Here is a 68,899-nt window from a genome sequence, read left to right as displayed (position 1 = left end):
AGTATACAAATATTTATATAGTGTTAATCAATTAAAAATTACCTTAGATAATCCCAAACATTTATTCAAGTAGAACAAGATAAATTCTAGCCCCTAACAAGTCATAAGTTCAAATTCTTGATCGTCAGCTCTCTAAGCACTTTTGAGTCTAAGGACTCTTACACAATAATTTATAACTTAATGACGTATGTTGTGAATATATTTTAATTAAATTCTTATTATATTTATGAAATGTTATTGATTAAATTAGAAATATTATTACCAATGATTTAATTAAAATAAACTAACATATTCTTTAGAACATGGCAAGTTTAATTTCTAAAGTTGAAATCCATTAAAATCAACTTCATATATTGGGTGTGTTAACCATACAAAACGGATCTTAAATATTCTTGATGTACAAAATTGAATACCAAAGGTGAATAAATGTCTTTCGCACTAATTACTTGAATCTTAATTCCCTGCTTTATGACACTAATCTCCTCCACCTAACTTCTTTCGTTTACTTTTAGTCTTTTTTGTAAAATCAATATCTTAGCAAGGCTGAATATTTCGTAAAAAGAGTAAAAATCTTTTCTTTTGATAAAAAAAAATTAGACAAATAAATTTTAAACAATCAAAACTTTAAAATTGAAATTAATTAATAGCAAAGATCAAAATTAAATAAATAATATATTATAAGAAACAACATCTTAATTATAGGAACTTAATCTGACTTAGTTTAATTATTAATAATACTCTGCTATGCGATAGACAAATTAATAGCAATATAGTATTTGTATATTAATTGTATGTTTGCTGTATTGTCCTTAATGGAATTCACCACTCTCAGTATTATTTTGCTCCTTAAAGTGTTTAATGTTTTTTAATCTCATTGTGCATCTTAATTAAATATACTTTTAAATTTTTCATTCACATTAGAAATATATAAAATTGATTTATATATAAGGTGAAGAAGATTGATGAAATGATAATTAACTCTCACTTTCTAATCAAGTAGTTATTGAATCTCTATCTCTCTTTTTTTCAAATTTTACAATGTTATGAATTCCAAACCATTACTCCCAATTTCAATTAGTTTAAATACCAAAATCTATATGTACCACACACATTAATTTATGATATCCATTTTAGAATGCTATCATAATTTGCTTTTAACTCTTTCATATATTGCGAATGATCTGGTTACAGAACTATATTACCAATTAAAAAAATTGTAATAATTTAATTAATTAATTGAACATTTTGCATCTAAAAATTATAGAAGAACATTTTTTTAATTTTAGAAAAAAATCCTTATTTTTATATTTAAATGGGGTCTATTAAAGTATTGAGTCGGATTTCTTAGAACACAAATAATTGAATAACAAAAATTCGTATATCATATATGGGTATTATTGGATTCCTAAAAAAATATAAAGATAAAAGCTTCTGGCAGTAATTTATTTAAATCTATAAACACTGTATATTTGATTTAGGTAAAAGTTGAAATATATAAATTAGAAAATAGAATTACAGAGAGAATGTACGGATTTAACTCAAGATATTTAATGTGTATTTTTTTCATTTATAGGGTTTTTTTTTTAAATTCTGTGAATACTGACATAAGGGCACACATTGATAAAACCTCAAAGAACAAGTTAAATCAATAAACTAGTTTCTACATTTATCATTATTTTTAATTTTTTTGGCATGAAAAATCTTTAAGTTTTGATTCATACTTTAAAAAAACGAATTCATCTTTGTTATTTATTAAAATTATAAAAATGTTAATTTTTGCTGAGTTAGCTATATTTTATCTTAGACAACGAGACATTATTTTAAAGATTGTAAACAAATTAATAAAATCTAACGCCATTATAATCTTAGTAAAGAATCAAAATTAATTGGTAAATATTTTTTAAGTAAAGATTACATGTGGAGTCTGTGTTCATGTAAAAAACAATTAATATAGAGACAAAGTTTGACATATAAAAAATGTTGAGTTTTAATTAACTTATTTGACTAACATTTAAATTTATTTGACCAAATTAAGGTAAATATTAACTGATTTATAACTTATAAGTTATTAGCTCATGGTTTATAGATTTGTAACTTTTTTCTTTCATTTTCATCTTTACTATTAAAATATTGTTCCTTTTGTATCCCTTTTTTATAATTATTTCTATGTTTCCTTTTATACCCAACTTTTTTTAATTATATAAAGATAAGCAATGACAACCAATCAACTGTCACCAAAAGGGTGACTCATGACATAGCTTCCCACCTAAAAAGGATTTAGGTAGAAGTGAAAAAGAAATGAAAATTCTTGCAGTGAAACTTAATAATCAAGAAGGGTTTAATATGCAATGTAGGTGAAGGTGGTGAACCTTGCGTTATGTGTGTATTCATATGCAGGGGTTGTGTGGTGGGGTACTGGGGTTGGTAGAAGACTAGAAGGGTTTATAGGCCAATGTTGGGCCATTAGCAGTGAAGGAGATTTTATTTTTTTTCTTCTGTTTTTATTTGTTCAGCTTTCTGTACTTTGTTATCCAATATGATACAACTTGTGCTATATTGGATGATATTAATACATATTTCTTTGCCATTAAAAAAAAAAGGTCTGACTATTGAAAACGTTGAAGCTCTTGATTGAAATGTTCAGCTAGTCCCTCAAAGTTCAAAAACTCTTGATTGAAATATATGAATAGTTTTTTTTTTTTTTTTTTTTGACAAAAAGAAACATGGTGACTAACAAACAATCTTGATGTCCTAGCAAGTGTATGAAAGATAAAATTGACTAGTCTCCTAATGAAACCAAGTAAATGGTTTTTGCACATGACTTAAGCTCTCCTTGCACTTTCTGAGAATTGAACCAAATTCAGTAAGAAGATAATGAAATGACTTGATACTATCAACCACATACTTGCAATTCAACTCCAAGAGATACCATTTTGAAGATTCAACTCTTTAAGCCAATTAGCTGCCTGTAATGAACCAATTACCTCCGCTTCATGTACTGGTGGTGGTGGGATCCCATGATAATACAGTTTAATTTGGCCACAACAAAATTCCCTGCTGCATTTCTAATACACAATGCTGGGACGTCAATATAACATTTGAGGTAACCATGTTGAGGTTTTTCCAAATGTGCTGATTTGTCAGACAATACTACAAAAAAGTGTTTTAACGACTTCATTCCCTCGTCAGTTATACCAAAATCGTCATGGAAAAAAAGTGGCGACATTTTTGAAAATAAAGCAACCTTTTTTAATTACAAAAAAGAAAAAAAGAGCCTAGTGTTAGAGGACAGAAAAAAGAAAAAAAGAAAACAGGAAGGCATTGTAATTACAAAGGAGGGAATGGAGGGGGAGGTGGTTGTGGAGGAGTGAAAGAGAGACGGTTGAAAAAATAAATCCCTAGTTCTCAGAATCTAAGCATCATTCTGATATGAAAAATAATACTATTAAAAGAGATTATGGGCAATGACTAGTGTTTTAAAACAAGCAAAAGAGTCTATTCAGTTATTGGAAGTCTATACGTGGTAATCCGATTGTAGGTTAATTTCGCTCCTAAATAGCCAAGTAAATCTATGCCTTGTACCTCATATCAAGAAAAGTCATGTACTGCATACTTGTATGCATACAACATACCAAAGTGTACCATTGTTCATGTTGTTGGAAATATTTTGTAAAATAAAATATAGAAATAGGGAGAACTTGCAGAAAAAATAGAGAAATTAACAATATAGGTAAATAACCAATATTATTCATAAAGTGAGGGGGCCTATATATATAGGCTTACAACCAATCTGAAAATCCTAAACAACCTAATCTATCTTCTATCATTTTTATTTAAATTAATTAACTGACACAAAATATAAAAGATAAAATCTGCAACAATAACCAAAACATTATCTAAAACTTATTCTAAATTCAAAATTCAGGTGAGGCAATATCTCATATCTCTAACACATGTAACACTTCTCCAGGGCTAGTTTCATATATCTATCTCATAGTTTGCCTGTCATCAATTTTCCTGATAATGAATCCATGATAGAGGCCTATTTCTTTTCCCTATGTTTTTGGATGTGTTTCAATCAGTTTCACATTGTTGTCGATAATTTAGATGTCAACAGCACCAATTCTGTTAACTCGAGAGCTGCAGTGTCAGCTGCTCTTCTCCTGCTTCCATCAGAATTCACAGAGGTATACTTCTTTCTTACTAAATTGTTTACTTTGAGAGGTGGAACAATTGAAATGATTCAACCACATCCTAGCAGGTAGATCTATATGCCAAAGTATGTAGTCTTTCATACACAGGTGACATACGCACGTTATTTGCTGAGGATAAAAACAAGGTATTCCTTGGCTGCTACTTAAGTAGGATGTGGTATGAAAATGTTAATGTCTTTTAAATTCTGATATAATATAAAGTTTTCTTTTCTGGTTTGTATGAAGCAGGGGTGCCTGATTTATCCGAGTATGGGGATGTGTACGAGCTAGGATTTGGATTGGGACATGATAAGCCTCCAACCAGTGCTTTGGTGAAGAAAGAATTTCAACGCAAAATCATCTATCCTTTGAGCCCTCATGAGGTACACAAATACAATAATAATATCTAACTACAAAAGAAATAAAAGGACATGCTATTGCTATGTTGCATTAATTAATTTTCAAGGCATATGATTCTAATGCACGTGCAGCATTCCTATTGCCATGCTAAGGAGTAGATCAAGATTAAAATCATAAATACCCACTACTACTATTATTGTTATTATTATAGTTTATATTAGTTGATCAGAGACACCTTTTAGATTTCAACCAGTATATGATTTTTTATACGTTTGTATTGCTTACCTTAGAAGCATAGGATTTTTCTGATGGCTCAGCTGAATACATTGAGTTATATGCAACGCTATTAGAATATTTCAATGTGACTTGCTATGGAGCAGTTGCTGATGGGAGGACAGAGTCTAGCTCTGTAAGCTGTAAGCTCTTGACTTGCATCTAAGAACTCTGTGATGGAGGATAACTTAGCAGGATTTGTAGCTTCTTTTGACTATTTATGCATTTTGCCAATGTAAAATAAAACTAGTGTAGCTAGAAGCAAGTAAACATCATGTTCTATGTTATGGTATTAGTATCACTAGGGATTTAAGGACAGAGCTTATCTAAATAGTTCCTAGTAGGGACAAATTATTATAAAGGACTTAGCCGTCTATTTTGTATTTCCGGGTGATTTCTTTAAATTGGTTTTCATTTTTCACTTATCCTAAGTTTTATCTATTTAAGAATCATGCCCTTTCACACTTTCATTTAGAAATCCAAATACTTACTCTGGTTAGGAAGTTGGAGAAGTCATGTCAGAAATGCGATTATAATATTTAAAACTGAGGATCTTTTGAAATTTGTCAGAGATGCAGGCTAGGAAGCCTCTTTTAGTTTTATATTTAAACATTAGTCACTGTTGTCAGTAGATAAACAAAAATATTGATTCTCATTTTATTATAATCAATGTTTTAAATTGCGGTCACATTTGCAGTTTGATCGTGGTTCTTGATATTGCAGAAAATTATGCGGCCCTCATTGTGGTCATGGAGACCCCATTGCAATCAAAATCGCAGTCGCAGACATTTTTTTAAACTTTGATTATAACAAATTATTTAGTAGTTAGTACTATATGCTTATATGGTAATGGTAAAATTTGAGGCAAAATTGCCAACAAGTTACAGTATAATGTTGCTAGGCATTCTTGGCAGCATGGGAAGATGCATGCTCTCTGTCGCGGTGATTTTCGGATATCAAGCTATTGATTAGCGTTGACTCGCAATTTTTAAGATCACCACCGATCTTTTATTTTTCCGAAGAAAAGGGAGAAAGCTCGAAAAAACCCTAGTTTTTAAGAGATCAAAAGGTCCGGGGGTTGGTTACGCAAAGGGAAGGTACTAGCACCCTAAACGTCTATAGTACTCTATAGGAACCTCTTGCTTATTTTATCTTTATGCTAAATTAATTATTTGTTCGGAAATAAATGCTTAAGTGTGGAAAGATTAAAGAGATAGGTTTAAAAGAAAGGAGAAAAAAGTTTTTTTGTTTATTTTTATTGATTTGGAAAGACAAAGTCTTTTGCCTACATACCCGAATGGGATCAAAATCATGTAGTTCGGGGTAGAAAGTCGAGTGGTTGGTTTTGATTGATTTCAAAGTTCGAAAAAAGGAGAGTTTAAGCAAGGTAAGAGGCCGAAAAGACATAGAAGAAATAAAAGAAGTGAGTTCGATTGATTTTAAATTAAAAAAAGTTTTGATTGATTAAAGATTGATTAAAGATTTGATTAAGAAAGAAAGAATAAAGATTGACCCTTTTTTTTTGAAATTTTGATTATGGAAAGTTTTTGGGTTTTGACTTTTTTTCTTTTTCTTTTTTTTTTTTTTTTTTTTAGTTTCTAGTTATGTAAAGATAAGTCTAAACGCGCCGGATCCCTTAAAATGACGTTGGATCAAGTGAGGGTCCTTTTCCTCGGATACTGTTCAAATCACATGATCGTCCTCGGCGGAAAACATAAAAATAAATGTGAGTGTCGGTGCAGATTCTCATTTTTTTTATTTTTATTTACATTGGACCTAGATACATTCTAATTGACAATAATAAATAAAAATTGCAAATGCATTAAAATAAATATGCTAGAAGAAATAATAAAATGCATGAAATACAAAACAATAAATACATATGGTGCATAAAATAAATAAAGAAAATAAAATGCAAGACATAAAAATAAATATAATGCTGGAAATAAATAAAAGAAAATAAAAATGCAAGACATAAAATAAACATGATGCTAAAAAATAAATAAAAAATGCAAGACATGAAGTAAATATGATGCATAAAATAAAAATAAACAAAATAAAAATGCAAGACAAAAAATAAATATGATACTGGAAAATAAAATGCAAGACGTAAAATAGATATGGTGCTGGAAAATAAATAAAGAAAATAAAAAAATGCAAGGGCATAAAGTAAATATGATGCATAAAAAAAAAAGTAATAAAAAAGAATAGAGAAGAAAAGGGGGTGCAGAAAGTAAAATACTAGAAGGAACAGAAAAAAGGAAATGGGCTCAAAATGAAAAAGTGGGCTTAACGGATCAAATCTGAATCGTCAGATTGATCGAAGCGTCCAGATTTGATCATGGGGAGACACAGTCTTAGCCATTAGATCTTAATCAAACGTCACAAGAGAAGAAGAACAAAGTAAAAACCAAGAGGTGAGACGCATCTGATCAAAACAGGGGATAACATTGGCCGTTAGATCTAGGATCTAACGGTTCAACCCTGATGGTCCATGGGGACACAGAGATCCGCGCGCACCATAGTCTTGGTCATGGCAGCAGTATAAATTAGAAAGTAAACACAAAAAACATAAATCCAACCTCTTTCTCTCTCTAAAAAAACGCTCAAAAGCTCTCTTCTCTCTCTAACACCCACCGCCGGAAGTTGTTTACCGGCGCAGTGGCTGGCTGGCCATGGGTGGCGGCGCCGCCGCGTCGGAAACAGAGTCTCCTCCTTTTTTTTAAAAAAACTACATGTTTTGAATTCCTTTTTTTCCCTAGTTCTCAAATCCACCGTTATTTTTTGAAAACCAATACTGATAAAGCCTAGATCTAGCCTTGAATCTTAGAAAAAAAAGTGAACTACCTTTGTCCTTATGTTATCGTTTAAGCTTCAGAGTAAAAACGGTTACAGCTTGGGTTGTGTGGGTGTGGGTGTTTGACGCAGTGCTTGTGGTTGGTGGTGTTTGGTGTGGGCTTGGCCGATAGTGGTGGTTGGTATAGGCTTGGCCGATGGTGGTGGTTTTGATGTAGGTTTTAGGCCGCGTGAGTGAGTGGGTTACTGTGTTTGCTGTGTTTCTGTTCTAACGTTTCGATTTCTAGGGAAGGAAATGAATAGTATGAGCAAGATGATTTTGGTTTTTTTTTTTTGTGTTGGTGGTTCACGGAGGGGAAGGGTGGCGCTGAGTGGTGGCTCTGATGTAGGCTTTAGGCCGCGTGAGTGAGTGGGTTACTGTGTTTGCTGTGTTGGTGGTTTGCGGTGGCTGTGTTGGTTGTATTGGTGGTTTTCGGTGGCTGTGTTGGCTCGGCCGATGGCTGGGCTCGGCCGATGGTGGTGGTTCACGGAGGGGAAGGGTGCTGAGTGGTGGCTAGGGGTGTAGGCTTTAGGCCGCGTGACTGTCCGTATTCACTCCTCTCTGACATGCACAGTAATTAATGCAGCATTTAAAGGACATAATTAGGGTAAAAGAAACGAAGAGCCCCTCTGGGCCTGGACCGAGAAAACCGAAAAGAAAAAAGAAAAAAAGGAAAGGAAAAGGAAAAAGAAAGAAAAAACAAAAAAACAAAATATAAAACAGCAAAATAAAAAATAAAAATAAAATAAAAAAAAAATAAAATAATAATAATAATAAAATAAAAAAAAATAAATAAATAAAAAAAACGAAAAGAAGATACTAATAAAGATATTAATAAAAAAACGGAAATAATAAAAAACACTTAATAAAAGGAAAAGAAAAGAAGAAAATAATAACTAAAAAATAAAAATAATAATAATAAAAAAAAGGTAAATAAATAAATAATAATAATAAAAAAAGGGCGTCTTCAAAACAAAAATGAGGTATTTTAAAATACCTCCCTACCGAAATTTCATCTGAAATGATGGAAATTTCCGGCTTAAAATACGAGAAAAAGAAATAAAATCGGGTCAAAAATGGGGTATGACACTCTCATACAGGATCCTCAACTTTCTTTGGCCCAAAAGGAACATTCTTTCTTGGTCCAGTCTCATTTTCGGGGCCCTGCCACAATAATGGGTCCCCAAAGATAGAGATAATGGGAACTTTGAAGGCTCCAATCAGCCTCAATGACTTCCCCACCCCCTGAATGGGTTGTGTTTAAGAACTTATTCGGCTTCAATCTCACTGGACTCAATAGTAAGGCAACTTTGGATGCTCAAGGTCAAGAATCCTGGTCAAAAGCTGCTTGCTGCAGGGTCATGAAATGCCACAAGGAGTGAAGTTTGATGATATAACAACATTTTTAATATATAAGAAATTCTGGCAGACAGAGATTCTCAATGATGCTTCTGACTTTGGTGACTATGAAGTGCTCTATGTTCATTATCCAGGTTATACATTAACATAAATTTCTTAAGACCATTTTGTGTTTGTATTTATATGAAGTCAATAAATGTAGTATATTTGGTTTTATTTATCCTTTTGGATAACACACGCAGGCCTTCCACCATCTCCACCTTCAAATGTTCATGGTATAGATGTTGCATCATACCCTGGTCACGGCAACAACGGAACAATAGTGAAACCTTTGGGAGTAGATATCTCAGGGAAGAAAAAAGAAGGGGGTGGTGGAAGAATGGTTATTATGATCGAGCTGTCATCTTTTACTGCCTTTGTTCTATTCATTGGAGTTGCCTGGCTTTGTCTCTTGAAATGTGGTTCTTGCACTCTCGAACCTGAACAAATTCCAGATGACAAAATTTCATCCTCTTCAAAGCAATCAGGTAACTTACAAGTACTGATTCTGTCAAAATCTTGATGGCACTTTAGAAACACTAGTATGAAAATTTATGTTTTCTATAATGTCTTTAAACAATTAAGCATCATAGTGATTTATTTCTTGCAATCACAAATACTTCTATCCTTTGTTTGAAATCTTGTAATTCTAAGTAAACTGCTTACACCATAAAATGAAAGGGCTGTCATGATGTTTCTTATGGAGTAGTATGAATGACACAAAGTGAATTATTCTTTCACCTTTTACGAAAGAAAACCTTGTGCTTGTTACTTTTAAACAGCACATATAACCTTATTTTTGAAAGAGACTTCCGATTAGAAGGGTTCTGCAATGTCAGTTTCAATTATAAATGTTTTTTTCAATCTAATTTGTATTATTAGGCTACAGGTGGCTAGTAGTATGTACATAGATTTTTTGTACATCTAAATCTAATGTTAAGGAGCACTAAATCTAACGTTCGAAATACCTAATAATAATTGGTAATGTTAAGGAGTATCTTTACTTTTTTTGTAATTTTAAAAGACCTAATTTCAAGGACAGAATCGATGTTTTGCTCACTTTAAAATACTTCATCAATGCAGTTTTAAGTGTTTCAGACTTTTAGCCTTTCATGTTGCTATGCTAATCTAGTCTTTTACTTTGTGTGACTTCTGTGGACATTTTGCTTGGAAAATCTACATATTAACTATTTATTTGAGAGTCTACATCTTCAAGTAGCTACTAGTGGAATTCACTCTAGATATAAAACTGAATGGATAAACTAAAATATTTACTTAGAATGAAATAGAGAAAGCAACAAATAACTTCAATTCTTGAAGAATATTAGGAGAAGGCGGCTTCGGTCTTGTTTATAAAGGTGACCTTGATGATGGTAGGGATGTGGCAGTGAAGATTCTCAAAAGAGAGGACTAGCATGGTCACCATCAATTCTTTGTAGAAGCTAAGGAATTGTTTGATTCGGTTGTTTTCTGTTTTCATTTTTACTGGAAATAAAAAATGGTGATGGAAATGCATTTGGTTGGATTTTTGAAAACATTTTCAATGAAAATATTTTCTCAAACAAACTAAAAATTAGAAACAATAAAATATCGTTTTCAATTGAAACCAGAACCTCATTTTGGGTAAAATAAAAACGTGATGACAAAGAATGTAATTTTAAGAAAATCTAAAAATACATTTCCTTTTGAAAACGCATTTTCAATGTTTTTATTTCTTGAAAACAGAAAACAAGAAGTCAAATCAAACATGTTTTCAGAATTTTAATCTTTTGAAAATGAAAATAGTTTTCAAAAAATGAAAATAGAAAATAAAAACAGAAAATAAAAATGCAAACCAAATACACCCTAAGATACTTAGTCGCTTGCACCATAAAAACTTTGTTTAGGAGCTCGTTCCTCGTTATAATCACTTAATAATTTATTGATAATTATTTGAGCATATATATATATATTTATTTATTTTGCTTGTTATATTTTGTAAGATGATTTTTTAATAATCATCTTTAAATTCTTACATTTTTTTAAAACAACATATTCTAAGGTTTAACAAATGTAAAAATTAATATTTTAAGACGGTTTATAAATCATCTTAAAAAATATAAAAAATGATCTTTAAAAGACTTTTATGTAATGGTGCGAATCTAATCGAGAGGCAGAATTCATGTTAATCAAATTGCGAGCAACTGATACATTGCACCATTCACAAGTATATGAATACCATGCCTTTATACTGGGGTCACGGTTGTGGGTGTGTCTGTTTTGCATCGAGTCAAAAAATATTTATATTGTGAGTAATTATGATGGAAAGATGTGACTAATGCAGATACAATTATAATTTGATTGTGATAATTCAAAATATCTTCACATTGCAATCGTTATTTAAAATTATGATGAATATATTTTTAACAAGAATAATGAATATACGTGTATTAATAGTATAAAATTTTATCCTATCATCTAATTAAAAATCGATATTAGTGATAAGTTGATTAATTTATATATTTATTACTTTAAACATTATTCTAAGAATAACTTCTGATAAATCAAAAATATAAAATTAAACTTTTATATTGACTTGACGTCAATCATTCAACTCTTAACAATACTTTCTAAAACAAATAGTAATAATATATAGTTTTTGCTTGACATACTCTCAATTATTGTCTAAAATTTATTGATAATCATAAAATTATACATATAAGTCTCATTGTTAGTTTAATAAACCTTACTTTTAATTTTGAGATTTTTGACAAATTTTAACTAACAGTCAAAAGCGTGGTAGAATAATATTTTTTTTAGCGATCCTCTTAACAAGAGGTCTACTGTTAATTTAACTAAGTACCATGATAAACATTACTTTTCAAGAAATGTTTAGCATTCAATGTATACGTGTTGTGTAGGTGCAATATGTCTTCATCAGTAGAAAGTGATGGGCTAAGGAAAGCAGAGAGATTAAGAGCAAAGTCTTCATCAACTAGTAAATGTGGATTATAAAAGTACAAACTACGAAACATATTTTTTTCTTCCTTATATACCCAAGTGGGTGTAGCTAGAATTCAACCATCTACAATAATGAATCATCACGGTGTTAGGTCCTGCTGCAAATATTTTGCTTATATTGCCAGGGTGGAGTTTCCGAAAGTTATTTTCAAAATTGCAGTATTTAGGTAATTTTTCAAATTCATTTTAGGAATTTAGGAGTATTTTGTATAGTATAGTTATAATTATAAGTGAGTACATGTTTGAATTTGGAGTTTGTAAACTTAAGTTTGGATTAAATTTAAGTTTTTAAATTGAGTTTGCAAAAGTGTTTTAATAGTTGCTTCTTCCAAATTGAATTTCAAGCTAAATTTTAGTCTCAATATACTTTTGGGAAGAATCAAACATGATGTCAAACTATGTTTTTTTTCAAACTGAGTTTGGAGTTTTCCACCAACAAACCAATAGCTAAATTATGTTGCTCAACAAGAGATTAAAATTGTTTAACAATTTTCAAATGTTATATGTTTTAATTTTATTATTGCCAAAATTCCCCTTCCAAACATAAGGTTATAATTTGGTTTAGGTTTACACAACTTGAATTTTGAGGGAATCAAGTTTAAGTTTTACTAGCAATGAAATAGTAAGAATTTGAGAATCACAAATTCATTTAGTTTAAGTTTTTATTAAGGGGTGAGGAAGGTCCGATTCATTTTTTAATTTGACCTGACTAAAGATTGATTTGGATAAGTTTGAATTTTAAAAATTAGACTCGATGTATTTTGAGAACAAATTTGAGTTATATTTTGAGTCATCTCAATCTAATCTAATGTCTTTTATTTTTTAAAGAAAAGTCTAAGTTTTTTTTTTTACCTAATATATATTACTAATACTTTTTTAATGTATAAATATGTTATATAACAATATAATATATTTGTAATATTATTATTTATTTTGAAATATTTATTTTGAAATATTTATTTTAAATATACCTTAATTTTAGTTTTATTATTCTTTCACTCTAAGATTTAACTTTCTACAATTGTAAGATTAAGATATTGTGATAATAGGTTGGATTGGCCTAATCTTGTCTTTAATTAATTGAGTTTTAATTGTGTTTGGGATAACCCTATAACCGTCTCAGGCTTACCTTTAGTTTTCATGGGTTTAAAAATCTAAATCTGAACTCATTTGATGTCATTCATGGCTTTTTCTTCCTACACCCATCATTTTTTCTTGTACACCCAACACTTTTTGTAATATTCCAAAATTATTCTTTTTTGAAAACATACGGATTGTCAATTCATATGAATGATCTATATGAATTGACAATTCGTATGAACGGTTTATACGGATTCACAATCTGCAACGACGAATCTGTAAGGCCATTACCTTCCCCACCTCCTCCTCACCAAATATGCTATGCCACCTCTGTTGCGTCGCAGCACCGCCACCGTCCTTCACTCCAACCTCCGATGCGACGTAGCACCGCCACCTCCCTCTAGTCTCGCCCAATGGCATCGTCGCGCGAGGCTACTGAGATCCTCGTGATGACGCTGACCAAGGAGGGGGAAGGAATGGGTGTTGCATGCGTGAGGTCATCGCCAACTCCTTGCCACCGGCCTTCACTCCAACCTCGCACGCAGAGTGCCTCCCTTTGCTCCATCCTTGCCGTAAAGCGCCTCCCCCTCACGTCGCCTGCGTACTTTGTCGTCGCCAACCTTGCCATGAAGGTCCATGACCTTACAGATTGTGAATCGGTATAGGTTATACGTAAGGTTATTTATGGTTTTTCACCCTAAATGCTTGGTGTAGGAAGAAAAAAGCCGTCATTCATTTGAAACCACCCGAAAACCCACCTGAACCCAAAACCATAATCAAACTTTTTTGGTCATGTTTTTTGTATTTGGATTGGGTCACAATACCTTACCCAATCCTAAATTAATTAATGTTTCGAACAACCTTATGATTAAGAGTCTAAGACTAGGTTTTCCATAACAAAATTAGAAGTGAAGTCCCTCCGATGGTAAGAAATATTGCGACAAAAAGATCTCCTCATTAACCGTGCCCATTCAGGTTCGATCAATTTGTAGGAAAGAAAAATCAAACTTGACACCTCGACTTATTAGAAATAAAAAGGGAATAGGCATAAAACGATGAAAAACAAGCAGAGAATGCAAGGGTTTGTAATTGTATTATCACCACCAAGATTTGCGGGTAGTATCATGGAAAAAACGAAAGAACAAAGAAAGGTTAGGCATAGTTTATAGGATAGAGGAAATGAACCGAAGGGTTGTCCTTTGGAACAAGCAACGTCTTGGAAGGATAAAAGCACACAAAGACACACATAAATTTCCAGCATTTCCTATGCTCAAAAGCTTGACCTTCATGCTTATGCTTCTCGATATCTTAACCCTCTCGTTTGTCACTTTGTGTCTCATTTCCAATGCTGCATGTTCATATGTTCTTGTTCCCTAATCCTATTATGGCCTCCACATGACCACCACCACCCATATCCAACACCCAAGGAATAATTGAGTTTGGCCACTTGCATGGTTAATTTCATTTCGGATCTCATTTACATGTGTCTGTAAATTAATCTGGCATGTTTACCTTGAAAAAAGTAATAATATAATAAGCTATATTAGTCAGATAATTTCTATTTATCTGCTCATTTAATTGTTTTTTTAAATGCTTATTATTTTTGTTGTCTTAATTTGCAAGCAATGTTTATAATCATAGTTAATGTGCTACATAATAATGCTAGTAGGTGCAACAAAAATATTTTTGGTCACTTGCAGGGCATATATTTGGTTGAAGGGAAAGACACTTTTAATATTTTTGAATGAGGAGGGAGTCTCGATCTCTTCAAAGATTGAATTATTCTCATGAACAGCCAAGTTTGATAGAGTTCCTCTTTTATCTTTCTTCTCATTTGCTTTTATTTCTTTCATTATAATATTGATGTAGTCTCTTTTGAATCATATATAATATTGTTACTTAATTGGATTTGGTTTGTCAATCTAAGTGATCATTTTCGTTTGGTTTGAGGAAAGTTTCTTTATACGTTTATTGTTTTCTTTGGATTAGTTATTATTGGGTTGATTTTGGGCTCTTGACTGGGTTGGACGATCAATGAAGGTGTATAAAATGTCCATGATTGACAAATTTAGTGGATTGTTATTAAATCTATGGGAATGAATTGGGATTGGGTAAATACATGATTTTTTTTAAGGCAAAGACATGATTGTATGTGAAGGAATAGATAAAATTAATATCCTAGTACATCCGTGGTTGAATTTGTTATTTACTGTCACTTGTCTTATCTACTACTTTTTTGTTTGCACCTTTTCAATTCAGATTCTTAACTCTTTTTGGTACAATCTATTTGAGTTTATCCAAGTACTAGTATTAATTTAAAATAGTACCTGATTACAATCAATTCTTATGGGATGATACTTATTTTAATTCTATATTACTTGAACAATTAAGTTAATGTTTTTTTTAAATTATTTTGAAATTAAATTTAAAATGGTTTTTAAATTTAAAAATAAAGTTCTCGAGTAGTTTTATAATATTCTAAGTTAAAAAATCACTTGTTAGTCAATATTTCTTAAGTAGTGTACTCTTAAATCTTAAATTGTGAAATAAAGAAAGAAAGTGAGAAATAAAAGTCAAAACGTTTTTAAAATTATTTTTTGAAATTATCTTTATTAATGAAATTTATTTCATGAAATGTTTTATCTTAAATTTTATTTAATAAGTTTTAAAAATAATCTAAAAACCAATTATAAACTTTTAAAACACACGACATGACGTTAACATATAAGATATAATGTCGTGGATGCCTTCTAACACTGAGATGAACCTTTACATGTCGAACCTTAATAAAATTATTATGAAAACCAAAACACAGGTTCCTTCTGTCTTCTTCTTTGGTTGTTTAACGATTGGCTTTAAATAAATAATGATTTCTTTAACATTAGTGAAGCTTTAACTGGTGAGTATTTTGATTTTTGAAGATTAAAATAAACAATGTAGGTTTTGAACAGTGAATACTGAATAACGCAACAATAGTTGGATCGTACGTGCGAATAACGCAAGTAATTTGTAGTGAGGAATGATGAGAAACGGAATTTGACGCGCTCTTAATGCATATTTAATTTGCAGTTAAAATTATCAAAATGAATACAAACAAACAAAACATAAGTAGAATATTTTTCCTCAAAAATCATTTTATATCCGATTCCCAAACATACACTTCAAAGTTACATTTCCACGTTTGCCGAAAGCAAGAACAAAGGGCGGCACAGTTGGGTCCCATTCTTCCACCGCCCCCAGGCCATTTCCCTCAGTTTAGAGCATTTTCAATTATTTAACAGTTTTGTACTTTATTATTTAATTTTTATACTCAAATATGACTTGTTTTTAATTTCATTTTCAGCACTATTTTGTTTTTTTTATACAAAATTTCATAATTTATTAATCGTAAATAACTATATGAGTTTAATTTTTATACACCATTATTATAATAATTTTTATATTGTTAATTAATAAAAGATTTTGCTGACAATAACTTTTAAAATAATTATTATAAATATAAATAAAATTATCAATTATAATAATTTTTATTGATCAGTAATATAAAAATTTTATATTGTTGGTAAATAATTTACTTTAATCATATTTTAAGCAAAATTTTAAATTGGTGTCATTTTAAATAAAATATTTTATTCAATTCAATTTATGCATTATAATTTAGATGAAAAATAAAAAATATGTATGCTAATTTTTTAAAATAATTATAACCATCAGTATTCATCTTATTTTGAAAAGAATATAACTATCCTTGTACGAATATGATAGAAAAAAGTATAAAATCTCCTACTAGTTTTATTATTAAAAAATGACCTAAATTATTCAAGAAAATTAACATGATTTTTGACTTAATGATAAAATATTAACATAACTATCAAAAAAACATTTTATCATCATGTGTTACTTGTGTTACTAATTCATCCAATGGATCATTCCACAAACAAAACACACCGATTGGTCACATACAATCATGTACACGACATCTTTCGAAAATTTCTCCTTTTGCCTTAATTTTCATTTACTCATATTTTTTTCTTTCTGAATTTCATTAACTCTAATATCTTTTCTAGGTAAGAAGATATATTTTTTTAATAAAAGATACGAATACGAGTATGCAAAGAAATTTTCAAAAGGAAAAATTTCAACCTAAGTTTAAGAAAAACAAAACAAAAATTCAATTTGAAATCTTTTTTTTTTTCTAATTGAATGCATTAAAAATAAAAAAAATAGAAAAGAAAAAAATGATTATGTATCGAGAACATAATTTTTTTTACATAATCATTTAATTATATAAGATAAATTTGTTAATTTATAAAATAATTCAATTTGAGATTTGTAATTATATGATTTTGTAAACCTATTTTATGTTGTTACGACGTATAATAAAAAAAGAAAAAAATAGAGAAAAGAAAAAGAAAGAAAAGAAAAAGAGAAGCATAATTTGGAATCAAGTAGTATATGTGAGTAGTTATGGTGATGGCATGGCAATGGTAATGCCCCTGTGTCCTGTGAGAGTCTGAGATCGCTTTTCTCTCTTTCGATCTTCCTTTTCCGCATTTCTCAACAATCGAATCGTTTCCTATCCCACGCTAATGGGTACGCTATTTCCATTCTCTTCATCGTCGATCTGATTCCTGCATTTTTTTTATGATGATGATGATCAAAGCTTTATTCTTCACTTTTTTATTTCTCTCTGCTTTCCCAATTCTAACTCCCATCAAAGTTTCAATCTTTTATAGATGACAATTGTTGGGTATTAACGGAAAATTGGTAGTTACACTTGCATGCGTTTTTTTTTTCTAACTGTTGCTTAACTTTATTGTTGTTTTATTTCATTTTTTTTTTCAGTTTTAAGTGAAGGTTTGTGTGGGATTTATGGGAATTTGGTGATGTGATTGATTTTGACAATTTGATCCATAATTTGTGTTTTGTATGGCTGATTGGTTGGATCCGGGGCAAGGTTTAGATTGCTGCTATATGTTAAAGGGGAGATGAAAAGTTGAGAAGGGAGTGCCTGTTAGAAGTTCATTTAATTTAATTGTATGGAAAGGAGATTAGTATCCAGACATATAAGGTTGACCCAGTGGTTGGGGAAGGGTCGAATCTCCCCAACTGACATTTTTAACAAAACTAATATTTGCCGATAAAAAAAAAGATTAGTATCCCTGCTCAGGTTTTTCAATGCTAGTGAAAGTATTGGGGTTTGAATTGATGAATGGAGTGTGGAACCAACAAACAAGTGTAAATATTTGTTTGTTTATTTTTGGGTACTGAGAATGAAAACTAATGTTCTTACCAGGGCAGGGATGGTCAAGTTGAATTTCATGATTACATGTGTTTCTAGCTGTTTATGTCACAGTGCCATGCTGCAATCATTCCTAAAATTCCGGTTTTGCTTGTGGATCTCAATTAGTGCTGTACTTGAAATTTGTGCAAGTCTTTTGCAGCAATTTATTTTCCCTCTACTAACATGGAGTATTTCCTTATCCAGCAAATAGTGAGACTTGTTGTTCAACTCAGCTTATTGATGGAGATGGTACATTCAATGTTTCTGGGCTTGAAAGTTTCATGAAGGAGGTGAAGTTGGCTGAATGTGGGCTTTCGTATGCCGTAGTTTCTATAATGGGTCCACAAAGTAGTGGTATGCTCTCTGTTCTCCTTAACCTTATTGTTTTCCTTCCCTTCTCAAGCTAATTGGATTTTATAATTTCTTTAACCTGTCTGTGCACCTGAGGATCTTTAGGTAATTCAGATACTTTACTTGACACTGAATGGAGGTGGATTGCTATTTAAGATTCATGGAAAGATTAAATCAAAGTTTAATGAATAATAGCCTCCTAGTTGAATTTGATATAAATTTACAATTTGTTGTTGCATGAGTAGCAATGGGATTTGAACCCATGACCTTTTGCAAATTATCCAAACCGCTCAGGCGCTCACCACTAGCCCAATTGTAGTCTTAGATTTAAAACTTAATTATCGATACAAAATAGTGATTTATGATTATTAGATTTAGTCTCTTGGCCCTTTCAGTTTTTATGAAAATTTCATTTTACCTTTTTAAATTTATTTCTCCTGTTTGCATTTGTTTAAATTTATTTGCATAACGAGATGATTACTATTCCCAATAAAAGGATCTTTATATTATCTAGTTCTTTGTTTTCTTTGCTCTGGGCAGGCAAGAGCACGCTATTAAATAATTTGTTTGGTACCAACTTCAGAGAGATGGATGCTTTTAAGGGAAGGTATGTTGTTGCAATTCTGACATGTCACACAAACCTTTCTCAACTAACTGGGTGGTGATCTGATGTATATGCTTGTTTTCAGGTCTCAAACAACCAAAGGAATCTGGATGGCTAGATGTGCTGACATAGAGCCTTGTACACTTGTGATGGATTTGGAGGGTACAGATGGAAGAGAACGTGGAGAGGTGTTTTTTTTTTTTGGTTATACGTTAACTTACTTTGATAATAGCCAAGGTCACAATTCAATCTATTGCCAGTATCCAATTTCCGTTTGCATATATATTTCTCAATTAGGAATGCAAATATGCCAGTGTGTTTCTAGCCCTTGTGGAACGTATGATGCTTATTATAAAAATTTGTGGAGTTCATACATTCCTGTTGTTCTCTCGATTTACTTGTAACATATCCTCTTGATCTCTTTAAATTTTATTTGTTATTAAATTGTGACCAGAAGAAAGAGTTCCATAACAATTCTAATCTGTGTTAGCATTGTGATGGATTAGGAATAGTTCATAATAATTGGAACTCTTGATTATTTAAACATGTCATTCTCTGTCATTGGCAAAAATTAGAACAGTATGAGAAATGGATAGTTTTGCGTTTTGTTCTCCTTGTATACTGAAATTGTCTTTTTCTCAGGATGACACTGCTTTTGAAAAGCAGAGTGCTCTATTTGCTCTTGCTGTCTCAGATATAGTGCTAATAAACATGTGAGTTTTTTTTCCTCTTTTTTAGTTTTCACCCTTGTTCCATCTTAAATACTGACTAATTTCAGAATTTTTAAGTCTGTGGCTGCTTGTATTTCTTATTTTAATGCTTTTCCATTTTAATCTTCTTTCTTTATGCAACTAATTTCCCTCCCCCTCTGCGATGCTTGTAAAGGTGGTGCCATGACATTGGCCGTGAGCAAGCTGCAAATAAGCCACTTTTGAAAACTGTTTTTCAGGTATGTGTTGTTGGCCTATTGACTACAAGAACTTGAATCTTGAATCTTGAAACTTGTCAATTGTCATTTATTTAACTGCACACTAAATTTTACTTTCAGGTCATGATGAGATTGTTTAGTCCACGAAAAACAACATTGCTGTTTGTCATACGTGATAAAACAAGGGTGTGTAATAGCTGTTTATTATTATTATTTTTGTAATTATTTGTATGTTATATGTTTTTAATTCTAAATACTTTTATTTGTTGTTGATGTGGTTAACCTTTCCCTTTTATAGACACCACTTGAAAATTTAGAACCTGTTTTGCGAGAAGATATTCAGAAGGTAATGCAGTGCTTTCATCTCTGTATATTGTTATTGAATTGTTATAGACTTTTTACTTACCTTTCTTGCTTTACTCTTTTCCTCTGCAGATATGGGATTCTGTTCCTAAACCACAGGCCCACAAGGAAACCCCATTAAGTGAATTTTTCAATGTAAGTTCTTCATTCCTTTGATATTGCTAATCTTACTGATGTTCTTGTATAGCAAGATTTTATATGAAGTTTATAGTAAATGTTTATTCTTGGTAACAAATGACCAGGTTGAAGTTGTTGCTCTTTCTAGTTATGAAGAAAAGGAAGAGCAGTTTAAAGAGCAGGTATTAAGTTTCCTTCTGATTTACTTGTTGATTGTATGACCCATTATAAGGATTTTGTGGTTGTTTGTCTTCATATCTGCATCAGTGACTATATGTCATCGTTTCTTGATCCATGTGCATAAATTATTGTATTAATTTTCCTTTCATAGTGGGAAACAGTCCTTTTTTCTTGGGTTGTTTGTCTAATTTGCTGATATATTCTGTTCTGGTTTATTTTGAATGTAGGTTGCCAGCTTGCAGAAACGATTCCATCATTCTATCGCTCCTGGTGGGCTTGCAGGGGATCGGCGTGGAGTTGTTCCTGCTTCTGGCTTTTCTTTTAGTTCTGAGCATATATGGAAAGTCATTAAGGAGAACAAAGATCTTGACCTTCCTGCACATAAGGTAATATACATGCTATGACGATGCAACTTTTGCTTTCACGTGTATTGATTTTAGGTAAAATTAAAAATTTGCTCCCTACACTTGACACTTGTTTTCAGTTTAGTTCCTACATGAAAAACTCTAAATTTTGATCCCTACATGATTTTATTTACTAGTCCCCATTGTTTGATGACATTATAATGGTGTTATAGTATTTTTCCTGTAGGGGCTAAATTGAAAAAATGTGTGTTAGGTATAGGGACCAAAATGTAGAGATTTTTTCATGTAGGGACCAACCAAAATGTAAATTTATTTCATATAGGGACTAAAATGAAAAATATTGGCATTGAATTAAACCTAATACTGTTGTAATGTTGGCAAGTGGTGGCAAGGACCATTTCATAAACATTTTTCATGTAGGGACTGAAATGTAGAATTTTTTTTATGTAGGAACTAAAATGAAAAACAATATCAGGTGTAGGCACTAAATTTTTAATTTAACCTTCATTTTATTAATAATTTAAGGGTCAACCTAATTGTAGGTTATGGTTGCAACTGTACGATGTGAAGAAATCGCAAATGAGAAATATGCCTCTTTTGTTGCAAATGAGGTATTGACTTTTATTTTGGTGTGACCTCCAACATATTTTGGCATTCCTAGTTTTACTAATTTTGTTTAAATATCTTTTATTTTCCACTCAGGATTGGTGTCAATTGGAAGAGGCTGTGCAATCTGGTCCTATTCCTGGATTTGGGAAAAAGCTCAGTTCACTCCTTGATACTTGTTTTTCAGAGTGAGTACAGTTCAATTTATATGACATCTGTATTTGTACTTTGTAGTGGCTCAGTTATAGAATACCACATTACCTTATACTATATTATAAACTTTTTGTCCAACTCTTATTTTTTTACAATATTTAGTTTCAGTACTGTTGAGTAGAGCAACAGGACTCCCTCACCCCCGAGCTGTTTTTAATATTTTTTCCTTTTTTGATTTGAAAGTCTTGCTTATCTAGGTCCTATGACTCCATGAGTGAAATTGTAGGTTTAGAGAAAATTACTTAACTTGGTAGTTATGTGTGTTGCACTGTAATACCATCTAATGATTTCTGGTTTGTCTTTCATTACCATTTCATCTCTTTATTTTGCATATTAAGGACTGCTTCTATAGCTGTGATGTTATGTGTAATCATCAAGTAAACTGTAGCTTGAAATTGAATCTTAGAAGTTTGTTGTCTCTATGTTTCATGCTGTTGGCTGTTGCATCATGAAAGAATGAGTTGATGTGGAGTGAAGTTATATTGAGCTATTGCATTTTCTTTTAAAGGTATGATGCTGAAGCCACCTATTTTGATGAAGGTGTGAGATCTTCCAAACAAAAGCAACTACAAGAAAAATTGTTCCAAGTAATCCTTCTCAATTGGGCTCAACCGTTTTCCCTCTTAAAAAATGAATTAATAACTGTTGAAAAAGAAATGATTAATTGATGGTTTTTGAATCAATATGGCTATTTTAGATACTGGATATTGGCCTTACTTCTTCCTCATTAGTAGCCAGTATAGAATTGTGAGGTTTGTAGTGGTTCTTAACACCTTTTCAATTGGTTAGCTTGTCCAACCAGCATTCCAATCTGCGCTGGGACATATAAGATCTGGAACTTTGGATAAATTCAAGGAGGCATTTGACAAGGCTTTGAAGGGAGGGGAAGGGTTTTCTGTGGCTGCTAATAATTGCATCGGGTCTGGTCTGGTTCAGTTTGATGAAGCATGTACAGGTAATAAAAAAAACTCTTTATTTTGTTTATTAGTGAACAATAAATTGAAGTTGAAGGCCAAAGCATATAATGAACATTTGGAAAGGGAAAACTGAGAATATGGATAACCAAGAAGTGAATTGTGTACAATGATTGATTTGATGTGGGGTGCAGAATTGCTAGGTTTTTGGTTTATTACAATGTCTGCTGTCCAAGAAGTCAAACTTACTCTGACTGAATTACAAAATGAAACTGATATATTATTGTTGCAGATGTTGTTATTGAACAAACAAACTGGGATACATCTAAAGTACGAGAGAAACTGCTGCGTGATATTGATGCATATGTTGCAACTGTACGTGCAACCAAGATTTCTGAACTTACTTCATCATATGAGGTATGTTTTGGCATTGGTCATTAATGTCTTATGAATCTGTAAGTGATTTCTGTCAAGCACGGTAATGACGCTATGGTTTCAGGTTGCATATACTATATAGTAAACAGTTCTACCAAAAAATCAGTTTTGAAATTTTAGAATGGTAATATAAGATTATAACTAAGCAAGACTGCCCAATAGCAATACAATCATTCTAGTTAGGGATCAATTGATACAATGTATGTTGTCAATACTCTTTCTATTAATAATGATGAGTCAAAAGTATAAGATACTTCTCGTGCTTAGTTACTGTAGTGATTTAGGCAAGTAGTTTATGAAATTTTGTTAGGCTGTTCCAGTTGGTTTGCTTCTTAATTTGAAGGACTAACTTGTTGGGAAGTTGTCTGATAGTAGTACTATTGCAGGAAAAACTTAAACAAGCTTTGTCTGGACCTGTTGAAGCTCTTTTGGATGGAGCTAATAGAGATACTTGGCCATCAATAAGGAATCTTCTTAGGCGTGAGACTGAATCAGCTGTTTCAGGGTTCTCTGCTGCACTTACTGGGTTTGATATGGATGAAGAAACAAGGCAGAAAATGATTTTGAGTTTAGAGGCTTATGCAAGGGGTCTGGTAGAAGGAAAGGCTAGGGAAGAAGCTGGAAGAGTTCTAATGCGCATGAAGGACAGGTGTGAATCTTCTGCAACTTCTAAGTTGACTTTTACCTGTTCGATTGAGTTTTACTTAGATGCACTTACCTTAACTTTGAAAGCAGGTTTACAATGTTGTTTAGCCATGATTCTGATTCAATGCCTCGTGTTTGGACGGGGAAAGAAGATATACGAGCCATCACCAAGACTGCTCGCTCTTCTGTACGGCATGATTATGAATATTATATTGTTATTGAATTTGTATTTTTTTAATTATCTTTTTAACCATATTTAACGCTTTGCAGTCTTTGAAGTTGCTATCTGTTATGGCTGCAATTCGTTTGGATGATGATGACACTGACAATATTGAGAAAGTGTTAGCAGTTGCCTTGGTGGATTCGTCACCAAGCAGTAATGCTACAAGGAGCATCACAATGGTTGATCCACTAGCTTCTAGCAGCTGGGAACAGGTGCAAATTAATTGTTGGTAGTTCTATGTGATCAATGGATGATGATGATGACACTGACAATATTGACTTGTGTACCCATTTTGGTAGATGAATGGTCTGATTTGCATTAATTAGTGATCGATTGCCCTAAACTGAATATAAATATATCCCTTGCTGTGATGACTTGTGAATTGATTGATATACATTTTAGGCTGCAAAAATGCTATATTTTGGTTTCTCTTGTAATGTTTTGAGAGAATTTTCTATCTTAGGCACTGATCTGTTCTGTGTGAAATTTCCATGCAGGTTTCATCCTCTAAAACATTGATTACACCTGTCCAGTGCAAGTCTTTGTGGAGGCAATTCAAGACAGAGACAGAGTACAGTGTCTCTCAGGCCATTTCTGCACAGGCATGATGCATAAGTTATCAAGACATTTGAATTTCTTGTTGGAAAACATTTTACTAACTGATGTAATATATTCTTTTTATTTTCAGGAGGCCAACAAGCGCAACAACAACTGGTTACCTCCCCCATGGGCAATAGTTGCTTTGGTTATTCTGGGATTTAATGAATTTATGACACTTCTAAGGTGCATGTTAACCCTACTCATCTGCTGTATATTTTTCTAGTTTTCCTTCTCTGGTTTTATCTTTCTCTTAACTTGCTTCTTGCTCCTCTAACAGCGGCTCGGTCTAAAAGTAGTAACTGTAAATGAGTATTTTTTGTGTTGGAGATAATAAACTGTTTTGAGTATTTGATGGGAATTTTAATAACATAATAATGTTACCTAAAGTACAAACCTAAAGAAAACTCTTCACTTTTATTGTACTATTTAATTGATCTCACCCAAGTTTAATGTTTTCCGTGGCAGAAATCCCTTGTATTTGGGTGTAATCTTTGTTGGTTTTCTTCTCATTAAAGCCCTATGGGTGCAGCTTGATGTTTCGGGTGAATTTCGCAATGGAGCTGTGAGTATGCTATTGTGGTCTTTATAATTTATTTTCCAATCCCGGTATTGATAACCGAGTCTGCCTTGCCTGTTTTGAATTTTTTACAATCTCTGAGCATTTGTAACAAAATCAGCTAATAAACTACTAGGCATTCTATAGTGTTCAAGGGTCTGTTGTCCACTGTTAAAGTTTATAGTAGCCTTCTTCCTTAACTTTTTTTTTTTTTTTTTCCTTCAGCTTCCAGGAATCATATCCTTGTCTAGCAAGTTTATTCCAACTATCATGAACCTTATGAGAAAACTAGCAGAGGAGGGACAAAACCCTGCAGCTAACAATCCTCAGAGAACCCCATCAAAAAACAGTTACAATGATGGTCATGCTGTGTCATCTAGCGCCTCATCTAACTTGACTGCATTGGACAACGGAACTGAGTATGCAAGTCCATTAAAAGATGAGTAGGTCTCATTTTACTGAATACCAATTTCTTCAGTTGGAAGATGGTGGTGTTTCTGGTGGCTGCATGCTTGTCCACAAAATTCATGACTTGTGAGCATTCAAGACATTCAAAGGCATTGGTTTTTTTTTTTTTTTTTTTTTGTGCAAGTGCCATATACAGGGGGCAATGATTTGTTATGTAGTCCCCCTCTTAAGATAGGTCTCTTTTTCCAATTTAGGCGCTTCAGTTAGTTGGAGAAGTTATGCTGGTTTTGCAATCAATTTTGTTTGTAATTTATCAGTGTACTGAGTGTTTTTTTTTTTTTTTTTTGTGGAAAATTTATTAATTGGATTGTGTGTTTATATTAGATTTTTTTCAAAGAGATACTAGAGTTGATCGTGCTTGCTGCTTGTAATGTCAACTATTGTTTTGCGTGTAACATGGTCTTGGAAGATAAGAGATTTTTTTCTTATATTTTTTGAATTTTCGGCATGCTTAACAATGTTGAATCAATTAAAATTTCAAGATTATCTTTGTTTCGATTTTGTTCATAATTATTTCAGGAGCAATGGTTAAGGAATTAAAAGTAAACAATTTTTTTTTTTTGAAAGTTGTCATGTAATGCTATAAATACATATAGATTTTTAATAAAATTTTATTTATTGATTATATAATAATGAATAACAAAGCCTTGTTTGTTTAATGCATGGATTGTGGCCATTAATGTTTTGGTGACCTGCTGCATTAGAACATCATTCCTTCATCCAAGAGAATAATAAGTATTACAAACGATTTTTTTTTCTTTTTCTCAAAGTCTTACCAAACAAAAATATTTATTTTTATTAAATTAACTTTTAAAAAATGATAGGTAATGAAATTAATTTTGGATAAAGAAAAAATGAGACATAAAAGATCAGCAATAAATATAATGTAAATTGTGATATGTAAGCCAGTAATGTAACAACCTTTGAAGTATCACTAAATTTAAGAAGTGGAATAAGTTGATTAAGGATCAAATTAAAACTTAAAACAACCACATGGACTAATCATATTATAACTGTTTTGCCATTTCCATTCTAACACCACTTAAGTAGAACAAATGAATTTATTAACATATTAATTTAAGATCCATTTGAATTGCCATTGCCATTTGATGTATAACTAACCTTCTACCAGATTTTTGCAGAAGCTCTTAGCAAGAGTAATAACATATTTGTATTAGAAAAATTCCAAGGGAAATATTGCATTATTAATTGTTTTCAATGTGTGTGGATTATTCCTAAAAAAGTGTTTTGATTAGCTTAAATTTTAGGTAAAGATCATTTTTCTTGTCAGAAGCCATTTAATTTGCCTTTGATATTATAATTATAAGCTTTTGAATGTGAAATAAGTTCATCCCAATATATATATATATAGACGCATGTTTTGCCTTAAGCCATCTTTGCATGATCTTCTAACAACGCAACATCAATTTGATAACGTATGCGACAGAATAATAGTACTATATAATATGCATTGTGTTACCTTTATTATCTAATATTACGGACATTCACGAACCTTTGTTCGGCATTAATGTATTATTGTGCCTTTGGTCAAGGACGAAAGTGACCACCATAAAGCTGCGAGCATCTGCCTAACTCTTAAGTTGTGATGCATAATAACTGTGACAAGATGAGAAGTAGTGCTCTGCCACAGGATAGCTAGCTGCTGAATAGCTGTAAATCAAGAAAAACAATATATATATATATATAGTTGCACAAATATATGTATAAAAGGTTTGAGTGAAATTCAGTTGTTATTCAATAACTCATGATAAAAAGAATAATGTTGAAATAATAAAGTTTTAGGTATAGAAGAGGAGAGAGACAAAATATAATGAAACATTAAATTATTTTTTTAGAAGGAAACATTAAATTAATATTAACTAATTTAATGAAAAAATCATAACAAAGTAAGAAAATAAGGAACATAATTATTCAGAAAAAATAAGGAACATAATTAAGGATCATTTTACGGGCTAAATTTGGTAAGACAATTTATTATTTGAAAGTAATGACTAATTAATTTTTAAGTGGGAGAGAGTAACAAACAAAAAGTAACCTCGTTTTATGAAGTTTTGTGTAATTACTCAAAATTTGCTTACTTTTTAAATATTTATAGTAACCTCGTAGCTTTTCAAATAATTAAGAGGGTTATTATAATATATGTGTCAATGCATATATATTTTAAACAATTAAGGACAATTAATGTAAAAATTAAAAAAATAGGATGAGTTTTTGTGATATTATGAAATCTGATTAGTATAATTTATTAACATAAGACTTAAATATGATATTAAAGTAATGATCAAATTTATTTTGGATCTTTAATAATTTTTGTTTTGTTTTGAGTAATTGATATATAAATTTTTTTGTTTAATACTAACTCAATTAGTTATAAATTATATGAATAACCGGTTAGTTATAAAATTATATGAAGAGTGTAGTAGTATTAACATTATCAATTCTGGAACAAAAAAGTAGTATTAACATTAAATAACTTTTTAAAAAACTTGAAATAAAAAGTTTGGATCGGTCTGAATGCTCGATGACATGCAATTCCTTTCTTACTAGATCTTGAAGCGACTAGAGGTTCAACAATTAGTAAATCAAAGTTCAAGGAAAAGGAATGCTTGTGAAAGTTGAACCAAACTCATAAATATATACTTGACCTTGAAAGAGAAAAGTTGTGGGAATCTTTTCTCTTTTTAAACAAAAAAATGGTAAAATTATCATCCAATATTTACTTACCTACCCACCTAGCCAGTACTAATGTATCATATATGTGGAAAACTTACATTTTACAGAGATAGATTGGAAGAAATGAAATAGGCAACAAACACAGCTCAGCATGGGAGGCTCGGAACAACCAACCTATATGTCATTCATTGAAGGGTGGCGCCGGGCCCCACCCAGCCTTCCACTTCCATTTTTGGCCCAGGAATGATCAAATGACAAAAAAGTAGGTTTAGACTTGAGAACTTGTGGCACCTACCAATAACCACTGAATTTTTTGGACTTTAAATTTTCACTGATGGTTTTTGGATCACTTGGTCCTTGTTTGCTAGGTATGAAAGTGAGAGGTGTGAAAGTGTAAATATTTCTTATTATTTTTCTTATTTAGAAACATCTTGTTAAAATAATATCATGTTAAATAAGTTATATTAAGAGATTTAGCTCAATTGATTAATTTAACATTCTACATGAATTATATATTATAAATCTTTTATTATTGTCCTTGATTTTTACAGATAAAAAAAGTTAAATAAATTATATGTAGTAATATCATTTTTATCATATTATAATATTAATTGTACTAATTATTTATTTCTTATTTTTTCTTATTTCTTTAGGTTATACACTTGCGCATCTCGCAAGAAGAAAAGAGATAACTAAAAAATAACATCGATGAAAATAGAATAAAATAAAAGTGTTTGATTTAAGAAAAAAAATGAAAAATTAATAAAGTAAAAAAAAAAAACTAATGACGTCAAACCTTTAAATGTTTCTCTTCTCTATTTTCTCTACATTAACTTTATTTGTCACAAATTTCTCTCCTCATCTCCGCTCCATTTATTCTCTAATAAACAAAGGGTTAAGTTAAAGGCTGTAAAAAAATAATTTCCTTTTATTTTAACTTAAAAATGAGAAAAAAGGAACAAATATATGTTTTATTTGATGTCATACTAGCATGTGCAGATTAATGATTCTCGGTTGTCAATGAGATCGAAGCTAGTCATTGCTTGCAACATATATTAAATTAAATAAATGAATATTTCCGCCACGAATTGCCAACTCAATCCTCTTGTTTATATTACTGTCATGTCAAATGCATGATCTCATTTTTTCTTATCATTTTGTTCATATACATTTGCACCCAGCTTCCTTATTTTTATTTTCAACTTTCTATACATAGGAAATAACTTTTCAATTGGCTCGACCATGCGAACATATCACTATATATGTTCTCCGTTGAATGAATTGAATATTTGGATTAATTCTTCTCTTCTCCAATTTCTAGATAAATCAGACAACATTACATCACATGTGTCATGAATACTTTAGAGGTTCATTTTGGACTCATGCTAAAGTTGACAATCCAAGTCATAAAGAAGCAAAGAAATTAATAAAACAATGATCATATTCATATCCTTACATTTATTGAGATATGAGTTGCATTATATACTGCTCTTCCCTCTTCTGTTAGTGCGTGTGAAATTGTGGCTTTCTCTTTGTTAATTAAGATGGATGTATCCCCTTTCCAAAAATATAATGCTCCATGCCCCCACACTTCAGAATCTGTTGCAGCATATGTACAAGTTCGGTTGGTTCATTGGCATCAAAATTAAACAACTAATCAAAATGGGTTAGTAATTTCATATGCATGATTCAAAATGGGTTAGTACTTCTATTGCCATATGGATATATCCAATCCATAAATAGATTTACCAAACAATACCAGCTGTGATCGATGCAGACTATCACCTCAGATTATCAAAAGACAATGCAAAGCATGCAGAAAAATAAATTCTTATTAATAACCCAAAATACAATTTTCTTTTCTAATTTTCTTTCTCGGTGCAGTTTTGTAGATGCTGAGAATGAATGCTAGTATTAATCACTGCTAAGTTTATTACCAAAGGTTAGTTGAAGGGACAACTTTTAGGAAGTTCCCTCTAATCCAATCATCCAGGATAAAGGGCATGATTTTAAATAATGGTCTGCAATCATAATTGTAACTGCAACGTTAACGTATTTTGACTCACAACAACCACATTTATCATGACTGCATCAGTCACATTTTTCTACAATTGTCTGTAATGTAAAGATTTTCTAACTAAGGGCGACTGCAACCGTAATTTAAAATCATGATAATGGATAAAAAAATGAAAAGAAATCACAAATTTTTGGTGGCATATTAAATATGGAACTTTACTTCTCATAGTGTAGGCTGGTGAGTGAGCTGTCTTTGTACAAGCTCATGAACGTGATCAGAAAATACAATTGTCAAATCCAACGGCCAAAGTCTCTTGACTATAACCGCGGCATTCATTTCCTCATTAAATGGATTCAGTAATATTTTCTAGTGTTTTCTAAAAGTATGGTGGGGGCGTGGCATTAATGCATTATATGTGTTTTTTAATTTAGATTTTCTTCATCATTTCTCCTACTAACTGTTAGATTATGTTATTGTGACCATAATCTTGACAAGGTAAGAGGATATATGGAGTATTTTTCATATTTATATGATGTACACACAAAACAAGGCCAATGAGAGGAAGCCACTTATAGGTTGGGAAGAAGCAGCTTCAATTCAGAGAGTGAGTGCTTTTTCTCTGGCCCATGAGATTCCATGGCTTCATTTGGTGCAGTCAATTACAAATTCTTCTTGTGCCTACTTCTATGGCTCTGGAACTTTCTACCTCTATCTCAAGGTTGGTGATCTCTATCCACAACTTTACATCTTCACCCACCCTCTGTGCTTTCTTAATTACATTATTTGTTCAATTCCATCGATCTTTGTTCCTTCAACTTGTGTTTTCAACATTTAATCTATGTGGTTTATTAACTGATAGTAATGACATCTGGTTTGTAGCAACTTGCCACATCATAGATGAGAATTTATGAATGTAGTTTGTGGCAGCAATCTTATCGATCTCAGAATCTAGTGAAATATGAAACCAGTAGTTCTGGGTTTCTTCTGCTTTCATTTGGAGTTTCACTTCTAAAGCATATACACGGCTAGATCATAGACAAAGGTCTAATTTGCTAGTTCTTTAACCTTTAATCTGTTTTGATGATTATGATCATATTATTCATACATACATACATGTGTATGGATGGACTTTTCGATTAAAAAAATACTTTGTGGGCATTGGCTCACCTTGTTTTACGAAACAGTGTAATTTATTATAGTTCTTATTATTAATCAATGTACTTAGAATATTAGTTAAAGAATTATAAAATAAGAAATATTTTTATTGAGATAAGTAAAAATAAGTTTATTTATAACTTTTTTTATGCTTTCATATGATTTTCATAATAAATAGTTTTTTATTTTAATTCTTTAGCTGATGTTTAATGTCTAAGGAGACTGGTTAGCTTTCGTTTTCGTCATCATTTATTATTGTTAAAAATTTTACCATTTTTGTTTAATCTTTTGTGGAGGATGGCTTAAATTTAATTATAACAGTTATACGAATAACACATTGAAATTGAGAATGTAATTAATTAAACTAGTCAAGATGATGGGGGAGTAGTGTTTTGATGAGCAAAATTTCATTTTTGCAGGTAATCAGCACTGGCATGAAAATAGATACCCTTTTATCAGAAATGCAAGCTCATTCTCATCACCATCAATTTCAACTACGACAAGCAATAATGCCTATGACTACATAATAGTTGGAGGAGGCACAGCAGGGTGTCCTTTGGCTGCAACCCTCTCTCAGAACTTCAGTGTTTTGGTGCTTGAAAGAGGGGGTGTTCCTTTCACCAACCCCAATGTTTCATTTCTGGAGAACTTCCACATTACATTGGCCGACATTTCACCAACTTCAGCTTCTCAGTACTTCATTTCAACTGATGGAGTCTACAATTCAAGGGCAAGGGTCTTGGGAGGTGGAAGTTCTATCAATGCTGGCTTCTACACTAGAGCAAACCCAAGGTAACAACTTCTTCCTTTTTTCATTTTCATTTCTTTCTCAATGATATGCAAACTTATTTTGGATTCAAATATCCATTTTTATTATTAGGAAAAAATTTAGATGCAGTTTCTCAAATATTTTTTGTTCTTTTCTTTAATTAAAGTAATAAAGGTTTGCATTAAATATCAACCTAGATTATTGAAGTAAAATTTCAATTATGATGAAGGAATGAACAACATCAAAAACATATATGAAACTGTGTATAAGTTTTGTAATTACTATTATTAGTAGTAGAATACATGAGATATAGTTGAGATATGACCTGGCCTTAATAATAAACTTTAATAATAAATGCACATCATAAAATATTAAATATTTATTTATTTTAAATATTTTTTGAATGATCTTAACCGCACATTTTAACATAGACTTCGCATAATATTTAATAATTAAATATGAATTGTATTTTAATATTTCTAAAAGTTTTCCACTGTTATTTTCATCTATTTACTTTATTAAACTGGACCAGCGAATACACTAGTAATGAGTTTGCTGGCAAAGGGTGTTAATAAAGTTCAACTACTTCTTGGTTGTCTGGTAATAAAAACACCTTATTTTCAAGGGAAGAAAATAAAACTGTTGGTCTGCTATTATATGCTTATTATTATTTTTTTTACTTCACAGTAGTTATGAAAAAACACTTTTTATTTCATTTATATTTTTAATGATTTGAAAATAAAATAATAAAAACAAAATATTTTCTACAATATAGGAGTACTTGTATTTGTTAGCAACTTTTTTTTTTTACTATCTTGTTTTAATCAACATTAAATATGAGTATTCTTTTCTTTTACTATCTTGATTTAACCAACATTAAATGTAAATACTCATTTAACAATTAAATAGATTAAATGACTTATGTTAGTAAACTAATCCACCTCATGTCATATTTGGAAAAGATTAGGAAATACAGAACAAGCTCAGGCTGTGTATCATGTTTTTATAGCTAAGACAAATATTTTAGAAAAGATTAATATAATATTAATTACCAATCATTATATTAAAATTCTGGTTTTTTGAGCTGCAAAACTATTTACCAATATTTTATAATTAAATAGTTATAATATTTCCTTCTCAATAAATAAGACTGCACCAAAGAAAACACTCTCAATAAATAAGATTTTAATTCATCACTTAAAAGATAAGATAGTTAATCATCAATTCCATCTATCTACTCAAAAGATAAGATGTTGCTCTCATTCCAACTCTTATATAATGGAAATAGCTAGTTTCAACACTCAATTATTAGAACTTGCACACTTACAATAGGACCTAAGGTGAGTACCTTGATAACCTTACACTCTCCACGTACGGTCCCGACTATCAAATAATAAATATTTAAGTGAATAGTAATTTAATTTCATTTATAAAACTACTAATGTAAATTATTTTTTCTCCATTTTTAAATATAACTACCTTATTAATAGTTGAGGTAGGTATATTGAAATTATAATGGTATACATACACCATCACGTGCAATTGTATTCTGAAATTAAAGTACTAAGTTTTACATCCATTTGTTTGATTTTGTTCCGCCATGCACATTGTCAATGGAAATATGGATAAGAGATAGAAATCCAAACATATACTATGCTGACTTTTTTGATGAGGAATTTAGATGTTTTTGCTTTTTTGAATACATATTTAATTAATATTAATATGCTAATTAAAAGTAGTTATGCGTCGACATTAGAAGCAGGCACAAGTAGGAAAGAGAAGCAAGAAAATGTTTAGACAAAATTGCCATAAGGTTACAAAACTTCGATTGGGAATTGATTGGTCAGGGCTACCAAGAGGAAATAGTTGATAACCCTATCATTTTCACGGCATTTATGGTCACATCTATTATTATATGGAATTCTTTTCAACAATTAAATGCTGTTGTGGTCCTTTGTTACCCTATTTTATGCCATGGAAGTGATTAGGTGGAACCGTGAAAGTGTCAAATCAGAGGGAAAAAATGAGAGACATTCATTGTTACAAGGAAACTTCTATTTAGTTACAAGGTGCTCTTTATATGTTTGGTCCATCTTAGGAAGAAGCAACTACAGGAACCACTTAGCATAGCTTGTATCTAATCTTCACTTTTTTATTCATGCATGTATCTTTAACTTATATATCTATGTCTTCTTAAAAAGTATTTTTAACTATTTATTTATTTTGAAATACGCAAAAATTATGATAATAAGAATTATTTTAAACAAAATTATATATTTTTTAAAATGGTATAATTAAACTAGTAGTTGCCATAATGATCAATTATATATAATTAAGGTAATTACTTATAATTATTATATATTTTTTATTTTTTAGTATTAATTAATACAATTTCAAAAAATAAAATATTAAGGTAATTAATGTATATAATTTATTTTTTTCATTAAATGTAATTGTTAGTTGCTAAAAATTTCTATTTTTATTGATAAAACTACATAACTATATTACGAATCATTTGTGTGTGTATATATATCTATATATATTGCAATTTGTATTAACTAATATAATTACGATTAATATATTTTAATTATGTTAATATTTTTTTTAAAAAAACTAGTTAATTTTTTAATTGTATAATGAAATTAATTAATGTAATTATCAATTATATGCAACTAGGGTAATTACTAGCAATTATTATAGATGCTTGATTTTTTTGGAATTCAATTATTATACTAGCTTGCAGTTATTATTTGAATCAAAATTTTCTGAGTACTAATTAATACATTTTAAAAAAAAATATTAAGGTAATTGCATGTAATTAATGTATATAAGTTATTTTTTATTAAATGTAATTATTAAATATTGCTAAAAAAAATTATTCATAAAATTACATATATAATTATACTAATTATGGTCATAAAAATAGAGAGACAATATTCACATAAAAAAACTGAAAATGAGAAATAAATAAAAACTTCCTAATAGGTTCCTAGCACTTAAGTACAATATTAAAAAACAAGTACTTATCTAATGTAGCAAATCACGACACATGTTCACATTATTAGACAGTGTTAGATGGAGTATTGATGAAACATGTTCCTTATAACATGCACTATAAGAAAAACCTTCTTCTTCTAAAGACAAATGTTAGCTAAATACAGGAAATAAAAGTAAATAAAATATTTCTTGAAAAAGAATTAGCATTCAAAAGAGTAGCCTCTAATAGATGCACCCACTAACTGTGACATTGTCTCACTAAATTTGACTTGGTTGAGCCAACAATCTAGTAATGATCATACTGCTCAGGAACATTTATCTTAATCTCAAATGTCTTGTCTCAACATTACTATGGAATGCAGGTTTATAAAGAAGGTGGGGTGGGATGCCAAGCTAGTAAATGAATCATATCCATGGGTTGAGAAGCAAATTGTCCACCGTCCAAAGTTTTCACCTTATCAGAGAGCATTTAGAGACAGTCTTCTAGACTCTGGTGTGTCACCCTTTAATGGCTTCACCTATGATCATCTCTATGGAACAAAGGTTGGTGGAACCATTTTCGACAGATTTGGCCGCCGTCACACGGCTGCTGAACTGCTTGCTTCAGGGAACCATGACAAACTTACTGTTTTGGTCTGTGCCACTGTCCAAAAGATTGTGTTTGATAGAAAAGGTACATATAATATTCCCTCCCGCTCCAGATTATACAACGACTAAGGTTTTGACACATGTATCAAAGAAATTAATTAATTTGTTGAATTTCAAAGAAAACATTAGGTAACTTTCTAATATATTCTTTATCTCTCTAATTAATGACTCTTTTATTCTTCTTATATACTACTCCCAATCTCCCACTAAGTATTGATTAAGGGTAGTCTTGGGAAAAAAGTATTTAATGCAACATTGATTTTGTAAAACAACATATATTTTGTAACAATTTTTTTTCCCTCTAAAACATCATATGATTTGGAATGGAGGGAGTAACATATATAAAGTCAAAGAGGTATACTTTGAAAGTTTATGACTTTGCTAGGAACTTCAATGACTAAAATCAATGCTACTGTTGCAGGAAAGAGACCAAAAGCTGTGGGGGTTATTTTCCAAGATGAACATGGGAAACAGCATGAGGCTATTCTGTCAAATGATAAGCACAGTGAAGTGATAATGTCTAGTGGGGCAATTGGGACTCCTCAGTTGCTAATGCTTAGTGGAATTGGGCCAAAAGCAGAACTCCAGAAGTTGAGCATCCCAGTGGTCCTTGACAACCACTTTGTTGGGAAAGGAATGGTAGATAATCCCATGAACACAATGTTTGTTCCTTCTAATAGACCAGTTAATCAGTCACTCATAGAAACTGTTGGTATCACCAAAATGGGTGTCTACATTGAGGCTAGCAGTGGGTTTAGTCAGTCCAATGATAGCATTCACTGTCACCATGGTATCATGTCAGCTGAGGTATGCAATATTTCTTTAAATGTACAGAATCTGGCTATAAATAATATGGAGCACATTGGAATCCTTAACAATTACTTCCTCCATTTTGAAATAAGTGTCATTTTAACATTTCATTTGTTTCAATTTATTTGTCAATTTTACAATACCTGAAAAGTATTTATGATCTTTTCCTAACTTTGTCCTTCTTTCTCTGACCTAATACTTAATAACTAGTATTCTTCTTTTAAGAGAAAATATTAGAAACACATAAAAAATGATCATCTAGTCCTATAGTGATCCCTCTTGAATAATATAGGATTTCCTTAATCATAGAGCTCAAATTGCCTATCCTTATAACATTAGAGTCCAAATTCAACATAGCATTTAATATATTAATTATATGATAAGGTCTGCATAGTAGGTTAGAAGCAAGCTAGCTTGCAAGAAAATTGAAGTATTTTTTCATTTTTGACATGATACGACACCAGATTGGGCAGCTGTCTACAATTCCTCCTAAGGAAAGATCACCAGAAGCTGTTCAAGAATTTATCAAGAACAAGAAAGACATACCGGTTGAATTATTCAAGGGAGGTTTTATTTTGTCAAAAGTTGCCAATCCTTGGTCAGTAGGTGAACTCAGGCTGAACAACACCAATGTGAACGACAACCCTGTCGTTACCTTCAACTACTTCAGTCATCCATATGATCTTCATCGCTGTGTCAAGGGGATTCGCTTGGCCATTAAGGTTGTCCAGTCAAAACACTTCACAAACTACACTTTGTGTGACAAGAAAACCACAGAGGAACTGCTGAACCTCACTGTCAAGGCTAATGTCAACTTCATACCCAAGCATCCCAATGACACAGCGTCGATAGCACAGTTCTGCAAAGACACCGTGATCACAATTTGGCACTACCATGGAGGGTGCCATGTGGGGAAGGTAGTCAGCCCTGATTACAAGGTTCTTGGCGTTGACAGACTTCGTGTGGTAGACGGCTCAACATTTGACGAATCACCAGGAACAAATCCTCAAGCAACTGTCATGATGATGGGCAGGTATGTACACTGGGATCATGAAACTCAAAATTTTGATGCAATAGTTATGATACCTACATCTGCATTTGCATCTCAATAATCTATTTATGTTTGTGACAGGTACATGGGGCTGAAGATTTTGAGACATAGGTTGGGGAAATTGGCTGGTATATAAGGAGGAATCCCTTGTGTGAAGATCATGGCAAATCTTGAAAAAAGGTGTGTAAAAGGAAGATAAGAGAAGCACTGTTGCACATCAAGAAAAAAAAAAGCGTTAGTGGTAGGATTGAAAATGAATGTAGTTGGTAGTAATTTCTAGTAAAGGGTGATTTATTAGTAGTCAACAAAGTTATGGCTATTTTGGGACGAAAAAGTTATTGTAAGGACTTGTTTTAACCTTTTGTATTTCCAGGCAAAAAAGAAAACGCCATTCTGAATTATTTAGAAACCTGAAGGCAAATTATAGAAACAAACGTAGAGAGGGAAAGAAACAAAATGGTAGTGTCCTATCAACGCAATCTGTGTAAAAAGCAACAGTTGTTGCTTTCCCTTCCTATTTTATATATATATCTGCATGTGCCACTTAACTCCTTTCAACAAATTAGTCCATTTTTAAATATCAGACAACTAATATTATGGACACGTACCGCAGTACCAATTGTTCAAACATAGTTACCTAGAAACCAACATGGGGACATAGTTTATACATTGACAAAAGTTGTTGTAGTTTGTGACTTTGTTACATTATTATCACAATATTTTCTCTCAAGTGAATCTAACATGCGATTCATGGAACTCGATGAATTCGGTATGGAAAACGCAAGATTACGAAAAGCTTAATGGGATCCATGTTCACTGGAGCTACCTCTAGACAAACTTCTCAACTTCTGCCAGAACTGCCTTTTCTTCCCAATAATTAGAGGCCCTGAACGAGAATACTGCCTGAACGACTCAAATTCCTGACCTGAAGTACTGAGCAACTCTGATGCTGATAATCTTACCTTTTCTTCATTAGATTGATAGCCAGAAAAAGTTTTTTGACACTCTGAAAATTCCACTCTTTCACCTGAAGCTTCGGAAAAAATTCCTTTCACATCGGTTAGAAGACCCTCTTGAGAACCCTTTGATTTTATAAAGTCTGTTTCCTCAAACTCACTGCATACTAGCTTCAAGGCCTGAACAACTTCTCCCATGAAAGGACGTTGAGAGACTTCTGGTTGCACACACATGGATGCAATTGCCGCAACTTTTACCACAGTATCAACAGAAATGTTAGGCTTTACATATGGGTCTATGATCATTTGCAAGCCTTCCTTACTTGTGAGAAGTGGACGAACCCATGTCACGAGATTTTCTTGACCCGGTGGTTGTGACAAATCCACAGGCTTTCTTCCAGTTAGGAGCTCAAGGAGTACAACTCCATAACTATAAACATCACTCTTGACCAGAAGATGGCCAGTCATTGCATATTCAGGAGCTAAGTAGCTGCAAAACAACATGTCAATGAGATGAATTTAGTTTTCATCTTGAGGAACTGTTAAGAGATGAAATAAAACCTTTTAAATGACATCACCTAACAACTTAAGTTTTGCGAAAAGTTGGTTCATGATATAAAAAGTTGAATTTCAACAAAAGATATGGTGGGCTTGTACAATTTTCATACTTCAAACCCGACAACATATGTTTTTGGAGAGTTAGTTTATGACAGGAATGCATAGATAAGGTAAAGTACCTATACAATAAAAATTCACAGAAGTCTGCTAAACACCAAAGATACTGGAAAGAAATAAGTACATTGAATGATTGAATGCATGTTTAACTATCACATTCATCAAAGCATCAACATGAAATGGCTAGCAAGGGATTCTTACCCAAATGTTCCCATAACATGTGTGGAGATGTGCTTGTTTCTCTCATCCAGTGCTGTTCTAGCCAATCCAAAATCTGAGACCTTGGGTGTAAAATCGTACTCCAACAAGATGTTGCTGGCCTTGAAGTCTCGATGTATGACACATGGATTTGAATCTTCATGTAGATAGGCCAATCCCCGAGCTGCACCAAGAGCAATCTTCATCCGGGAATTCCAATCCAGTGGATCAGTTACCTTGTCAGCTACTGGGAAAATAGAGTATTCAAAAGTCAGTTTCTAAAAAAAATGGCGATTTTTTACTTCCAAAAGTATTGATGAAATTCTTGAACTGTGCTTTTGTTTACCATGTAAGTGAGATTCGACACTTCCATTAGGGACAAGCTCATAAACTAAGCAGCGAGTCTGTTTCTCTGTGCATATACCCAATAATTTAACTAAATTTCTATGATGTAGACGGCTAAGCATTTCAACTTCTGCCAAGAATTCACGGCCACCTCGCTGATCATCTCTTTTGAGAATCTTCACGGCTACATCCCTCCCATCATTTAGAATACCTTTGTAAACAAGCCCAAAGCCACCTTCTCCTAATATTCTTGAAGAGTCAAAGTTATTTGTTGCTTTCTCCAAGTCATTCAAAGTAAAAATCTTAGCAGACCCTGTATATGTTATTGTTCCAGAATTGAAGGACTGTGATCCAGAGCCTAGCCTGATCCCTTGAGTCAATGACCTAGCAGCCCCTGCTAAGACTAAATTTAGTTATATTTACTGTGAATTCCACATACAATCAAATATAGAAAACAAATTGATCAATAAATAGCTACGAAGTTTTGAAGCAAAATATCAAGAAAAGTCACTGATAGAGACCAAGATTGAATTAGGCATTACAACCCAATGTTTATCATATTCCAACTTTTGAATTTAAAAAAGCTCATTTGATATGAAATTATTTAGAAGTCCTATCAGATGTGGTAATTTACAAATCATGACATATTTCACATAAATGAATTAAATTTTAGATTAATAAGGTCATTCAAATCCAGTTTTATAAAAAAAATTCATCCATAAATGGAATCAATTCTTTCATTTGAAAGAGAGTCAAAATACTGGGTAAAAGTCTTTTAATCAGGGGAAATTTGTACGCTATAAAGTTGTCTAACAAAAGAACAGTTTCATGACATTAATCATTATAGAAAAGAACTTTCTTTGTACAGTCTCTAAACTGCCAACAAAATTTTGACAGTCATTAATGGCACTTACTTGATTGTTTTGAAGAGGATGAAATAAAACCATCTGGAACTGGTTTATGTTCATGAACATAGGTACGGCATTTCAGCAGACAAAGCCAAGCAAGACCAATGAATACAACAGAAGCGGTAACTGATGACAGCACAATTATAACAATCATTCTTCCATTATTCCCTTCTTTTTTCTTCTTTGGGACATCTACTCCTAAAGGTTTCATTATCGTTCCATTGTTGTCATGTCCTGGATTTGGCCCATCATCTATACCAGAAGCATCTGAGGGAGTTGAAGGTGGAGATGGTGGAAGACCTGCAATTGTTATTGAAAAGTATGAATGTAAAGGGAAATATCTACTAATAAAACCAAACATACCATAGAAATTCACTTTATGAAGAAAAAAAGAGTCTTAACAAAGTCATAACCAATGTATAACCTGGAGAATGAACATAGAGTACTTCATAAGCACCAAAGACGGAAGCATCTATCAGAATCTCCCTGTACCAGAATTTCTTATATATTAAAAATGCAGTGGTATCATCAAATTTTACTCCTTTGGGTACTAAGTCTATGAGAACAGTGGTCTTCTCCAGTTGCTGATTAGCTGCATCAGCTCCCACAATGCGAACCTGGGTATGGTTCAGCAGAACACTTGCTGCAATTTCCTTGGCTAGCTCTGAAACCAACGGAAAAAACTTGTATATTGCAATGTTGATATGGAGTTTAACCTGAAGCGGCCATACACAACCACAAGGTGACCCAGGAGGTGTATATGTCAAGGGCTCCAAGCAAGTTGTCGATAAGCAATCTACATGCAGGATAAACATTAGATAGTTTATTTGGTTTACCCAAAAAAAAATAAAAATAGATAACTTTATTGAGTTGATTGAAAATGAAAAACTAGTGTAATTTTAATGATACTCTAAGCTAATACAATTGCAGGATTATTATTAGATTACCCTTATTAGGAGGTGGAGGTGGCAGAATCAATGTATATGCTGGTGATGGAGTCTTTTTCTTCTTCAACGATGAACCTAGAGGAGAAATTCTAGGTGAAGGAGAGGGTACTGATCCAAAAAGGATACAATAAATAATCAGGTAAATGAAATATAACACAAGTAAACTTTAAAAGCAATGACAAAAAGTAAAATTTTATACCATCCAGGTGACCTGGCAGAATTGCTGGTGATGGTGCAGTTGCAGGGGCATGAATATCCTTAATATTTGGTGAGGAGAAAGGAGGTTGTGATTCGAAGACTGAAGGACCTATTCAATAGAAGTTTACAGAAGAATGAAATTAATTTTAACATTCCAACGTCAATAAATGAAAAAAAAAATTGTGTAAAAAGATTATTCAAGATCTTTCAATCAGAGAATCAAACCTTGATGACTGTATGTAGGAGCCTGGACTGGATAGGTTGGCGCTGCCACTGGAGTTGGATTGGAGAACTTTCTTTTGGAAAAGTGATGCTTATGATGTAAGATAGGAGAATCCACAGAACTATGTGTCCATATAATTGTAGGAGCTTTGTGAATTGACTTGGAAGCTGAAAGTGCAATACTTGCAGGTACACCAGAAGATGACTCAGAAGGTGGGTGTGCAATACTTGAATGACCTTCAGAAGATGACTTTGATGGTGGGATTGCAATACTAAAATGGCTTCTGTCACTGGAATGTTGCAGCTTGGTGGCTACAGATGGAGAGATAAATATTAATTTAGGATAATTATGAGCATGAGCTTTCCTATAGAGGAGGTTATCAACCATAAAATAATTTAATGTAAAACTTCCTAGCTGGATGTAATTGAAAATAGATTAATGCATAGTTGTGAGGAGGTGCGAGCCAAAGTGGAAAGTAACTACGGTGGGGAGATGGCTTGTGCTTCTTGTTTAAAAATATCCATAAAATCTATTTCATTAATTGTCTATACCTTTTTCATGATCTTCAAACTGTTCTGAGGGTATAGTTAGTTCCTTAGAAAGCTAAATTCCTCAGAGTAACTGCTTTGTTTAATTAACTGGAACTTTCCATATCCTCATGGATTTTATACTACAGCCATGGCCTGTTGGGATTTCATATATCAACCTTGTTACAGAATACAGAGTACCCAGGAGAAATTTTTTAATATAGAAACGCACAAAACATTGATTTGTAAGTTGATATTATCACTGAGTTGTCCAGTTTAAGCCTCAGGTTGCACTCCATGACCACAGGCATTCAAAATCAAAGAAGTAAGAACATCTTTTTTATATTGGTGCTTTGTTCTAGTCATAATATTTATCTTATAGACAAAATTCACATTAGTATTTGGATTAGCCTAAAGAAATACAAGTTATATAAATGAGATGACTAGAAACAAAAATTGATGTTGAAGTAAATTTGTTCACGAGATCTTGTTCGTGCAGAAAGTAATGGCAACCAATGCCATACAATACTCATAGGGTGATTATCACAGATCTATGCCTAGCTAAAATTTTCATAGCAATAGAAAAAACAAATTTCATTTCTTATTTTTCTGTATAAGTCTTGCACTGATTATCAAGTTGCTAAATTATTGACACCATCCCCACCAAAAGTGAGCAACCAAGCGCTTGTACAATCCAAAGCTTGGTGTCTACCTAGTGGTTGCACTCTCAGTCTCTCACTATCAAATATACTAACCAAAAACAATGGCCTGTGCCTAAAATGTTAAATGTTAACACTGAAATACAAGGCTATTACCACTATGTTTTTTTTTTTTTCCGTCTAAGAACCCTGTTCTAATTAGGTATATGATATTAGTCAGCAGAGATCGAACCAATTGCTATACTGATCCAGGTCCCATGTGAAAAATTCACTTAAAATATTATTTCCTTTACGTAATTTGAAAACTTTTAATAAATTCATGATGATTGTCCAAAGCTATTGCATTGCTTTATTATACCAAACTGAACAAAATATAAGGATGCCATCTAACCTTTTCTTAAAAGAATTGAACTGTAGTGAAATTAGAGGTTTGATCAACATTTCAATATTTTCCAATGCGAGTAATGAAGTGTGAATGTGAACTAAAGCGAATCTAGCATACGGGTTAGTTAGTTACAGGTAAGCCAATTTTGATACACATGAACTGCATAGGTATGAACTTTAAGGAGAGAATCATCAAAGAAACCCAATTCAGCAAAGATTATAGACATCCAAAGACATAGAACATGTCAACCGTAACAAATTTTGAACCACATATATAACCAGATACAACGCTCAAACAGTATCCAATATTCAAAAACTAATTCAGAACACCTGAATTATTCTCATACCTGCATATTCATGGACCTGCTGAGTGCAGAAAACTAAATGCAGCTCAATTAGCAAGAAAATCAGCTGCAGTCCCATTTTCTCCTGAAGGAAAATTAGATCAACAACTCTGAAGATCTCTCAGCTTTCTTTCACCAACAACAATTCAGAGTATAATTGAAGAGAATTTGGTAGAAGCAGATGATGAAGAAAAACTTGCTTGTCACATCCAAGTACAAGCACAAGAAAGTCTGCAATTAAAGCATACCCTCAATAATGTCAACCAAAGCATTAAAAAACAGCCTGGAAATTAATGGCACAAGAATGATCTTGGTGGAAGACACTCGTGTGAGTGTTTCCACCTTTTTGTTCTATATTTTTCAGAACTAAAGCTCTAAGGCTTGCAGACATGAGAGTTGTGATGCAAGTGCTACTGTTTTCATTGTTGTTCAGAAAAAATCTAACAGCAGATGAAAGCAAAAAGCACAACCCCACAACACTTTAAGCAGGAAAAGCACGGTGACTCTTCCGTTTGAGCTTGTGGGGTTGGACATGTGTGTTTGATTGAGAGAGAGAGTCATAAATATTTGGCTATAAAGTAAAAGACTGATTGAACTTAATTAATATTTAATACCTTAATGCTTGACCTTCTTTTCAGTTTATCCAGGGAAATGATTCACCTACACCAATACACCATGATGGGATTAGATACCTTGTTACTTTTTTTATATATACAGGGTGTGACTTCGAGAACATTTTGGAAAACAAATTAGAGATTGAATTAGGAAGACTTTTAGGATTGTTTTGATCATATTTATTCATGGTTGAGAATAATTAAATCAAATAAAATTAAAATTAGATACATGGTTCAACTAGAGAATCTTGGATTGAAGGTTGGCTGGTTCACACTAAATTAAAATGCCTAGACTTTTTTCTTCTTCCTCTCTGTTGTTTCTAGCTTTGAAGTAATGTCGAGATTCAACTTATCACTTGACTTTGGTCCTAAGTATATTTTAAATTTAATTATTTATTTAGTTTATATAGTTATTATTTGTATTTTTTTAGTCTTTATAGTTTTAAAGTAATTTTTTTAGTTCTTATAATTTATATTTTAATTTTAATTTTTTTAGTTTATATAGTTTAAAAATAATTTTTTTAATCTTGTATTTTAATTTTCTTTCAGTTCTTATAGTTTAAAATTGATATTTTTAGACTTTATACTTTATATTTTAATTCCTTTTTATCTTTACCTTCAAAATATGAAATTACAATTAACTAAAAAAAATTAACAAATAATTCATAACTAATTTATCTTAAGATAATTTATAATAAAAAAATAGTTGATAATTTATAACTAATTTGTAGTTAATTATTTTTATATATTTTTTTAGTAAGGACTAAAAGATAACTAAAATAAAAATTATAAAGATTTAAAAAACCACTACTAAAAAACTATTTTTAAATTATAGGGATTAAAAGAGAATTAAAATGTAAAGTATAATAATTAAAAAAAATATTTTTAAACTATATGAACTAAAATGTATCAATTGAGAAATTATACGGATAAATAAGTAATTTAACCTGTTTTTTTATATAATTCTTGTAGAAAACACATATTCTAATTTCTAATATAATTTTTCTTTTATCTTTTCAAAAGCCAATTCTGTGTAACTTTAATTAATTCAACGCTAAACCAAAGTTCTACTTTATAGGCTCACGTTTCGATGGCTTATTTTTTCTACTGTATCTAATGGACTTCTTCTGGCCGCAAAATCAACCGTGACATCATAGTTAGCCGAAGGTTACTTAAAAATATAGTAGCTGGAAAGCTTCTTGTTGGAATGGTCGTTTATGGACAAAACCAAGTAAGAAACCACAAATTGAGAAAAAACATATATAGTTAAATTGTTTACGATGTAACCTTTTGTTAATTTGGTTTCGTTAGCACATAATTCATGTAACTTTTTTATACATGCTAATACTTCATGTAAAATAAACGTACGAAATAAGAGGCGTGAATATACCTAATACACATTGTATTTTTCTCTTTGAACTGTTTATTATATTTCTTTATTCGTTTATCTTTCTTAGGCAATACAATTACTTTGAGGTAAGCATGAGGGATGCAAATTGAGTATCCAAATATTCGAAAAAAATACAATGTTGGCATCAGCAATAACAAACGGTGAGTGTCTCTAATAACGACACTTGCATAGGCTTTGATAACAAAGTTAGTGTGTCAGAGAGAAGTGTTAGAATTAGTGATTCGAGTTATACCTAATGAAAGGAGTCCTTTATATAGAGACTTCTTGATGAGAAGAATCGTTAAGGTTATTTTATTGCCACATGACTAAGTGAGTGCATTTAGGTGTTGAATTTCCCATATTTATGACGCATTGACTTATTCCGGTGTAGCCGGATTGAGGTCATAATATTTATCTTAGCATTTGAGGTATGAATTGCTAAAATTGGCATTACTTGAGGGAAGTATTATCCACGTAAAACAGTTACTCCTAGTTGATATTACTTTAACGGCTTAAAAGGAATTATAAGCCTTTTTTTTTTCTTTCTTTCTTGAAGTGTTTCATAATGATCATTGACACTGGACACATTTACCTTATATTAATAGGAATTTTGTTAGAAGGATTTGATACTTAGGTATTGGATAACTCTGGAACATGGTCCCAAACTAGTTTAACGATTACTCATCATAATCAATTTGGTCACCTTCTATGTTAACTGAATAACCTCACATATTAACAAAGGGAACCGAGAAAGAAGAGGTAGTTAGGCAAAGTTGGGGTGATGGAGATACACATATTTGATCCATTTGATGAAGTGTCCCCACCAAAGACAACTTTGAGATTTGGTTCAATGTTTTAGAATGCAGTGTCAGACTCTACCTTTTGCTTTATCATTGTCCATGACATAACAACATAACCATGAGAACAACGTGTGACCCGAAGCATGCACGGCCACTGGGTAACCAGACAATATTCACAGAACTGTCGGTGATTTTGTTCATGATTCATTTTTGCTACTAAATTTGAAAATGACAAAGCCTCCTTGCTAGGTTAAATTATTGGCACTAATGCGGTTGATGAATCCAAATAATGCACTTCATATAAGTGCATTGTCGTACAAATTGAAAATAACTTTCCACACCCATCTTTTTTCCGAACAGTTTATAGATATTTCGCCTTATATATTATTTATGCTTAAATATACTACTCGAAACTAATGGTTTGAAGTCTATAATGTTTTTTTTTTATCCGTCAGAAATAAAATCAAGCACGGTATAGGAATACTTAAACGAAAACTTATCATGTTCTTACATTCTTCCCTTCGTTATTTCCCTCGGGCATCATAATTTATTTTTTTAATGTTACTTTTGAGTCAATAATTTTAATTCTCCATGCATCCAATATTTTTTTCAATACAGCCAACAATAAAAGGAAAAAATCAAAAATATCCTTACATATAACATATACGGATTGTCAATTCGCATAAGGGTTATGGATTGACAATCCGTAAACCTCATAGGCTTACGACTTATCAATCCATAAGTCTTATATGGATTATGGATGTATGAAACTTACTTTTGTTATGACTTTTGCGTTATTAGAACAATGTTCTAGTCAACTAAATTAATAGGTTAATTATGTCAAAAAATAATTAATGTCAATATATATATCACTAAAATTTTTAATGTATAATTAATATGCATATAAGTTTAGATAATAAATTTTATAACATGTTATCTCACCTCATAAATCATATACATATCATACAATTTTAATATTTACATGACACAAATAGAAACTTTACCGATGTAATGGGTATTATAACCGATGTGCGCATACTTTCAATAATAATAATAAAAAAACAAGGTTGCAGTGACTTTAACTTAGATCCGGAATTGATATATTATAACCAATTTACCTGCACACTAACAAAAGCATTGATATCATCAAGTGAAAAAGAACTTAAATCTGGAATTGATATATTATAACCAATTATATTTGGCCTATTTGGAATTTGCCCTGTTTTGCAATAGAGATAAAGCCTCACCCTGCATCTAGCTCTGCACTAAGTTGAAAATACAAAATAAATCAACCAAACTATGCATTCAGTTCATAGATCTTAAATCTAGAATCGATATATCATAGATAGGTAACAAACACGTGAAAGAACCGTGTAAAATATAAGACTTGATAGATATGTACGTGTTTAATTCAGTTTATATAATACTCGATATCCATGCCTTCAAATTTTGAAAGAACCGTGGCATGTTCACTACACCACCAATCTATCAATTAATTCTCTCTTTCTATTTCATGCATATTCACAAACACACATGGTGCTCATCACCTGGTTCAACCCCAAATCCACACCCCAAAATTTATGAAAAACAAATCAATGAAATATACAACGAAACATAAATCAATAAAATGAAAATTGAAGCCATAATAAAATAAAAATGAAAGACAATTTGTTTTAAGAAACCCTAATATGAGACAAGAAATACACAAAGAAGACACAGAAAGAAGAACCTACCAATGAGAGAGAGGGTTGTGATGAATAGACAAAGTAGCACCAAGCACTGAGTCGAGAGATCGACAATGTGACGAGAGAGATAGAGTGACGCAGAGCGAAAGCAGAGAAGTTCGTTGACTAAAGGGTTTATCTCTCTTAAATGTACGGAGATTCACAAACAAAATATTTTATTTTTAATTTTTGTTCATATTGGAGCACACTAGAAGACAGGTGAAGGGCTCTTGCTCAAAGCTCTTATCCATGTCTCCCCCTTAATTCTGCCAAACCATAAATATGAGATGAGTCATCCAGTCTCACTTTATTTATACATGGCGTTCTCCATTGTCCACATGTCACAATTCTATTGGACCCTTTTTTCCATGCAATTATGCAGTCTCAATCTTGTCCCCCTCGTACATGGTACGGGATGAGTGGTTGTGTGTTCGTGATGTGTCAGGTTGCAATGACCCTCTAATTCCATCGCCACATCTTTGTAGTATCTCGTACCTTCTCTGTCGTTTCACCTTCTCGACAATAGCATGAGTTAAGCATCTCAGATGGTGTTCCAATCTTTCGACAAGGAGTCTTTTAGCATGGGTGCACATGAGCAAATCGTTGCTCAAATTGAGGCCGGTGCTCCCAGGATACTCATCCTAGGTAGTATACTTCCCATCAAACATTGAGTCTAGCTAGATGTAAATGCTTAAGGTCAAGCTGTCTTTTTTTCACCCGAGTCAGTAATCCCAAGATTTTCATTCTGGATGATGTATAACCCCTCAAGCATCCAAGAAATTCATCTCGAATTAGATATAACCCTCCAAACATTGAATCTATTAATGCAAGTGCTTAAGACCAAGTCATCATTCTCTTGGAGTCGATGTTCTTGGGATGTCTATTCCGAAAGATGTACAACTTTTCATCTCTTTTTCCTTTCAATTTTTTTAAATCCCTTTTTTATCATTTGGTGTTAAAGATCACTACTACCATCATCCAGTACAATCGATATTACTCCTAAATGTTGTAGAAAGAAGGTTGAATTATGATTCCTAACATTTTTTAATATTTCAAATTATAAATACTGCACAAGAACTTTCTAAGCATTAACTTGGAATCTTAAAAAGGTAACTAAATAAAATAAAGTGCAAGAATAAAAAAGTTGGATTTTTTTACGTTAAAATTTATTATTGAGTCTCTCAATTAATTTTCCCATTGTATTTCTTCAAAAAAAATATAACTGTAAAAAAATGATAATAAATAGAAATCCGTTGATATTTTCAAATTTTAACACTTACAAATAATAATAAATATAACTGTAAAACAAGTATATTATCTTGACTCCTTAAAAAAAACTGATAATGACAATTAATAACAAGATTAGATAAGAGATTTGATTGAAGATCGTTTAATGTTAAAAATTAGATTGAAGGTGGTTTAATAACAGTAAGTATCAAAGAAATGGTAAATTGAGATTAAAGATAAGAAATTATAATATAAAAAAAAAACATTTTAGTTTTAACGTAACGAATATTTTTTATCAAGTGAATTTTGAGACCCATCCCATCTCTATAAATATGTCCGAGTCAGTAAGCTACATTTTAGCGTATGTCTCCCTCGCCCAAACTTCTACCCATCGAACATCAAAGGCACTGATCAAGATCATCAAGAATGAGGTTTAGGTATATCATCTACTCAAATCTCTTGTAGAATATCTGGTGAAGCTTTTGGTTGTAAATATGTTCCTTTGTGTTACAATTATGTTTGTTGCAATTATGTTCACGTGACTTACTTTTATGTTTTATTTTGGCTATTTATTGTATTGTTGCTAATGAATGAAATTAAGTTATTATTTTTCTTTCTCATCACACCAAATGTATCATCCCTTTGCTTCTCTTTTATTCTTTCTCTCAAAAAACCAACAAATTGGTATCAAGAGCTTCTTCTTAAGGAGTCTGTGTGTTTTGATTTGTGATGAATTCTGAAACAAGTTTTTTCCAAGCCATTCTTCCCGTCTTTACTGGGGAAAGTTATGATCTCTGGGAGTCAGAATGGAGACTTACCTGAAGACATTAGATCTTTGGGAAGCTATTGAAGAGGATTATGATGTACTTCCGCTGCTAAATAATCCTACTATGAACCAGATCAGAATTCACAAGGAGAAAAAAAAAAAAGGCAAAGGCAAAGTCGTGTCTATTTGTCGGTGTCTCTCAAACCATCTTCATAATAATCATGGCTCTCAAATCAGCAAAAGCAATTTGGGATTACCTAGAGAAGGAATATGCTGGAGATGAAAGAATACGTAGCATGCATGTGCTTAATCTAATGAGGGAATTTGAGTTGCAAAGGATGAAAGAATCTAAGATAGTCAAGGATTACACAGACAAATTGTTGAATATTGCCAACAAGATCAGGCTGTTGGGTGGTGATTTTGCTGATTCCAGAATAGTTGAAAAAAATTTGGTAACGATGTCGGAGAGGTATCAAGCATCTATAGTCTCATTGGAGAACAAAAAGGATCTATCTAAGATCACATTGGCAGAAGTGGTACATGCCTTGCAAGCCCAAGAACAATGAAGGCTGATGAGAGAAGATCGTGTGGTTGAAGGTGCACTTCAAGCCAAGCATCATGACTTTGGGACTAGTAAAAAGAAAAATTTCAAGAAGAACTAGCCAACAAGCAACAAAAATGGTGCAAACAACCAAAACAAAGGTAAGGGAAAAAGGAAAAATTACCCACCTTGTCAACATTGCGGAAAAATGGGTCACCTACCATTCAAGTGTTGGAGAAGACTAGATGCAAAGTGCAGTAAGTGCAATCAGCTTGGACACGAAGTTGTAATTTGTAAAAGCAAATTTCAGCAACCTGAAGCCAATGCCCAAGTTGTGGAGCAAGATGAAGAAGATCACATTTTTGCTGCAATGTGTTTTTCTATGGCAAGTAATTCAGAGTGTTCGTTGATTGATAGCGGTTGTACAAATCACATGACATATGACAAGTCTACTTTCAAGGATTTGAAGCCTATTGATGTCTTGAAGATCAAGATTGGAAACAGTGATTATATTCAAGCAAAAGGAAAAGGAACTATATCGATTTCAACAAGTTCAGGTGCAAAACTTATCTCAGATGTTCTTTATGTACCTGAAATTGACCAAAACTTGCTAAGTGTAGGCTAGTTGCTTGAAAAGGGATTTAAATTGTTCTTTGAACATAAACATTGTCTTATTTGTGACATTGCTGGTCGGGATGTTCTAAAGGTTAAAATGAGAAATAAAAGCTTCTCGTTTGATCCAACAAATGAGGAATATGCAACCTATTACACTCAAGTTAGTCCCACAAAACTCTAGCACAAGAGACTAGGTCATTGCCATCTTGAAAGAATGCTAGATATGGAAAAAAAAGACTTGTCAAAAGGCTTACCAGAATTTTTTGATAATTTACCAAATTGTAATGCTTGTCAATTTGGTAAACAAATCAGAAAGTCATTCTCAAAATCAGCTTGGAGAGCCTTTCAAAAGTTACAACTAATTCACACTGATGTTGTAGGACCTCAAAGAACACCATCACTAAAAAGTAGTCTCTACTTTGTTCTTTTCATAGACGACTTTACAAGAATGTACTGGATTTTTTTCTTAAAATTCAAGCATTAAGTGGCTGGAGTATTTATGAAGTTCAAGAACATGGTAGAAACCCAAAGTGGCTACAAGATTCAATTTCTAAGATCAGACAATGGGAAGGAGTATACATTAGCAAAGTTTAACCAATTCTATGAAAAAGCTAGCATTGAACATCAACTCATAGCTCCATGCACTCCAGAGCAAAATGGAGTTAGTGAAAGGAGAAACAGAATTGTGATGGAGATGCCTAGGTGCATGTTGTATGAGATGGAGCTGCCTAAAACATTTTGGGCAGAGACAACTAATACGACTATTTTTTATAACTGCTAATATGAGTTATTTTTTATAATAAAAATATATTGAAAATATCTTTAAAAATATTTATTTAGCAATTATTTTTGGCTTAAATGATAAAAATTGATATTTTTATTATTTATGACTTGTAGATATGAAAAAGATGGATTAAAAATGAAAAAGATCCAAAAAATATCAAAAATATGAATAAGAAAGATTTTAGCATCAGACTCAAGTTCACTCCAACAACTATAAAAAGAGAATCAAGCCAATGAGAAAACACACCACCATGGGAGACTCAAAGTTTTCTAGTGAATACATCCTAAGCCTCAGTGTCTCTAGTAGGGAAAATCTTTCTTTTTCCATCAATATTTATTGATTACTTTCTAATTATAATTATAAATTAGAATACACAAAATGCTATCTAGAACCAATTGAGTTTTGCCATGATCATGCGTGATGAAAGGCTTATGTTATGCCTGAAAAATATAGTTTGCTCTTGAATAAAACAGGTCGAACAATGTTTTTTGTTAATAAAAAAGATAGAAATTAACTAAAAGTGCTTATGTTATTGCTCGTCTTCACATCACAAGAGAGTGCTATAACAGGAGCACAACAATTTCATATTGTTACATGAGGTCTCCACCAAATGCATTAATATGCAAGAGTTCTTCAAGTAGATGGTTGTTCATAAATAGTAATAATTTTACACAAAAATGTTATTAGCTTATTTTGCTATAACAGAAAATGCAACAACAACAAAGTGTGTAAACTAAACTAAGCACCCCATTAGTATAATGTTTGTTGGTTTTTCCTTTGGTACATGTTGTGGATAAAATGTTTTGGTACATCTTACCAAATGATTAATATCTTATTGATAAGTGTACTATCATGTCATAGAATCATTATCGAAAAAAGACCTTCTACGCCGATTGTAACATATATTCAAAGACGTCTTTGAAACCAATATCGTTGAAAGTCAAACGGTTCCAAAAAAAAATAATCTTAAAAAAAAATAATTTTTGTAGTAGTGAATAATTATGATAGATGTTAAGATATTTTCATCATTTTACCACATGTACCAAAACATGTTATCCACAACATGTACTAAAGGAAAAATCATGTTTGTTAAGGAGATTACCTCAACTCTTGTGTTTCTTCTGCTTCCAAGTTTAAAGTTTTAAAGGCACGTTGCGAATTTTTTTGTTGGAGGAAGTGTTTCTTCTTGCTCATTAGACTCAGAGCCCTCCATTTTATTTCGGACAACATTGGCTTCTTCATAAATTTTCCTACTTCATAAAATTTTGACTTCAAATTTAGTTTTGGAGAAGCAAGACTCAAGATACTCTTGCAAACTTAAGTTTGCAAATTTTAATTAGAACAAGCACATATTCCTCTGCCAAGTATTGCTTGCACGTCTTCTGATTGCAAGAGAGTGCTATAACCGCGCGAAGCACCACAATTTCATTTTCTTACATGAGGTCTCCTCCAAATCCAATATGCAAGAGTTCTTCAAGTAGACGTCTGTTCATAAACGACAATATTTTTGACAAAAATGTTATTAGCTCATTTTGTCGTAACAGAAGAAAATGCAACAACAACTAACGGTGTAAACTAATCTAGATTAAGCACCCTATCATGGTATAATTGATGTTAGGAAGATTACCTCAAGTCTTTTTAGTCTGTAGATTTTTGTAGGTCTTGTTAGTTGATTATATAGTTGTTTCTTTGTTTTATTTTTTGTTGATATTGTGTTAAGAAAATTTGGTACGAAAATATTTATTTGTTTTTATATTTTACTTTTTTAGTTTTCTTTTAATTTACTAGGCCATTTGTTATTTTTTATGTTTTATTTGTGACTTTAAAGTTTATTTTTATATTTTTATTGTGTTTTATTTTTAAATTTTATTTGTTAATTTTTATTAAAATGTAGTATATACTAATTTAGTTGATTTTATGTTTTTTTATATTTTGCTAGGTCCTTTTTTTATTTTTCTGTTTTATTTGTTGATATTTTATTATGAAAATATTGTAGGAAAATATTTTTTGTTTTGTTATATTTTTTAAATTTATTAGTTCATTTGTTATTTTTTACGTTTTTATTAATTTTTTTAGTTCTTAAGGATGTTTTAAAAATAAATAAAAAAATATACTATGATGTAGGGATATATTTTTTTTGTTTTTTATACGTTTAATGTTTATTTTTATATTGCTATTGTGTTTTTTTTTAAAATTTTATTTGTTAGTTTTTATTAAAATGTAGTAGCAACAAATTTAGTTGATTTTATATTTTTGTTTTTTTATATTTTGACAGCTCCTTTTTTTATTTTTTTCTGTTTTTTGTTGATATTTTATTTGGAAAATGTAATAGGAAAATATTTCTTTGTTTTTTATTGCTTAACTTTTTTTTAATTTATTAGGACATTTGTTCTTTTTTATGTTTTAATAAATTTTATTTCATTAGTATGTTTTAGAAATAAATAAGAAATAGAAAGATTTAGGGAAGCTTTTTTTTTATATTCTTTAGTTAGTTGTTATTTTTTTTATGAAAATCTAGTAGCAAAAAATATAGTTGATATTATATTTCTGTATTTTTTATGTTTTACTAGTCCCTTTTTTAATTCTTAAGTATGTTCTAGAAATAAAAAAAAAAGTTGATACGATGTAGGGAATTATTATTTCTAGTTTTTTTTTACCTTTATGGTTTAGATTTCTGAATTTCTTTGTGTTTAAATATAGCATTTACTATATTTGGAAATTATGGCAGAAGTGCCAATAGTGCATCTTGGTCCACCAGATGAGTCACACTGTTATATTTCCAACAGGTGCATGTGTCGGAGGCTATATAGAGAGAGAAAGAAGATTGTGTCTTAGGATCTACACGAGCTCGAGTCTAGCGCTAACAAGGTTAAGATCATCAAAGACAGCATGTTAAACAACGGATCTGGTTTCTCTGTTATTCATTTTGTTTTGTGTTGCCTCTTAAAAATTACAAAATTTTAAATTAAATCATAAAATTAAATATTAACATAAATTAAGTAGACAGTATTAGAATAACTGAAAAAAAGACAACAGAAAAATCAATTTCATTAAACAACAATAATTTCAGTTCAAATAAAGAATTTGTTCTCACAGGCTGGATTTTCATTGCACAAATCCATTTTTTATAAGCAAAAACTACATTCAAAATTAATTAAAGTCACTTAAATTAAAAATAAAATTATTAAAACCTAAAATGAGTTTAATTAATTAATTAATAAAATTACGTAATTATTTTTAAAAAGAACATGATAAAATCACACAGGATAGTGTTACCATGTTAATAATCATTAGAACTGGATGAAGTCATCCGAGATGGTGTCATCAAGCCATTAAAAAACACATGAGCCAATATAATCCCACCCAAGTGACATGTTATTGACTAGTGTCATCCAAATTCAACCTCGCTTGAATCACCCACAGGTAAATAATTTATGGACTAACCCCAAATTGGTATTATCTTTCCAAAAATTACCCTTAATCAATTACCCTAGTAAAACATCATCCATATTGTTTTATTAACAAGATGTTCCAAGTATACATCATCCATATTTCATTCTAGCCCCTGAGCAACTTTTGAGTAATTTCAAGAACCAGGAGACCAAATTTGGTTGACTTCTGAGAACATTATTACGGAAATAATGCTGATATCAGACACGGAAAACTACTTATTCATCATGTCAGCAAATTAAAGAATTTAAATTTAAGCTTCGAATCCAAAGTGGCACTTCCATTGCTATAGTAACATATAAACAACCATATCGTTAATTTGATGTCGTTGTTGTACTTGAGATCAATGACCCAATTAAGATGAAAATGAAACCCAAATATAGACTTATATATAGTTATAATAATGCGAGGGAACCTAGTCCTTGATACAGACCAAAATAAAACACTAGCCACATAATTTTTTCTTTTCTTTCTTTATTTCTTTATTCTCCAGTCACCATACTTGCGTAATTAAAGAAAACCAGCTCCTACGAGACAAATACAGCTTTTGTTTTAGTGAGCTATCAAATTTTGAGTGACTGTGTATAATAAATCTGACGTGTTATATGTATACAAGAATTGCTTTTGTTTTTATAATAATACTTTCAGTCAGCACAACTCAAAGATAACACAACTAAAACTTAATTATATTTTAGACTCACCAACCAAAAAAATGTGGGTTAATAGTTTTTATAAACAAAAAATCACATATATTAACAAAAATCATGTGGACAAAAAGACGGAACATATAACTTTTTTCTTTTAAAATAAAATCTTCTTTAAAAATTTATTTTAGACTTCCCTTCCAATTATTGAGTTGGCCCTACTTCTAGCATCAGTATTACAGAGCTGGTTTAAAATATTAACGAATTCAATTGACTCCCTTCTAAAACACAAATATGGTATCCTACACAACCTACTGAGCACGTAATTCTGAAAAGAGAATTAAAAATCTTACAAGCAATTTCTGAAGTAGCTTCTATTGAAAAGTGTTCAAACCAAGTTACAAGTCGTGCAGTGGCATCATAAAATTTGAGGGCCTAAATAGGGGCGGGGAACAATCAAATTCCAAATTGAGGGCCATGTACATTTGACATTGTGAGCAAGCATTAACTTGTAGATCGAACATGACACTGGAATAAGCAATCTCTGAAAGAACTTGATTTGTGTCTTTCCTTCCACTGTTTAAGAAAAACTTGCTTCCGATGCGTGACAAACCTGAAATATTGCATTTTATATATTTGCCAAATCTCAGAAGCAGCCACCTGAGTTTTACAGAAGCATAGATGGAGCTAATACCTGAATCCAAGAAGAGTTCACAAAATTAAATTAGGTGCAATATTGAACAATTAAACCGAAAAGAAAATTGAAGAAAAGAAAAGGACAACACCACAGCTAATATTAACCATATAACTATGCATGAACAGTAAAAAATAGTTTCAACATAATCTTAATCATCCATTAATAATTGAATAATGAAGAATAGTTCCTCACTTCCTCTCAAGATTGATAAGACAACAGCTTGGTAATTTACCAATCATGGTTGGAGTCTGGAGCCATTTGTCCCTTTTATTAAGCACATCATTATGGATCTATGCCTCTACCAGTTTTCCTTGCAAAATAATTTGTATTAGTCCTCTTAGGCGTACGCATGTTGTCCAACACACACAACAACTTTATCTAGCAGCAGTAAATTAATTGCATAAAGTTCAGTTAAACATGGGCAAGGAAATATACACAATTTAATGTCAGGAGATCGAATAACGTGATATATGCTAATTTGCCATCAACAAAATCTTGATGCTACAACCTTTTATATATATATATAGTGATAGAACAGAGAGAATATACAAACTGCAACTAAAGACCAGTATATCCCATTTGATGATGCAGCGGCAAATAAATTCTGCCCCTTTTCCTTTCATATTATCAATACCATGCCTGATTAAAGGCTTATGTTATGCCTAAAAAAAATAGTTTACTCGTATATAGTCATTAGTATTATTAAAACTGTCTAATTGTGTTAAATGGTGCTACTAAATTTTTTCCCACTTCGTGGTCTTTTAATAATTTGATTCTTGTGCCAATTGCGAGTGTATTTTACAGTAGCTGCCCACTATTCTTTTGCATCAATTATTTTTGCCTTCTCTCTCTCTGTTCTGTGTACAATTTTATTTTCATTAAAATTTGATTGCTTCTTTTGACCGTGCTGTGCATGGGTAGATTGTTCTAGTTGAGTCTAAAAATAACCAAGAACAAAGGATAAAAAAAAAGAAATCTTAAAGAACCAAAAGGCAAAAACAAAGTGACCAGTAACAATAAAACAGATTTATTAATGCTTGATCATGCTACCATATTCACACTCGGCCTATGCCTCAGCATCCTATTGCTTGCACGTCTTCAGATTGCAAGAGTGCTATAATCAGGGCACCACAATTTCATCTTGTTACATGCGGTCTCCTCCAAATCCAATATGCATGATTTCTTCAAGACGATAACTGTTCATAAACAGCAATATTTTTAACCCAAATTTTATTAGCTTATTTTGCTGTAACAGAAAATGCAACGGCAACAAAATATGTAAACTAAATTAAGTATCATTCCTTATGAGTATAATGATTGTTACGAAGATTAATTACCTCAAGTCTTCTGTCTCTTCTGCTTTCAAGTGTGAAGTTTCTTTTTGCTCATTAGACTCAGAGCCCTCCACTTTATTTGTGACCACATTGGCTTCTACTTCATGAATTTCCCTGCTTCTCTCGGGCTTGCATCCTCCTTCTTCAAAGGAACAAATCCAACGAAATCCACACTCTTTTATGTTCACTGCTTCCTGGTTATGTCGGGTTTGAATGAAGAATTTAAATCTAAGCTTTGGATCACCACTGCTAATGGCTCTCCTCTCTTTAACTAGTTCCATTATCTGCTTGCAAATTCGTCCATCATACCATACAAACACATGATCTGTCATAAATTCAAATGGAAGTGGATGAATAAGCATGGAATTTTTATCTAAAACGAAACTTGTTATACTGATCCTTTCATTCTGGCTGGTTTCCAAAGAGCATTCACATCCTATACTTCCACAGCAACCAATGTGGCATAATTTGACTTGAGAAACAACCAAGTAGAAAATGAAACCCAACAGATTAGGGGGAATTTCAACAGTGACCAAAGACTGTGTGAAGTGGCAATGGAACCACTCTCGAACTTTGCCACTTCTAGCTGGTAAAGAGTAGCAAAGCTTTGCTGTTTGATAAATATAATTATCCGTGAATGCATCTTCTAATACTTCTGATGGTGGTGGTTCGCCAATTATTGCATCAAATGAATGTTCATCCAATTTTATGCAGTTAGCAAGCAGAAAAGTGCCGTTGGGTGATTCCAATGGTTCAATCGTTGAACTTAGCACCGTCTGAAGAGATTGGCAGTTCCAGACGAGGAAGCACTGAATGGACTGTGGAAGTGCAGGTATACGTCGAAGCATTTTACATTCACCGACACAAAGACGATGGAGTCTTGGAAGATACTTCAGGCTTTCGGGTAAGCTTATGATGTTGCTATGCAAGAAGCTTAAGAATAGCAATGACGATAACAGCGAGATGCTGTCTGGGATTTCGCCCAAGCTTTGACAATTGTAAAAAGTTAGACCTGTTACTGACTGGAAGCCAGAACTATACAGTATCTTATGTAAGGTGAAGAAAGTGTCACGATCATGTTCCCTTGGTGCAGAGAGTACAATATCATTGGAAAAGTTTTCAGGAAGATCCATAAGACCATAATTAATTGAAGAGGCAAAGATTTTTAGATCTTTTATATGCAAAACTGATGGGGGCAGTTCATTCAAACCTGATCCTTCTAAATACAAATGTTGGAGAGATTGTGACCAAGTATTGCTGCCAAGGCTCTTAAGCGACGTGCATCCACTCACATTTAAAATTTCTAGCTTCGGGAGGGACAAAATTGACGGATCAACGTAAGACAAGCTTTCACAGTGGCTTATTGATACTTGTTTAAGTTTTGGGGCAAGAGACAGATTTGGACACTCCATTAGGTTTATGCAGCCAAAAAGGTCAATTTTCTCTAGATTTGGCAAATTCTGCAGCAACATATAAAGGACTAAATAAGTTAGTACATTTCCTAGAAATTCCATTTTAGACTTCAATTTCTATCAAAGGCAAAACTGTAACATAAATACATAATCGATATGTGAACCTTGCATACCTGGACTCCATGCCAAAGTTTTTGCACATTGCTGTATCGCATGGAAAGCTCAACAAGCTTCTCAGGGCAAAAAGTCGATGGTAGAGATTCTAATGGACATCCATTCCACCCCAAATATCGTAATTTTTTAGGTAAGAATTCAAGACCCTTTGGAAGGTACACTGAATTAATTCTTTTAAAGTTTCCATTCAGGGATTGGAAAGCAAGTAATCTCAAGTTTGGCATCTTTCTGAATGATTTGGAGCTTAGCTTTATATCTTGAATTTGAGACATTTCTAACCATATTCCTTGGATTGCACCAGTTCCCTGACAAATAGAAATTACAATTAATGTTAGTTCTTTAGTAATGATTTGCATTTTTTTTTTTTATGCAGAGACACGTTGTTTAGGAAGCCAAGTCAATGTATCATTAACTTACTGTATTGTTTGTCAGTACATCATTGACTTCTTCAGGATCCCACAATCTACTGCGCTGCCCAGGATTGTCAATAGATTCTTCACGAACAATTCCTCTACCCATTTCTTGTATCAAATCGTGCATATCTATGCAACTATCTGTAGTAGAATCATGCATATCTGTAGTAGTAGTGATAAGAGCTTTGTCTAAAAGATTTTTTATCCCTATATCTGCAGAAAAACCGCAGGCATTTAACACTTTTGTCACACTGTCTCCTTTTTGTCCCTTAAAAAAACAAGCAATGTCTAGAAAAATGTTTTTGTCTCCATCATCTAATCCATCATAGCTCAATCTCAACACTGTCTGAATTTCCTGATTAGGAATCTTCTTTAATTTAGTCAGTGCACTATCCCATTCATTTTCACTTTTGGAACGAAGAAATGATCCCAAAACTTTCAAAGCTAAAGGGATTCCTTTGGCATAAACCATTACTCTTTTTGATAACTCCTCATATTCCTCTGTAGGATAGGTTTTGCCAAAGGCATTTAAACTGAAAAGTTTAAGGGAGTTATGAAAGTTCATTTCCTTGACTTCGTGAATTTTTTCAACACCTCTACTTTTAAGTACATGCCTATCTCTGGTTGTCACAATGACTCTGCTACCAGCTCCTAGCCACTCAGCACCTGCTCCAACCAAATTTTCTAGAAGTTGTGGAGTGTTCACATCATCTAGTACGATGAAAACTTTCTTACGCCTGAGTCTTTTTGGAACATTAGAGGGTATCACTTTATTAGTGTCAATATTAATATCTTCCCTTAGTAACTTAGAAAAAAGTTTGTTGCATGCGTAATTTAGTCCATGCCTTTTTGATTCCTCTGCCACATTTTCTAAGAAGCAAGTGCCTTCATACTGAAAAGAAACTTTATGAAAAATAGCAGCAGCAAGAGTTGTTTTACCAATACCTCCTTTGCCCCAAATTCCAATGACTCGAACTTCCATTGAATCAATTTTCAATAAAGATTCAATGCTTGTATAGTTTTCATCAGATATGAAAAGGCCTCTAAAGTCATATGTGTACTTGTGATTTAACTTTTGCAAAACAACTTTGATAATATCTTCAATCAAGTCAGTTTCAGTCCTATACAAAGATTAAATAAAAGAATATAATTACATATAATAAGTTAATAAATAAAAGTAAACCTTAATTGAAAATAAATCAATATTTGAGAGAATAAGAAATTCATTTAAGAACAATTACACTTTCATACACCACTACTCCACTAGATTCCACTTGAAGAAATAAAAAAAATAGAATTTATTCCATAATTAAAGTAAAGGCTTGATTGCATTTTTGGTAATGTTGTGATTTTTTTTTTAAAAGTGAAATAAATATTTGAAAATTTTCATATCGACATTAATAAGCATCTTGTATATATTTTTGTATTTGTATAAATATATTTGAATTCAAGTTAATTACATTAAAAAAAACTAAAATTTAATAATTTTATAACTTTGTTATAAGCAGAAGCACCATGATATATATGAGAGCACACCTGTATGTGTGAGAATGGAAGCCAGATAAATTGGCTGCTTCATAGAGAGCGTCCTTCCACTTTTGGTTTGCGACTGCGGCGCGATAACTCCCAGTCTGTTTGCGTACCTGCGATGGGTCTATTTTGTAGAACACTGGAATTACATGAACCTCTTCTTCTTGTTTTCTGCATTCCATTAGTTCAACCAGTTCATTCAAACACCAACTAGAATTTGCGTAGTTTTCTGAGAAGATAACCAAGAAGAGAGTGGAGCCTTTGATGGCTTTCACGAGTTCGACCCAAACCTCCTCTCCTTTCTGGATTCTGTAGTCTATGTAGGTTTCGATGCTGCTTCTGCCGAGAGCGGCATGAAGATGGCTTGTGAAGTCACCGCGGGTGTCCTCTCCTCTAAAGCTGATGAAAACATCATACTTTTTGGTAACAGAGAGAGAGAGAGAGGAAGAAGCATTACCAACAACAGCGGCAGAATTAGAAGCAGCCATGGATCGATATGCTATTGCAGAAGTAGAATCATAAGCCACCAGATTTCATATCTTTGTTTTTATATGTATTTAAATATATAAACGTTGCTTAATTTATTTCTTTACGTGGATGAAAACGATTTTCTTTTCTTTGGCCAAGAATCAATACTTGATCACGTAGGTGAGAAACAGTCATTGGTCTCAAATGTTATATAAATTCATGGAGTGTCACCCTGCATGCGCACCTTGCAGTTTAAAAAATTCATGGAAAGTACGTACCACAAATTTACTATAATAATGCAAGATTTAACCATTGTGTTTGACCTTTTATAACTTCAAATTATTTACATAAAATACACAAGGAAAGCTGCAACTTCAAATTCAAAGTTAACGATTTTATAGTCACTTATCAATTTATTTATTTTTATTAACAAGTCGATCATATGTTTCACTTATGTATATATAATTTTTTTAATTTAAAAAATGGACAGTGTCATTATTAATTTAAATAAATTTGATTGTTCATGAGTGTATCGTCAGCTTCGTGGTGGACCTAGTGGCACTTGAAGCCAGTCACGTAATCGGGGTTTTGGATGGGATGGGATGCTCCTCTGCCAAAAAGTCTTCAGCTTCATATGCTTTTTCATTAGAGGATGGAAGTTGGAACTTCAGTTTTTGGCACATTAATATATCTTTGGACCCAGAAATAGCTAGCCACCAATAAATTCCTTGTTTTTTGTTTCCTTCCTTTTATTTTCCTATGTTCCAAGGAACAGTAACTCAATTAAACTGGACTCCAGCACTGAGCATTTTTATAGGCCTTTGGATTAATTCTAGCTACTACCTTGTTAGAGGTCAGTAACTTGTAATTAGAAATTTTTTTTACAAGATTCTACAGTAAACATTGATTTGGTCTGCAAACCGTGACAATGCAGTTGAAATTGTCTCATGTTTATCCCAACCTTCAATTCATTATGTAATTTTATATAAGAAAATATTAAGGTCAAACAATGTTATTATCTTCTGTTAAATTTTTTTTTAAAAAAAATAAGGCTGACATTGTCTTCTTAACAAAACAAATAAATTAATATGTTGATAATAGTATTGTTGAATTTTAATATCAACTAAGAGATATTAGTTTTTGGCTACTTGAAACTGCCAAAAATTAAAGATCTAGGGATTCAATTAATTAAAACTAATTTAGAAGATCAAATATTAATTAATTTTATGTTTTCAATTACTTTTTATTGCTTGAAAATTGTGCTATTTTTTAAAATTTATTAATTTAATTATGCCTATTAATGGGAAGGGAAAACTGTTTCACAATTTTTCCGCTTCCATTTTAATTGATTGAATCCCGAAATTGATTCAATGTGTCTTTCAAATACCTCGTCAGCTTCAATAATGATTTTGTACCATTGCTAGGGTTTAATGGTTTTGTCATTGCTAGGGTTAAAAGTCAACCACAAGCAAATTTTCTGACGTTGTCACTAGAATCGAATTTAAATTAGATTTGAAAGATCTTAAATTTGAATAGATATTTAAGATCTTTCAAGCCTGATTCAAAAAAGTATTTTTCCTATTGTCATTCATCTAGAGGGCCTAAAATAGCTCTTGCATGCACTTTTTGTTTTAGCGACCATTTATAGGTTATTGAGTTTACTTAACAATAAAATATGAACTACTACGTACAAAAGTTAAGTATTTTGTTCTTTTCTTCTTTTCAATCAACCTCTGCTACATCATTAATCGGCCTGCATTAGATTTACTTTCAAAAGTGACAATTCTGATCTGGAACGGTGAACAGTCGACACCATGTTTGTGTCGGTTCGACAAACTACTGCGTCGGCCACAAGTCGATGCTACGTCGTTCTTTTATTTATTTTTTTGGTTCAGCATCCATGATATATATTGATCATGTTTCATTAATATTATTAGATATTGCATATTGGGTTCTATATAAGGTCCTTTTCAGAAACTCGATATACTTAATGCCCATTGTTTACCTACTTAATAATCATGAAGTTATCTATATTATGATCATTCTATATTAATAATATGTATACTTCTTGACTTCATCATGTTAGTAAGTCTTAATTATATTCTCTAATTAATTAACCAACAAAGACAATGACGGCTTTATTGCTGGCTCTACTGAAGGTGGATATATCATTAAAGTAGACAGCTAGCTATTGTTGGGTCATTAGTTTCTTTTTTAGCAAATCCACTGAGTGAACCAAGAGGCTCACAGAACATGAAAGTGGCAACAATTTTCTATGCGAATATAAAATGAAACTATATAAGCTAGCATGTGCTTCATTCTAGTTAAAAAGGACAACTGCCTTCCCTTTTTTAAAATTTATTCGTTTGTATTATTGATGGATAGCTAGAATGAAGTATGTGCTAGCATGTTGTTGTAATAATGTAATTAATGGATATAGTGCTAGCATATGCTTCATTCTGCTTTATTATTTTTAAACTATACAAGCTAGCATGGCTTCATTGATTCTGCTTTATCATTTTTAAACTATATAAGCTAGCATGCGCTAATTAATTCTGCCTTCAGGACACTTAAACTATGTTAGCTGAACTTTTTTTCTCTTTTTTTTTTTCCTTTTGAAATTTATTGCTTCATTCTAAGTTCTAAATTCTTACTATATGTTGCAGAGGCTACCCTCGTACATAGCATGACATATCCATCAATTACATGCAGTTAGGAAGCAGAAAAACACGCTCGGGTGTTTTGGATCATGGTCCAATCATGGAAATTAACACCGTCTGAAGAGATTGGCCCCTGCAGACGTGCAAGTGCTGAATGGATTTGGGAAGTTCAGGTATACATTGAAGCATTTTACATCCACTAACTTGAAGAAGTTCGAGTCTCGGTAGATACTTAATGCTTTCAGGGAACCTTGTGATGGTGCAGTAATATAATATAAAGTATTGCAATGATGATAACAAGGAGATGTTGTCTGGTATTTCAAACAATCTTAATACGAGAAAGACTGAAATATTTTAACAGGGTTGTCAATTTTTTTCCATGCGCCTATCTTTTTACATGTTAATTTTTTCAATAAATTATACACAGGATAAGAGAGAAATAAGAAAAGAAAAAAAAGTAAATTACACCCTTATTCTTAGACCCTACACAAACCTCTCTTACTTTTTGCAATTGCATTACAGGGAGACCCCCTGACACGAAATAGAGTTTATTCCGTTAACTCTAAAAGTTCATGTGTTATCCTTTGCAGGCACACACCGTGTTCGTCGTTGATCATGGACATGATGAACAGAAAACTTAACCACACAAAGAAGAGACGGTGAAAGGTGTTTTGAAGAACACCACAACCCAAAATTGGCACAACATCTATGAATAGAAGTTAAAGATAAACTTCTTAAAACAATTAACATTTCTTTTGGATCCCCCCAAATGGGTGATTCATTCACGTCCAGTTGCTCTGGGCCGCAATAGCCATTGCTCCCTAATCTTCCAAGAAAGCCAACAACGAATCAAATGAATCTGGGTTTCTTTTATGGTTTCTCACGCACATAGATTTTCCAAATAGCAACCCAAACAAATTAACTTTTAAATACTATGAAAAATTCAAAAATGTAGAAATGACTGACGAAAATGGCGACTTCCACTTCCCCGTCAAAACCTTCACGTACACCCTTCCCCCCTCCGACGAAAATGTGTACGGCAAGACAACTGCGCTTGCTTCTCGTTCGTCGCTTCCGCCGCCGCCGCTGTTGAATATTGGGGACTAAGAGTGCTTTCAGAAAATTGGGGCTCACCGGTTTTATGGATTTTTAGTTCTTGAGCTTGCTTGGCGTTGGGAAGAGTTTGTGAGATTCAGAGCAAAGGATTCTTTTTTTATTTTTTTTCAAGTTGCTTCTTGACTTCCATTGCGGCCATGAGATTCTTCCACTGCGGGAAGCCGACATCGGCAGCTGTGGCTGTAAGGAAGCACTGTGGAAGGGGAACTGAGATCTTTGGTTTTGTGATTCAAGGATGAAGATTAGGGAGAATGATATCTAGTGTTAATTTAGGTCGCAGAGGGAGCCAAGACGACTGAAAGAGGTGTTTGGATGTGGTGTTCAAGATCAGGGATGAAGAGAGGCCGAAGAAACACCTAATAAATCCAAATATGGAGGTGAATATATATATATATATATATATATATATATATATATATATATATATATATATATATATATATATATATATATATAATCTATAACAATATAAAAAGTACACCCTAAATATATTTTGGTCTCTACTTTTTATGAAACCCTCTTTTATTTCAATTTTTTAATAAAAAAATTCTAAAAATGTTTTAATCACCTATAAAAATGTTGTAGAATTACCAATAAAGTTTGACATAGGTAGTACACAATTGCATGGATTCTTATATTAAAAAAAAGTTGAATAAAAATTATAATCATCCATCTATTTTCTCTTCTATTTCATTCAATTTTCTCTTTATTTTTTTTTTTCTATCACATCATTTCTTCTAGTTTTTTTTTTCCTTCATAGCTCTCTTGTCTTCCCACCCTTATTTTGGTGTGAACGATAATCAAGACTCAAGTTGAATCCAAGCATACTTATTTTAAAACAGTTTTTTTCCTATTAAAACAACTAAATTTGAGAAAAAAGAATCTTTCTCAAACATGCTTGATTATGACTTTGAACTTAGAAAGGGCTTTTACATCCTGGACCCCATATGAAACTTGAATGAACAAATATGATCTCCCCTTCCCTTTCTAGCCTCCACCAAACCTCCTATCACCCAACATCTTCCATAGTCACCACCACCTAACTAACTTGTAACACCACCAAATCTTCCACCCACGAACCACCCATACACCATTGTGCCCAACACCACACCGCCACCTCACTCTAGCTGACCAAATCCCGGCCCAACCCCAATCAAACAGAATCGCGCCACCATCCATCACCCACAAACACTCTAGAAGGTTACAAAACTAATACCAAAACCAAATAGCTATTTCAAATATTACAAACATATTTCGAAATAGGCATTATGGAATATGTTTCTGGATCCAAAAATATATTTTGGAATACCTATTATGGAATACTTTTTCTAATATTCTGAAACAACTATTTTGGAATATATTTTCGTATTTTGGAACCACTATTATGAAATATATTTCTTGATTTCATGCCTTGTTCTAGAATAGGTATTTCATAATACATAGATAATCCAAAAAATATATTCTGAATACCTCCTGTTCCGAAAAAATTACTTTTGGCACAAGTTTTCTTGAATATATTTTCGACACAAAAGATTATGTTGGAAAAGGAATGAGTCGATGTCGAAGCAAAGCTCACCTTCAATGGTGTCGGTAGCACAAGCTACATGCCAGCAAGAACCTGCTTCAAAGTTGCGGCGTCATAAGGGAAATGGAAGGGGAGGTGTTAAGGTTTTGAGCGTAGGAAGAGGAGGGTAAGTTGGGGATATTGAAAATTTTGGAGGTGCAGGAAGCAATTTCACTCAGGAAGTAGTCCCTTCAAAATTTCTTATTGGTTTGGTCTGTGTATCCGAGTAACAGCTTATGGGCCAAACATTGTAGCGAAAGGAATTTTCCAGAAGCCAAACAAAAAATGCTCAGCGGATTTTCTTCCTGCACCTAACATATTTTTTCACTGAGAGGACAAAACTAAAAATGCCCTTATATATAGTTTATACAAATTGAAAATTAGTATGATTCATATGGATTGATAATCTGTGTGATCTTCATGTTATTAATATAATGCTCTAACCGACTGAACTAATAAGTCAATTATGTTAAATAATT

The 68,899-nt window shown here is 32.1% G+C and overlaps 6 protein-coding genes and 1 long non-coding RNA gene across 17 annotated transcripts; 5 read left to right on the top strand and 2 right to left on the bottom strand.

Annotated features, from left to right (window-relative positions):
* The first annotated feature begins 8,926 nt into the window (after positions 1-8,926).
* On the top strand, positions 8,927-14,937 carry LOC102669462 (receptor-like serine/threonine-protein kinase ALE2). Of its 2 annotated transcripts, XM_041018298.1 has the most exons (3): positions 8,927-9,155; positions 9,264-9,548; positions 14,841-14,937. In XM_041018298.1, exons 1-3 carry the CDS (start codon positions 9,029-9,031, stop codon positions 14,855-14,857), a joined length of 429 nt encoding a protein of 142 aa, XP_040874232.1. In that variant the 5' UTR covers positions 8,927-9,028; the 3' UTR covers positions 14,858-14,937. The 2 variants fall into 2 exon arrangements, with proteins under 2 accessions (XP_040874232.1, XP_014634050.1); XM_014778564.3 differs by lacking the exon at positions 14,841-14,937 and having other exon boundaries at positions 9,264-9,759.
* A 2,638-nt stretch (positions 14,938-17,575) lies between these two features.
* Positions 17,576-26,422, top strand: LOC100780006 (protein ROOT HAIR DEFECTIVE 3 homolog 1). The gene is made up of 23 exons (XM_003531568.3): positions 17,576-17,733; positions 18,629-18,778; positions 19,316-19,382; positions 19,465-19,567; positions 20,022-20,092; positions 20,265-20,328; positions 20,428-20,493; positions 20,606-20,653; positions 20,743-20,805; positions 20,913-20,969; positions 21,195-21,353; positions 21,875-21,943; positions 22,035-22,126; positions 22,660-22,738; positions 22,941-23,106; positions 23,358-23,482; positions 23,887-24,149; positions 24,236-24,332; positions 24,416-24,580; positions 24,866-24,970; positions 25,057-25,151; positions 25,434-25,530; positions 25,750-26,422. Exons 1-23 carry the CDS (start codon positions 17,730-17,732, stop codon positions 25,969-25,971), a joined length of 2,427 nt encoding a protein of 808 aa, XP_003531616.1. The 5' UTR covers positions 17,576-17,729; the 3' UTR covers positions 25,972-26,422.
* Positions 26,423-31,069: 4,647 nt separating this feature from the next.
* Positions 31,070-38,681, top strand: LOC100779461 (protein HOTHEAD). The gene is made up of 6 exons (XM_003531567.4): positions 31,070-31,421; positions 32,278-32,650; positions 35,987-36,297; positions 36,694-37,079; positions 37,547-38,115; positions 38,215-38,681. The coding sequence occupies exons 1-6, from the start codon at positions 31,340-31,342 to the stop codon at positions 38,267-38,269; spliced, it is 1,776 nt and encodes a 591-aa protein (XP_003531615.1). The 5' UTR covers positions 31,070-31,339; the 3' UTR covers positions 38,270-38,681.
* An 85-nt stretch (positions 38,682-38,766) lies between these two features.
* LOC100305431 (protein kinase family protein) lies at positions 38,767-49,356 on the bottom strand. 7 transcript variants are annotated; one of them, NM_001248372.1, is made up of 11 exons: positions 49,343-49,356; positions 49,035-49,168; positions 42,586-42,894; positions 42,374-42,469; positions 42,163-42,270; positions 41,640-42,011; positions 41,222-41,515; positions 41,069-41,116; positions 40,309-40,701; positions 39,966-40,209; positions 38,931-39,579 (listed from the first exon to the last, which is right to left on the bottom strand). In NM_001248372.1, the coding sequence occupies exons 1-11, from the start codon at positions 49,354-49,356 to the stop codon at positions 38,931-38,933; spliced, it is 2,661 nt and encodes an 886-aa protein (NP_001235301.1). The 7 variants fall into 7 exon arrangements, with proteins under 7 accessions (XP_006584471.1, XP_040873504.1, XP_006584470.1 ...); XM_006584408.4 differs by lacking the exons at positions 41,069-41,116; positions 49,035-49,168; positions 49,343-49,356 and adding an exon at positions 44,501-45,067 and having other exon boundaries at positions 38,767-39,579; positions 42,362-42,469; XM_041017570.1 differs by lacking the exons at positions 41,069-41,116; positions 49,035-49,168; positions 49,343-49,356 and adding an exon at positions 44,501-45,067 and having other exon boundaries at positions 38,767-39,579; positions 39,966-40,206; positions 42,362-42,469.
* Positions 49,357-51,239: 1,883 nt separating this feature from the next.
* LOC102669334 (uncharacterized) lies at positions 51,240-51,584 on the top strand. Its single transcript, XM_006586342.1, has one exon. The coding sequence runs from the start codon at positions 51,240-51,242 to the stop codon at positions 51,582-51,584; it is 345 nt and encodes a 114-aa protein (XP_006586405.1).
* A 5,831-nt stretch (positions 51,585-57,415) lies between these two features.
* LOC100809954 (disease resistance protein RUN1) lies at positions 57,416-63,190 on the bottom strand. 4 transcript variants are annotated; one of them, XM_041018283.1, is made up of 7 exons: positions 62,619-63,190; positions 61,087-62,203; positions 60,669-60,974; positions 59,087-60,543; positions 58,800-58,945; positions 57,982-58,127; positions 57,416-57,746 (listed from the first exon to the last, which is right to left on the bottom strand). In XM_041018283.1, the coding sequence occupies exons 1-5, from the start codon at positions 63,098-63,100 to the stop codon at positions 58,894-58,896; spliced, it is 3,414 nt and encodes a 1,137-aa protein (XP_040874217.1). In that variant the 5' UTR covers positions 63,101-63,190; the 3' UTR covers positions 57,416-57,746; positions 57,982-58,127; positions 58,800-58,893. The 4 variants fall into 4 exon arrangements, with proteins under 4 accessions (XP_040874217.1, XP_040874218.1, XP_006586404.2 ...); XM_041018284.1 differs by having other exon boundaries at positions 57,942-58,059; XM_006586341.4 differs by having other exon boundaries at positions 57,982-58,059.
* Positions 63,191-65,122: 1,932 nt separating this feature from the next.
* Positions 65,123-66,627, top strand: LOC106799752 (uncharacterized). The gene is made up of 3 exons (XR_001389502.3): positions 65,123-65,659; positions 65,747-65,913; positions 66,331-66,627. It is a non-coding gene; the product is annotated as an uncharacterized lncRNA (long non-coding RNA).
* Positions 66,628-68,899: the final 2,272 nt, after the last annotated feature.

This window comes from Glycine max, chromosome 8 (assembly GCF_000004515.6).
Source record: "Glycine max cultivar Williams 82 chromosome 8, Glycine_max_v4.0, whole genome shotgun sequence".
Taxonomy (NCBI): domain Eukaryota; kingdom Viridiplantae; phylum Streptophyta; class Magnoliopsida; order Fabales; family Fabaceae; genus Glycine; species Glycine max.
Note: the sequence above shows the minus strand (reverse complement) of the source record. Positions and strands in the feature narration are given on the sequence as shown.

Coding starts and splice junctions, on each gene's coding strand:
- LOC100780006 (XM_003531568.3), top strand. Junction 18,779..19,315: donor AATGGGTCCACAAAGTAGTG/GTATGCTCTCTG, acceptor TGCTCTGGGCAG/GCAAGAGCACGCTATTAAAT. Junction 20,970..21,194: donor AAGAGCAGTTTAAAGAGCAG/GTATTAAGTTTC, acceptor TTTTGAATGTAG/GTTGCCAGCTTGCAGAAACG.
- LOC100305431 (NM_001248372.1), bottom strand. Junction 41,516..41,639: donor ACTCTATGTTCATTCTCCAG/GTTATACATTGG, acceptor TAACAATTGCAG/GTCTTCCACCATCTCCACCT. Junction 41,117..41,221: donor ATCCTCTTCAAAACAATCAA/GTAAGTGCCATT, acceptor TTCTTTTGTTAG/ACAACTTTATAGCGTACAAA.
- LOC100779461 (XM_003531567.4), top strand. CDS start 31,340: ATGGCTTCATTTGGTGCAGTCAATTACAAATTCTTCTTGTGCCTACTT. Junction 36,298..36,693: donor GATTGTGTTTGATAGAAAAG/GTACATATAATA, acceptor CTACTGTTGCAG/GAAAGAGACCAAAAGCTGTG. Junction 37,080..37,546: donor ATGGTATCATGTCAGCTGAG/GTATGCAATATT, acceptor ATACGACACCAG/ATTGGGCAGCTGTCTACAAT.
- LOC102669334 (XM_006586342.1), top strand. CDS start 51,240: ATGGCTCTCAAATCAGCAAAAGCAATTTGGGATTACCTAGAGAAGGAA.
- LOC100809954 (XM_041018282.1), bottom strand. CDS start 63,100: ATGGCTGCTTCTAATTCTGCCGCTGTTGTTGGTAATGCTTCTTCCTCT. Junction 62,204..62,618: donor TTCCATTCTCACACATACAG/GTGTGCTCTCAT, acceptor ATCTTTGTATAG/GACTGAAACTGACTTGATTG. Junction 58,946..59,086: donor GAAGAGACAGAAGACTTGAG/GTAATTAATCTT, acceptor GTTTATGAACAG/TTATCGTCTTGAAGAAATCA.
- LOC102669462 (XM_014778564.3), top strand. CDS start 9,029: ATGCCACAAGGAGTGAAGTTTGATGATATAACAACATTTTTAATATAT. Junction 9,156..9,263: donor GCTCTATGTTCATTATCCAG/GTTATACATTAA, acceptor TAACACACGCAG/GCCTTCCACCATCTCCACCT.